This window comes from Ochotona princeps, chromosome 16 (assembly GCF_030435755.1).
Source record: "Ochotona princeps isolate mOchPri1 chromosome 16, mOchPri1.hap1, whole genome shotgun sequence".
Lineage (NCBI taxonomy): Eukaryota > Metazoa > Chordata > Mammalia > Lagomorpha > Ochotonidae > Ochotona > Ochotona princeps.
In genome coordinates this window covers 29,437,447-29,508,769 of record NC_080847.1, presented here as the reverse complement: position 1 = coordinate 29,508,769, position 71,323 = coordinate 29,437,447, and the positions used below count along the sequence as shown (strand labels likewise).

The window sequence follows — 71,323 nt, the reverse complement described above, 5'->3', positions numbered from 1 at the left end:
TTGAGCCCCTTCTTGCTCTGGGGAAGACAGAAGCAGTGGCCAGCGTTTGCCTCCACAGGGCTATTAGGCCGACAAAAACGTGACCTAACCTGGCCCCACTTGGATGATCAGGCACAGAGGCTAAGGTGCCACTTTTGACATCTGTGGAGTGCCTGGGCAAGTCCCAGCTTTGCTTCTGGTTACAGCTTCCTGCCGACATGCACCCTGGAAGCAGCAGGGGAGCCTCGAGTACTTGGGTCTCTGCCACTGGACTGAATTCCAGTTTTCTGGTGAAATTCCTGGTTCCTGATTTAGGTCTGGCACAGTCCTGGCTGTTGCAAGCATTTGAGGACTGAAGCATCAGATGGAAGACCACTGAGAGCCTATCAGTCTCAAATAAGTAGATAAATACAATTTTAAGAAACTTTGACTCAGCCTTCCTGCCAGCCCCAGTGACCATGAAGTTGCACCATGACCCCCAACCCCAGCACCGTTGTGAACGTGGCACTGCGAGCGGTGCAGAGCATGCGGGCCATGGCCTGGACACTTGCCGTGCCCTGTCTGCATCTGCCCTGGTGGTTGCAGGCAGGCACTTTTCGAATGTTGTGCACAGCACCTGCTTTGCTCTTGGTGCATAAATTCACAGAGAAACGTGAATGGATCAGGACAGAAAATGCTATCAGAACAGTGGGAATCAGCAATTCTGCCCAGGAAGCTTTGGGAGATTTTGTTCATTGTAGCCTGCCTGAAGCTGTGAAAAAAAATTTGAGGAAGACAAGGTGAGTTTAGTGCTTTGGAAAGTGGGAAGGCTGCTGGTGAACCCCACACTCCTCTGTCAGGAGAAGTGATGGAAATCAATGAAGCTGTTGCAGAAACCCCAGGAGTCGTCAACAGATCTTGTTGGGAAGATGGTTGGCTGATCAAGATGACACTGAGTAACCCTTCAGAGCTGGATGAACTTAAGAAGCCCATGTGTTAATCCAACACTGTTACTTTAAATTAGTGGTGGGTAGAGGACTTCTAGTAGTAACTTTCAGCAGTAGTGATGAAAAGAGATACGTCTTTCCATTCTGCTCCTGGAAGAAATGTCCCCTAACTTTGTAACGATCACAGGTGAACACAATATGCACCATTTTCACAGCACCATGTGATTGGTGCACTAGGCTCCAGATACCAGTATTTAGAATGCATGAAATTGTCTATAGTAAAAACTAGTTTTACAAATAATATAATTCAAGGATGGCATTGTTATCTTAAGCCTTATGTGATATTAGAACTTGCTTATACACAACTGTAGATTGGGGCTCAAAATATAATGATCTTTTCATTGGAATTAATTGGGAATAGAGAGCAGGTTTTGTAAGTTGTATAGTGCTGCATAAAGAAAAAGATATCACTGGTGCTATTTTTTTTTTAAGTTTTACTTATTTTTTATTGGGAAAGCAGATTAGATTTATGAAGAAAAAGTGAGACCGAGAGGAATATCTCCATCTGTTGGTTCACTCCCAAATGGCTGCAACGGCTGGAATTCTGGAGTTGATTCAAAGCCAGGAGACAGGAGTCTCTTCTGGGTTTCCCATGTGGATACAAGATCCAAGACTTTGGACCATCCTCTACTGCTTTCCTAGAGCAATAAGCAGGAAGCTGGACAAGAAGTAGAGCAGCTGGCACATGAACTGATGCCCATATGGGATATCAGCACCTGCAAGGTGAGGATTTAGCCATTGAGCCATCGAGCTCGACCCATGGAAAGTGATGTTGTAAAATAACTTTGTTATGGTTTAAGCCATAACAATGAAAGGTTACAAGACCAAACATGGTTCTCCCACACAGAGTGACCTGTAACCTAGTTTGATGAGTAAGCAAGCAACTGAGTCTCAGCCAATCATGGCAGGGGAACTTCGAGCCAATCAGAGGCTGAAAGCCACCAGAGCATGGCCACATAAGGTCAATGCCAGCGGCAGTCAATCAGGTTGTTTGTGTAGGTCAGGTCCTTTTCTCTGGCTCCAAATGTAACTGGCTCAGGAGTATGGAAGGGGCTTTGGGAATCCTCTTTGGTTTGAGGAGCTGCCTGGTTCTGGAATCTTTTTCTTGCCCAAGCCAACGTTGGGAAACGGAACTCAGGTTTTCTTTCCCCAGGCCCTGTATTTTAGTGAGGAGGAGGCGCAGGCAGATGATTGTGATTCTATGAAGGAAATAAAACATGAGCTCCCTGGCTCTTGGTCAGCCCTTTCTCCCAACCAGCTTTGTCCATTCTCTGCACTCATTCAGGGTCTGTAGTACGGGCTGATGCAGGAGCCCGTGCAGGAATGTCCAAGCCTGAGGTTGTAGGAGACGCATCTCTTCCTGGTCTTCCATAGTGGTTGTAGCAATTTACACTGCAGCCATCTGTGGACCATCCAGGCCCAGCTGCTCCACATTGTCTCCAACACTTGAATCTTTCTGTTGCTTTCACCATCGCCATTCTATTGGACACAGCCGAGGTTTCAGACAACATGCTGTTCCCTGGCCATCATAGAAGAAACCTCCCCTACGCTGTTGCCAATGTTGCTTCAAGTCAAAAGGCACTTGCTGTGGCCCTCATGGACCCAGCCCCTCCTTGTTTCACTCCATGCTGCCCCAGCTCTGCTCACAGCCGCACTGGCTTCCCCTTGTCCCAGTGGGGATTTCTTCCTCTGCTCTTCCCAATGAATTCTCTCACCCTTCAGACTCCAGGCGAAAGTGGTTTCCACAAGGAAACTGACATGCCCCTGACAAGGTCAAATCCCTGCATTGTCTGTCCTTTCCAATTCATCGCCCTCCCCACGAAAGACTGTGACTTGTCTCCACTAGATTGCTACCATCGTCATTTCACAGATGGGTACAGCAAGGCGCAGAGTGAATAAAACCACCTGTCAAAGGCAGTGAACGGACACCTGGGGCCAGCACACCCGCATCTCTGGGGCAGATCAGCCATTGGATTCCCAGTGCCTGCTGGGACACTGCCTTCCCAAACTGACCTTCACTTTCCCATTCGTACTAAGCCTGGTAGTCCCTTTAGCTCTAGCATCTGGGTTCCCATGCAAACATGAGGTTCTATGGCTTCAAAGAGACATCCCCCTTTGAGTTCCCACCTGAGGCTGCATACAGTGCATGATCTATGGGAGAGGACCTGACCTCCATTCCTCCCACTGACAGCTCTGACTGCTCCCCCGGGTGGGGGTGGGGGAAACAGGCCTTCTTGACATCAGCCGGTCCTACTGGCACCTGCATGCTTCCTGCCCTTTGGGGCCCCACCAGCCTAGGTTTGCTGTATTTCACTGACGGGGATCCGGACCTCCTGAAAGGCTGGGCGGGAGCACTGGTGGTTGGGGCAGGTGGGGCTGCCTGGCTGTGATGAATCAGGAGCGCTGGGAATGCTGGCTGTTTTCTGGGTGTTGGGTCCTGGAAAGCTCTCCTTGAACCCTGGGCCTGCCTGCTGCCTCCCAACCTGTCTGCCATATTGGTGAGGCAGAAACAGAGACAGAGGGAACTCCCATTACTGGCACGTTTTTCAGTTACCCTTAGGGGGTGTGAGTCAGAGCTGAAGCCAGGAACCAGAACTCAATCCAGGTCTCCAATGTGGGTGTCAAGAAACCAAGTACCAGAGCCGTCACCACCTGCTGCCTCTCTGGGTCTCATTGGCAGGAAACTAGAGTCAGGAGCAGAGCAGGGGATGAAACCCAGGCACTGTGATGTGGCAGGATATGGGTCACTTAAGGAACAAGCTAAATGTCCATGCCTACGTGCCCTTGTCCGTTGATCAGCAGCAAGTCCCTGGCTCCACTCACACTTAAAAAGTGGGGGTCCCACAGATACATAGGCCCTGCAGGGGCAAAGGCTGTGACAACACAGAGACATTTTTCTATTCAAGACCTTCTTTTCTCGCCACTGAATTTAGAGTTGTGTGTAAAACCAATGTCCCATATTTGCCAGTGTGTATTCCTGAACACTCCTTTCTGTTCCATAACTCCACGTCCATGCTCTGTCGATGACACAGTGTCGGGATGACCACAGTATTATACAGCGCTAAGACTGGAGGCCAGGTAGTGTGTGTCCTCCAGCCTGCGGGTTCTCTTTGAGGGTTGCTTTGGGCCATTCTTGATCCGTTTTAAAAAGCTTGGAAGATTTTTACCGAAAATGTGTAGGTTTTACTTTGAATCAACACAAATGCATCAATGTTTAAAAGATGACTTACGTTTATGTTTTGATTGATGCTAAACTTCTGGGTGTCCTTTGGAAAAAAAGGGGGGGGGCCTGCAACCTTCAGAGCCACAACCAACCCCTGAGGTGACCCATGTGCTCCGTGCACCTGTGTCCCCCTCCCCCATGCCCCTCCAGGGAGTGGCATCCCCGCACGCAGCCCTCACACCTTGGCTCTCCTCTGTGTCCAGGCCTTGGGCTCCCAAGTCAGGTTCTCACTGTGCTGACTGCTGGGCAGGATGCTCTTACTTCCACTCCTAACTTGGTTGCCACCTTCTCCTCCTTGTTTGGGGTCTCCTGGTGGTTAAGGCACTTACGTCTCTCCTTAGAGTGCCTGGGTTTGATCTGTGACTCCAGGTTCCAGCTAAGGCAAACCTTGGAGACAGCAGTGATGGTGCCAATAGTTGTCCTCCTTTCACCTACATGTGAGACCTAGACTGAGTCCGTTTCTTCCAGCCCTAGCCCAGCCCCACCTGTTGAGGACATCTGAGGAGTGAACTTGCAGATCCCTCCCTCTCTCTGCCTCTCAAAAAACAAACAAAACAACCCCCAAAAAGAGAACTTTATTAAATAATGAGCATTAGCAATTAGCAAACTTAAAAAGAAGTTTTGAATATTTCCATCACCTCTCCCTTTCCCTCTCTGATCGCTCATTCCATGGAGCAGCTTTGCATGTTCCAGAATCATCTCTAAGTACACAAGTTTACTTCACATCTGGCTTTTTTTTTTAAGATGTATTTATTTGAAAGGTGCAGTTACAGAGGGAGACGGAACAACAGTCATAAACTGACAACGGCAGGTGGGGAAACCATGGCTTGGGCAGTTAATGGATGGCCTTGGGCAGAGGCTCTGCTCTGAGTCCTGGTTAGGAAGTCGGCCTTTGCAAGAAGATGCTGGACTTTCTACCATGGTCTATACCTACAATGTCGTGATACACTTAAACAGAACAACCTGCTGCGGAAGGACTATATTATGGCTATAATACGGGGGAAGCAGGGGGCAGGGCAGAGATTGCACAGGGACGGTGGAAAGGGGAAAGCCCTGAGCGTGAGGAACTGTATCATGAAAAATAAAAAGTTAAAAAACATACTTGCATTTAATTTCCTTTGACCTAAGAATAAGAGCAGCCTATTGTGGCAGGTTTGAGTTCTGAAGGTAGAAATTAAATAAAAGTATAATCATTCAGTTGAAATCAAAGCAGATTTCTTGAAAATCATGCTTTCAAAAAACAATCATGCTTAGGAAAATAAGCCTGTCCCAAGGAGATAAATGTTTTCTCTGATCTGTGGTAACTAATGCACAGGATACAAAAAATGTAATCTACGTGAGTGAAATTGGTATTTAGATTTGATTGTTGTTAATAGCCTTTGTCTATACTCGAGGAATGGTGATTTTTTTTTTTCTGTTTGCTATTTGTTGAAAATTTTTTTTATCTAAGGGAATGCTAAGCCTGTGGTTATAAAGTGAACTGAAATTATGCCATTGTAAAAATTAAAAAAGAAAAAGGGAAGAAGGGGTAGGTTGGTAAGTACCACCACGTTCCCAGATCTGTACTGTGAAATAAGTTTACCTTATGTAAGTAAACTACTTAAAAGTAAAAAACAAGGAGTTACTCTTTGCCGCTTAAAAAAGCACCAACTTGGGCTGTCGCTGTGGAGTAGTGGGTAAAGCTGCTACCTGTGGCGGCCAGCATTCTGGGGCTGGTTTGAGTGCTGGCTGCAGCAGATGGCTACAGCGAAAGATGGGCCCCTGCCACTACATGGGAGATTCGACTGAAGTCTGGCCACCGCTGGTCACTGTGGTCATCTGGGAAAGAACTCATCTGGGCAGATAAGATTTAGCTCTCTCCGTAATCCTTTCAAAAAACAAATTTTAACAAAAAAATCAAAACAAAAAAGGGCCTCACCTTTTGTCTGAAGAGGTACATTTTCCTGCTCTTCGGGACAGGGAGTGAGAGGTGGACACACGTGCCCTGTCCATGGGAAGCACATTGGCCTGAACTTCAAGCCCCTTGGCCATACTTCCAAGCCGGATCCGGCGACTCTCTCCCTGAGTGAGTCATGGTTCTCGGAGCCCCCAGGAGAGGGACCCAGAGACCCAGGCCCCAGTTTCGCCTCCGCTGCTCATGGAATGACTCAGATTCCTCACCTGTGGAAACTGGGCAGATGGCAGGCAGCTGTGGCTGGGCCTGGGGGTCCCCTCAGGGGACACGTAGAGCAGATGGGTGATACCTACAACTTCCCTGGCCTGGCCCTCGGGCTGGGCTTGTAAATCCTCACAAGCAAGTAGAGGCAGTCCTGGGCTGGGATGTCTGGAACGACCCTGCACGCAGAGGCTGTTTCTGTGATGCCTCCTCCACGCGGTGCCCCAGGGCCCTCTGTGAGCTAGGGTCCTGGCAGAGAGGGACCAGGGCACTGCAGCAGGCACCTACCTTTGGTGGCCTGCAAGTGTTGGGGGGGGGTCTCTGGCAGGACTCCAGTGCCAGCGTTCCTGGGCTGGAGGATAAGGGGACATACTGCAAGGGAAAAGATGCCAAGAGTGGGAACAAGATTTGAATCTAGCCTTTTCTGCCGGCCGTGGGAAGACTGAGCGGGCATGTGTGGTGTGCACTCAGGAAGGAATTCTCCATTTGGTGGCCTCCTCTTGCCCTTCTCCTTGGCGTCCTCACACTATTGGGCTCCCAGACTCATTAGTGGTTTGGTGAAAAGAGGTGTGCATATGCTATGGGTGCCGACTGCTTCCCTTCTTCTCCTTTCAGGAATTCTCTCCAGGTGGAATTTGAGGCAGCTGTTACCAGGCAGTGAGGGTGCACAGCTGGCCCAAGTCCAGCTAAGGCTGGCACCAAATGCTCCCTGCCCTGTATTTGCTTCGGCAGGAACTAGATCTTAAAACCACAAAAGGACACCTAGGTCTTGGTGGGACCCTTGCTGAGGATCACAGATGCTCTAAGAGGAACCGTGGGGCCTTTCACACTCACAGGGCTTCCTCACAGCGGGATGTCAAGTCAAGCGATGTTCCGGGGGACAGGCTGTTTCCCAGGGTTCAGTAGCAGCTGTAATGCCAGCTGAATTCGGATGTGCAGCTGGGACTGGAAGTCACGGCTCTACAGGCAGTATGGCCACTCCCATGGACAGATGAGGACACTGGGGCCACCCGGCTGCAGGCGGTGGAGCAGGGCTCAGGCTCTCCTCCCAGCCCCTGTCCATTCAGAAGATGAGCGGCTTCCTCTCTCAGGGGCCGGCACTGTCCCCTGCATACGGCTGTGACTCAAGCATGGCTGTTGAAGATAATGCATCCAGAGCATGTGGGCCTTTAGGGCTCAGTCCCACCCCACCCCCATGGCTTGCCAGCCACGCAGCAGCAGCTGAGTATGGGTGCCCAGTGCTTCTCAGCAGGGTGGATGCTCTCTGGCTGGGGAGGGCAAAGCAGCAGAGTCTGCCCACAGCTCCTTCCTGCTGCCTTTTTTGGAGGCTGAAATCTTAGACTGATCCAGGAGCCAGACAGGCGGGCAGACAGGCACATTCTTCTCAGGGTAAGCTGCCTCCTCCTGCCGCAGCCCAGGCCTGACCCCGACTGGGTTTCAGGCTGTGGGACTAGGCAGGGCTCCCCGGAGTGGGGGTTGGGGGTGGTAAGGAAAGCCCCCAAGCTAAAGGCTGTGGTTTGGAGTCCTGTGACCCTTGAAGCTAAAGTCAGGAAGGGGGAGGTGGCGGAAGCCTTGTTCAGAAAGCCCCAGGCCCCTGGGCTGGTAGCTGCAGCACTTGCTGTGGGGACTTCTGCCCTGCTCCTGGGCAAACCCCTGCCTGCCCAGCGCATTTCCCCGGCGAATGCCCCCAACCTTGGCACCTGAGCTGGGGGAAAGGCTGCTTTCAACTTTCACAAATCACTAAGGGCTGCTCCATTGACCTGTGTCCCGAGTGAGACCCACGCAATGGCTTCCGGCTGGCACACAGAGCTGTTGCCCTGCAGCTTCTGTAGAAATCGCCCTTGGCATCTTCTCAGGGGAGAACGGCTGGGCACAGCTGTGGGCAGGAAGGTGGGTGTAGTTTCCTACCAGCCTTGACCTAGCTCCCTCCCCACCCCTGGAGGCGCCTTCCTGGCTGCTGTGGGAAAGTGGAAGGGGTAGCCCACTCGAGTCCAGATCCTGAACCTTGGATGTGTCAGCCATGAGAACTGCACACACCCAGCTTCTCTGCCAAGGGGAGAAAGCATCAACCCCACCTGGCACAATGTGCCAAGGGCTCAGCGTCAGCCAGGGGATCGGCTCCCACACAGCCCTGGGCAGGCAGTGGCTCTGCCCAGTGCCCCCCTGGACCTTTGTGGCACCACCACCTGAGGGCACTATTAGGCAGCAGGCTTGTTAAATGAACCACGCCTTAGTCACAGCTGGCCTTTGCACAGCTGTCTTGCCTGCTTTCTCTTAGGTCTCACCTAAGGGCTTTTGTCCCTACTCTCTGGTGACTGCACCAGACGATGCTCTTAAACCCTACGGGATGGGAAGTCCTTGTTTGGGTTGGTGGACACGTGGTACAATCTGTCAGGATTGTGGCAGGTGCTCAGAAATGTCCACAGGGTTGCTGGGCAGCGCCACACCAGCACTCACCCAGCAGGGTCGGTGTGGGGCACTGTGGGCAGCGTGTCACAGTTACGGATACGTTTACTTCTTGTGTCATTCAGGGAGCAGAAAGTACTATTCTATCATGTCTGTTCTGCGGAAGGAAAAATCAGAATGTGAGGACAGGTCCAACTCCAAGTGCACAAGGCTGCAGGGCTGTTCTTTGTCCAACCAGAGTTAGAACCTACCTGGAGAGGAAGTGGATGCTGGGGGCGGGGGGGAAGCAACAGCAGGAGACAGCCTGTTGCTGGTGGGATTCTCAGTCTGGAATACTGCCACCTTTCCTGCCTGCCGGAGTTCTGGCTGCATGGAAATTTGTACATGTAGGAGAAACCTTCCCCCATTCAATCTGCAAGTCCTATAAAGTCCTTAGCAAAGACTACAAGTTCTACCTAAGACTGGATTCCAGGGGTCCATACTATGGCACCGAGGGTTACGCTCAGGACACCAGCGTATCAGTGCACTGGGTCAAGTCCTGGCTGTACCACTTCTGATCTAACTTCCTGGTGATGCACCTGGGAACGCAGCAGAGGACAGTCCATGTGCTCGGGGTCCTGCCACCCACATGGGAGACCTGGATGCAGTTTGAGCCTTTTGGTCTGTCTGACGCAGCCCCAGCACAGCAGCCATTTGTGAAGTAAACAGGCAGGTGTGGATCTGTCACTGTGTTTAAGAAGACTAGATTTCAAGGGATTGAAAATCCAACTCAAACTAGCTTAAGCAAAACGGGAAGGCTGGACCACAGTGTGTGTCCTCAGAGGAAGGAAAGGCTTTCCTCACGCCTGGAACCAAGAACACAACCTCTCAGGGAACTGTAGTTGTGCTTCCTGCTCCTGCAGACTGGCTGCAGAAAAATGGCCCGGCACGCATCTGGCAGCGTCACCCCAGGTTCCCTCACCAGAGGTAAGGGTCTTTAGGTATGACTCTCATGGTGAAGGCAGAGGAGCTGACAGCCTGTGTCCAGCACCAGGATAATTTACACTGGCTCTTGCAGAGGTTGGGGTGACCCAGGCAGACCCTTGATGCCAACCCCTGCAGATGCAATTCTGAAGTCCTCGGCAGGTCTGGCTGCCGTGTGCCGCGGTCAAGAAGGCAGTGTCTCCAGGTCACTTGAGCAGACATTTATTGAGCACCTATCAAGTGCAAGGCACTGTGCTAGGCGCCACGGCAAACACAGAGTGAGCACAGAGGTCCCTGCCCGCGAGGAGCTCACAGTCTGAAGTAAGACACAGTACACAATCGGCTGCAGCAACAGCAGCCTGAGTGGCAAGGGCCACAGGCAAGACACAAAGTGCTGTAGGGAAACAGAACAGGATGGGGCTGCTTCTGGTCGGAGAGCTGGGCAAGGGTGCAGAGCAGGCTGGGTGCTGGGCCTCTGAAAGGGAAGAGCCATCTGAGAAAAGGGGCACACACAGAGGCAGGGAGTGGGAACAAGGTGTGGCTGTGGCAAGGGCTGTTCAAGTGGGCAGTCAGGGGTGGCTGGGAGGTGGGCTGCTCTGCACACTGGGCCCCAAGGGTTTGATGCCACTGAAGGTCATCACACATGTGCTTTACTGGGAGATAAACCTGGAATGGAGAAGGGTGAGGGGAGAGGGGGCCGGGTTGGTCAGGATGCTAGATGAAGACTGGTGGGCAGAAGACAGCAGATGCAGGGGTCACAGGGAGGAGGAGGGGGCAACAGAGACCACGGTGCTTCGGGGGAAGAGTGGGGCTGGGGGGGGGGGCGGTGAGGCTGACGGGAGTGTGGTGACCTCTAAGGGTAAGTGCAGGACCCTCACCATGTGACATGCGACCCTCCCCGCCCTGTCCCCTCCACCAGTCGCTGAAGCCTGGCAAGCAGCAGCTCGTGACAGATCCCCAGGCCTTACTCCAGAGCCTCTCAGCCCAAGTCCCTGGGGGCAGAGCCCAGGAACCTGCATTTTCTGTGACACGCTGCCTTGTCTGCCTGCAGACTCATAGGTGGCCTGGAGTCTGAAAACGACCTGGTTGAGGGAAGATGGTTATTAAGGACTTGCTTTCAGGTAAGAGAAGAGAGAGAACGAAGTGTGTGTCCTTCTGGAAGTGGGAACAGGAAGGCTGTGGCACCACATGCCCGGCTTGCTGAGTGCGCACAGAAAAGGACTCTGGAGTCCTGGTCGATGTTTCCTAGACCACTTCCACGTGGTGGAGGGACCCCCATGGGAAGGGAATGGTGAGGAGCTGGAGGAAAACATAAGCAACAATCGAAAACTTGTGAATGAATGATGTCAGAGGACATGGGGTGACTTGATTGCAATGGAGCTCCATGTGGACAAATCGGGAAGTGAGCCAGAGTTAGGAGATGAGAGCGGAGGGCTCAGGGTCGCTGGTGGGAAGGTCACATGGGGACAAGGAAGTACTGGTGGAGCACAGCTGGGAAGACTCCCAAAGGCTGGTGGCACCTGGGGACGGAAGGCGAGGATGCTTCGAGGTCTGTTCCTGGTGGCCCCAGGCCCAGGGTGGGGAGCAGAGGTGGAGAGTGGGGGCTTCTGTGGGAGGCAATGGGGCCTCTCGTGCACTCCACACCGGCAGCCCACGGGAGCCTGCTCTTCCTGGGCCTGTGTCCTGGTGACATGGCTGTCCCGCAGGACAGCTGAGAAGACTGTAACGTGGTCCTCCAGGTGGGCACCCTCAGGAGGGCAGGCACGTCTTTCTGCTCCCAGAAGAGGTAGCTCGGGGCCCGGGGACTTTTCAGCGCCACCAGGACCTCCAGGCGCAGCAGCCGCTTCCTCTGCCTGCTATAATGCTTCCAGCCTTGGAGGTTGTGCCAACATGACCGGGTGGCAGCTGAGATGTCTCAGTGAGAGGTAGACCACCTACAAAAACATCTACTGAGCGGCACAGAGCCAAGCATTACTAGGAGGCTGAGAAGACTGAATTAAATTTCTGTAATGGTTTCAGAATTGGGTTTTTAAATACAAAATCTAAAATGCCAGATTTCAGAATTATCAATTATCTTTCATGTCACAAATTATAAGCGTAAGGGATTGTCTACTTTCTTCCTTTCCATAACTCAGAAAGGTTATGGGCAACTAGATTTCTCAGAAGCAACCTTAAAAAATACTCAGTGTTGAAGGTCAAGTTGCTTCTAAAGCCTAGGAATCTTATGCCCCGCAACCTCCACCCAGCATTTGAGGCAGCTCGGCCATGGCTATCAGAGTTTCCTGGCTCTTCTTTTCTCAGAAGGAGGGGAACAGTGGACTGGCAGAGGCTGCAGGACCGAACCCTGAGCCAGAAAGGGTCACCTGCGAGCCCTCCCCATCACCTCTGTTGTGATGTCAAAGTTGAGGCCCAGGGTCCGGAGCTGAAGCCGCTTTCTTGGTCTACCTCAAGTCTTCTGCCTCTGCTTCCACAGCTGCTGACAACCAATCTGGGCATCCAAGACAAACTATGACTCAAGTCCAAGTCCGGCCCCTGGACAGCTCTGGAATGACCTCAGAGGATGCAGGGACCAGATGAAAGTCAGGGGGCAACACACTGATGGGAGCCCTGACCGCCAAGAACAAACCAGCCACTCCTGACAGGGTCAGAAGAAAGACAGGAGCCACAGCACAGCCATGAAAACGACCGTGAGCAGCCCAGGCAGCAGGGGTGTAAAACGCTAAGCCCTTTGAAAGTCCAGAGAAGAGTAAAGGTGTTAAGAGTCACCCGGAAAAAGAACTTCACTGACACAGAGTTTAGAAACACTGAAAAAAAGGTTATACTGAGATACCAATTCTGAGCCTCACAGGAACAGCTGTTTAGGAAACACCGAAGAGACAAAACACAGCAAAAATAAAAAGAGGGGCCCAGGACCCCTAGAAGCTACTAATGCTATGTACTGGCTTGGGTCACTCTCAAGAGTAGGAAATTGGTTTTTGGCAAAGCTGTACAAACTCCATGTTGAGGTGCTGCCCGTGGCTGTGGGCATGAGACGTCCATTGAGTGTGGGGCTCTTGCCTAAGCATCCTCACGCCCTGCCATGGTCTCCATAGGCTGGGATGGGACGTCTGAATTCCCGTCAGGTGTACAGAGTCCCCACCTGGCCTCTCTATGGCTGGGGATGCGGGCCCTCTGCGCCACGCTTCCCTCTTCCATATGGAGGAAGGAAAGGAGGGTTGGGGCGAAAAGAGCTTGAAGACTTCTCCCAGCCCTGACAGTCTGTGAGTCTCACTTCGCTCTGGTCAGGAACTAGGCTAGGCACAAAGTGCCATCTAGTGGCACCACCTGTCCACTCTCACAGTTGGCTCCAACCAAAGCCCCCACAGGAGCAAACAACTCCAGTGGGGGGGGCGGCAGAGGACGAGCACACGTTGTTAGTGGACGTGACATATTCATCTCAAGAAAATAGACTTTAAGAGTCTTGCTTTCCTGGGGAAAGCAGCTCTCTTTTTATTAGAAAGACTAACCATATCCATTTGTCAATATTTTCTGCTTTAAGGAAAATAGTTTAAAAAACATAAAAATGTAAATACACTCAGGAATAACGGCTATCAAACAGTTATGAACAGGCAGAAAATGTAGACTTTCCTTTCACAGAAAATGTTAACTCTGTAATAATAGCAGCATAATTTATATATAGAAAAAAGCTGGTTTTGAAAATTCATTTTTTTTATAGACAAAAAGTCATCTATCCCTTGTGCAATACAAGAACGCTTGCACTGGGAAATTGGGTTCTTCACATTACAGTACTTCCGGCCAGGTCAGACATGGGCCCTGGGTTCTGCTCTCTACGCCGTCCTCAGTCCAACACCATGGCAGACAGGGCATTGAGATCTTTCATATACGGATGGGCCACCAAGATCTGGTCGATTTTCAGTCTTTGCTCAGAGTCGGGGAAGATCTTGAGAAGGGCTTCCCTCAGCTCGCTGGTTTCTGCTGAAGACCTCTGTGCTGGTAAGGGCAGGCTCTGTGCGATGCTGGGAAGGTTCGGCATGAGCGGGAAGCCAGGCTGCTGTGGAAGCCAGTGGCTGGGAGGGGTGCCCGGACTCCGGGCTGGAGGCTGGTGGCTGGAGCTGGTGGCCTGTGTGCCAGGGCCTCTGAAGCTGGGGTCGAACATGCCCACCGGCGGCAGGGCATTGAGGGGCTGCACGTCTCTGGGGGTGCAAGAGAGCCTGGTGAGCTGGGTGAGCAGACAGCAGCGAGCTCCTCTCCAGCGTCTGCTGCTGACCGGGGCACCTAGTGTGCTGACTGCTGCAGGCGGTGACGCAGGCGCCTGCGGGACCTCCTGGGACACCTCCTCTAGAGCCCCAGAACGGGCCAAGAGCTGTCACTGACCCCAGGGCAACAGGGGAGCGCCACAGAGATGCTGCACTGGTTCTTACTGACGGGCATTAACCATGACCCGCCTGGGCCCTGAGTCAGTCTCCACCAACCAGGGCCTACTGCCTGCCTAAATCTCAGCCAGGAGTTGAGCCCTCAGGCCGTACATTCTAGAGCGTGTGCACAGGGAGGTCATGGGAACCTTTCCACAGCCTCCCTCCCACTGATGCTGGCTAAACAGCTTCCCAACTTCACTGCTGGGGCCTCTGTGAGGGAAGTGGTTACTAATGTCTTAACCGATTAATTCACACCTGTGTCAAGCACCAGTAAGGGGGAAGAGAAATGACAGGCAGCCTAGCGCTGGCTGCTAGTCTGCGCAAGGGGTGGGAGGAGACAGACAACACTCTTCTCCTCAGCTTGACCACAGGCCTCAGGCGCTAATGCCCATCGGGGACCAGAAGAAAACAATGATGAGCAACAGGCTGAACCATGCTGATTCCTGTGGAAGGTGGTGTGTGTGTGCACGCGTGCACACAGGGCAGGGGGTGGGTGTGGGAAAGGATACCAAACCAAACCAAGGGCCCCAGCAGGTTCCTGGTACAATCAAAGCCCCACGTCCCTGAAGAGCTGGGCCTTTCTCTCCAGAGACCCCAGCACTCTGCATGCAAGGGTCTGCTGGGAAGCACACAGGAGCGCAGGTGACTCAGTTGTGAAAAACAAAGGACTGTCACTGGCAAGCATGTAGGCAACTAACTGCACTGTGCTCTCAAAACCAACCAAACCAAAGGACAACACAAAAATTTACCCCTGTTCAGTTGATAATCAGTTGATAATACTGGCTGTCCGTTTCTCCAACTCGGTGAGTCCTGAATACAAGTCTAACACACCTAAAGCAAATAGCTTTGAAAAAGGCATGGCAATATACATTATATACTAAGTGACATTTGCCAGTGACCACCAGCTTGGTAAATCTGCTTTAGATGCTTTGGGGCCCTGCCACCCATATGGGAACCCTGGATGGAGTTTCAGGTTCTGGCTTCGGCATGGTCCAGTCCTAATGTTTCTTGCAGGCATTTGGGAGAACGAACCAGGGGATGGAAGCTACATCTCTATCTCCATTGTTCTTTGTAACTCTGTCTTCCAAGCAGATGAAAAGAAATATAAAAACAAAACCCATCAAATGAAAGAATCACAACTGACATTTTGGTCTTTGGGGGGTAGTTTCTTGATTTGCTGCTGCATACATGGCACCAACACTACATCTAAAACTTCAAAAATAAATACCTAAACTGTCACTGCACTTGTACTGAGGCACAACTAACTGCAACGTAAGACTATCTGAAAGAGGAAATACCTAGGAAAGACTTCCTTCTGAAGAAACTCTTCTAAGCGAGGTCCACTTCTTCCCAGAGGATCATCAGGAACCATAAATATGTCCCCCACGAACGTATACTGCAGCAGCCTGCAACACACACAAGGGTTACAACATGCAGGAAGCGAGAAGTGCCTCGCAGACCACAGACAGCTTACAGACTTAGGCTGCTTCATTGCCTAAAAGAGGGGGAAAAAAAAAAAACCACACACAGCTTAAACCATGTAATTTCTATTACACACACACACACACACACACACACACACACACACACAGTAGGAGCTGGCCCTCACATTCCTGTCAACAGTTTTCCATTTTTCTCTGGGCTTGACAGACAGCTTATTCTCCAAACAGAACTTCCAATGCAACCTTAAGAGGTGAGATGAGAAGACTTTGTAATCCATGCGTTCGTGGCAAACTTAGTGAAAATGTTTTTAAAGAAAGGAAAACAATATTATGTTGAAGAAAGAAAATCCAAGATCAATAAAAAATTATGATTAAGCTGGAGGAAATGGGGAAACAAAACAGTTGACGTGTCCGTGATGGCTCTGCAGCTCTTAAGAGGCAACGGTCTGAAGCGCCTTCAGAGCCTCCGAACTCAGAGACGAATGTCTGATAAGTAGTGCTGATGAGCCGGGGAGAGATCCAACAGGGATAGAGGAGGAATTAATGCCTCATCCCGTGTGCTCTCAAGATCAAAGACCAGCTCTCAGTTGAGCTATTCAACAGTGCTGGGGTCAAAATGCACAGAGCAATTGACTCTCACCTGGGCATTTACAACCGAGAACCTGCTACTAAAGTCCTCTAACAATTCAGTAAACATTTCAGACAAGGGGCAACCATGACAACCCAGAGAGAAACAGACAGCTCTGCTAGTCATACACCACTCTAGCTAGACCTGGCTTGAGAAACAGTCGTTTCATGTGCTAGGACCTGCAGCGTGTAGGATTTATCTCTGGCACTATTTCGGATCTTGCTTCTTTTGTAAGCAAGTGGTCAGGGGAAGCATCCCAGCACAGGTCCTGGAGCCTGGGTTTGCTCAACTCAAGGTGGTTTTTAGCAGTTGGACATAGTCACAGTGTTGTCACACACAAGCAACTAATAGCAGTGAATGTTTTATTCTTCACTCTAATTCTAGATGACATGTAAACACCTATTGAATATGGACGAGGAAAAAGCTCAAGAAGAACATCAGATGCTTAAAAGCAGAAACACACTCTGCAAGCTCGGAGTCATGACAACTCTGAGCACACTGCTGCTGGTCCTGCCTCCCTGCTCAAGCTGATGCAGTTTAGCACTGGAATCATCAGCTCTCTCTCAGCCCAACCAGGCCAGAGGGCCAGTGGCTTGAGTGCAGAGCCAGGCTAGGAGGCCGCTTATGCTCTCTTACAGTGAGCTGTGCAGTGACCTCAACACACAGCAGCCTCAGCCAGCTCACATCCAGGTTTTTGCTGTCTGGGCTGGGTCCTCCTTGCACCTTGCGGGACAAGCTACCCTGTGCACCAGGACAGGAATTCAGCTTAGTCTGACCACACTCTGCTCCTTTATACTGCTTCTGCATTTAAGGCCCATGGCATACAAAATTAAACAGTAACAAAATTTCCATCCCAAGACAAAAAGAGCAAATATTACCTTTTTGTAATAATCTCTCGCCAAGAGACTGACTCAGTCACAAATTCTCTAAAGTTATCATTTGTTACAATTATGCCACCAGTTTTATCTGCTAAGTGTAGTAGAAACCTATGGGAATATAAGAGAGTTTTAAATGAGCAAACAGGCATCCCTGGATTAGAGAAACCACATTCTCAACAACAGGATTTCATCTTCTAGGCTGAAGAACAATGTAAAATGGTGAGCACTTCTGAAATTATTAGTCACCACAAAAACTTTTTTTTCATCCAATTATAAAAAGGTATAACTAGAGTTTATACATTTTTCTAGGTAATCTATAGTGACAATACATAGTGGTAGTAATAGCTCATGATGAGAAGAACAGAGATTCAATCAGAGTTAACAAAGCTGTGAAATCACAATTCAGTCTGTTGTTGCTAAGCGATAGTATTTTGGTTCTAACATTAGTTACTTGGTGTAGTCAGTCTTGTAAGTCTATTTTTTTAATTCACAGGCTCACATTTTCTGCTCTAAGAGATGTCTAGAACTGTTCTGTTTTGCTGAGGTAGCAGATCCACTCAAATGAAAGTTATCAAAGAATACACGTTGAAGAAAAATGCTAAGAACGAAACTGTAAAGGATTGTATTTTACTGTTGCAACTTGTTCTTCCTGTTCAAATCCTTTTAGTAACACTGAGGATTGTGTGAATTCCATTGCCCAGGTCCTCAGGATAACCCTATTTGTCTTGGGTAATGTAGACAAGGATGATGAAACAACCCATCCTGAGACAGGGGATTAGCAAGATCAAACCTCATTAATTTCAGGGATGTTAGGATTGGGAAGGAAAACACACTTGGTTCTTTTGGGTTAAAAAGGAGCATTCTACAAACCACTTCTAATTGGTACAAGTTTTAAGGGGTAACATCTGCCTGGAGTATTCCTAAAAAGGCTTTGAGTTTAAGCGTAGGAATTAGGGCACACATTCTTGTCCTCTAAGTGCCACATGAACACTTAGTCTGTGTGCCTGTACTTGCAGCCCAGTTCAGCAGGGGTGAGGGCCACAGGCAGTGTCAGGTCCCTGAAGGTCTTCCCCAGATCCAGCAGTCCGTCCGACTTTTGAGCTGAACACTCTCGCGTCCCAAGTGCCAGGTCACGAGCCTCCCAGGACTTCTCACTGAGTCCCCGCCCTAGGTACTGTGTTCTTCAGCTCTTCCTACACTATGCGATTCTTCTCTCCACCCAATCAGGTCTCCCACTTCAGCCAGGCGCAGGTCAAGGGCTATCAGGAAGGCACCTGGTAAATGAATGTCCACTGCCAGGGTTCTCTTTTTAGCTCTCACTCATGGAACCCACTGATTAGTCTGTCCACAAGTTGCACACTGTCTTCAATGGGAGAACAACAGGGAAAACTCCCAGGGGTGGAGCTGTTGGCTCCTGTAAGCCGGAGATCAACAGGCTAAGTGCAGGACAGCAACAAGCAGCTATCACTTGGGTTTCACACACCGAAAGACTGGCTCCTGCTAGCACTACACAGGAGAGACCGTGAGAACTGGTGCCGTCATCACTGGGTAAGTTTGGAATCTTCTGTCACCTACAGCAAACTCCCCTTTATTACTTATTTGTGACTCTTCCTCCAGATCACAGGCTCCTGAGGGCTGGATTGTGCCTGCTTCATATACCCTGGGAACCAAGCTCTGCACAGAGGACTGGTGGGTGCTCAGTCAAGTTTCTAGAAAAAAACTCAAAAGGTGTCTCAGATGAACTGCACCTGCTTTCTGAATGACTCCTAGCCTAAGCAAGCGCTTATTCCCATCACACTGCATTCACCCATGGGGAAGAAACTGCAGGCCCAGGTGTTGGTCCATACAGACCAGGAGCAGACAGGCAGTAGCGGCAGACCACTGTCCAGGTCACCACACCCAGACACAACAAACGCTGCTTTTTTTTGAGCCTGCAGTGAAAAAGACCACTGCTGAGTGCCTGCTTTTACTTAGATTCTCAGTCATGTTTTATTAAAAACAAAACAAAACAAAACAAAAACTCCAACAGCTTTTTTTGTCAAGGTCCTAAGCCCACACAGCAAAGACTTGAGTATTTAAACCAAAGATCATAAACATAAAAGCCCTCAGACCGCCGAGTCAGTAAGACCTTCAATAGCGTGGACCTGTCCAGTGGAGCAGGTGGCTGGTGCACCACCCCATCCCACCTTAGAAGGAAAAGTGGCCTTTCATACCTGTCATCATGAGAAGCAATTCTCTCTCCAAAGACCATCCGAGCAGGAGTTAGAGATAATATTCCAAGCTCCTGGAGCTGGGTTAAGAAGTGCTGTTCTGTTCATGGAATAAGTTGAATATACATTCAGAAAAGGACTGTCTTCCAAGAGGTATAAAAACAAATCAAAACCACTTGTGAAAACGTGTTGAAAATCTTTATTTTCTATTAACTCAATTCTGCTAACTCATTAAGAAGAAAAACACCCCTTTAAGGTAATACAAGGTAGGAACTGGCTTCAGCTACTCTTTGACTATAAAAGAGGGCTCAACTCATTTGCTTTTTAAATTGCAAAGAGTAAACCATAAATCCCCATTTAATGAGTTCTGACAGAACTTTTACAGAGGACAAGAGTGAGCACAGCAGAAGCCGTGCGAGAACAGTGCTGCCCCATCCTGAGACCTGCTTCAGCCTGGGTCAGAAACTGTCAAAACCTCCCTCTAGTGGCCTCCTAGCCAGTTTCCTAGTTGTCAGGGCAAATAGTCATGGGCCTTCACGGTAGTAAGGTGGTAGTAGAAAGCAAAAGGGTTCTCCAAACCGCAGTCAGTAATGAGCAAAAGGCTGAAAGCCCTAAGGCTGAGACTCCCTAATTCACATTCCTTACAGCGGCACTCCCTGCTGACTTAGGCAGAAATGCCCACCACCCAACATGTTTTATTGTCCTAGAAGGGCACAGCATTAAGCCACTCTAAGACTCTCATAGGGAATCCAATGGTAAAACTTGCTACAAAATGAGTGGAGCTACCCTACTTTAATGTACCTTCTGTTAGGTCAAACAGGCTCTTCAAAGTAAGGGAAGTTGGGAATACTTGGGAAATATGTGGTTTTACCATTTCCACTTTACTAGTGCCAGAGCATCACTTCCTCTTTCACACGTTGGGCAAGCTCTTCTGCACACGCCCCCTTGCTCCCACTCTACTTTTTACTTCTAGGGACTGGGCCACTTGGTCCCATGTCCTTTCCTGACCTGGGTTGGAGACTGCCCTCAGTGTCTGTGGAGCACTTCTGGGCTCCCAGGGAGCCTGAGCCTCCTGCTGCGGCTGGCAGGTTGGCCATGCAGTACCACACGGTGAACAGAAATGATTTGTAAGAAGCTGCTCACAACACTGTTAAAAAAAGACATATCTGAAAACACCAAATTTATCAAGTGTCCATTTTCAAGCCGCTATCTCCACAGGCCAGAAACAAACCCAGCCTAACAGAAGACACGTTTTACTTCTTAGAAAGTCAGGGGAAAATTTGTGTGATGCATAATAAACTCTAACATAACTTTCCCTATAAAGAACTAGGCTAATTTTCCACCCTTCACACAGGTATTTCCTCTACCTAACACTCTTCATTTGATGTTTTACCAGGTTCAGCAGATTTATGATTTGGTTTTCACGTTGCTGCCTTTGGTATGCAGCTCTGCTCCGGTCAGTATGTTACGACTGTAGCCAATTCATTGAAAAAACATCCAAAAGGTAAAGAAATCAGTTTACCTCACCTGTGACATTGGGATCACGTCTTGTTCTCCACTGAGGGACAAACACAGTGATGTTTCTGTTGCCAAGCTTCCAAAAATATTCAACTGCAATTGCAATCCCACGACAAGAAAAAAACTTTTTCAAACCATGGCTGTAAGAAAATATGTGACATTTTACCTTAAAGCAAAGTTTCAACATGGAAAGGTAGAAGGCACAGAGAGAGCAGTCAGAGCTTTCCCTGTCAGGCCCCCGCTTTAGTACAGCCTGCCACTGAGCTATAGTTTGCTGTTTTGCAAATCCCAGATGGGCTCCACTGCAGGAGACAGAACTGTATCATGATTTTTCTCACACTGCTTAGGTGATTTAATTGTCCATTGTGGTAGAGGGCAGTGAGCCTCATGGTACTACTTGCTTATTGAATTTTTTTTTTTAAAGCTCTTATGTATATATATTTTAACATCTTACAGGTGCAAGCTGAGGCCAAAACACCAATAAAGCTACTTAGGGGGATTGGGAGGTGTTTTTGCTGAAGTAGAAAGCAGGGGAAAAACAAGATAAACAGAGAGAACAGAACCCACAGTGGCACACTTTTCTGACATAGGAGGTGCAGTCGCTGTCCCAACACTCAATGACCCGACTAGTGTGGGCAGTGGACGACGACCGAGAGCGAGTGTGGCCACACCCAGAACGCCCACAGAAAGTCACCAGAACACAAAGGCCCAATGCTCCCCATGCTCCCAGTCTGTAAACACATTTCAAACAACGAAAAACACGTCAATTTCATTTTCCATTTAGTAACTTAAAAAAAAAGAATATATTTTTTTAAAGTTTTAAATTATGCAGGTAGTAAACCATTTGTCCACCCGTGGGTACTAGGAAAAAAGGAGGAGGCGGGGAGGGACCAAAATTTGAAACTGTAAAATTGCAATTTATGAAGCTGGCATTAATTTTTTTTAAGATTTATTCTTTTTTTATTACAAAGTCAGATATACAGAGAGGAGAGACAGAGAGGAAGATCTTCCGTCCGATGATTCACTCCCCAAGTGACTGCAATGGTGCTATGCCGATCCGAAGCCGGGAACCTGGAACCTCTTCCGGATCTCCCATGTGGGTGCAGGGTCCCAAAGCTTTGGGCCGTCCTCGACTGCTTTCCCAGGTCACAAGCAGGGAGCTGGATGGGAAGTGGAGCTGCCGGGATTAGAACTGGCGCCCATATGGGATCCCGGGGCGTTCAAGGCGAGGACTTTAGCCGCTAGGCCACGCCGCCAGGTCCGCTGGCATTAATTTTATTGTCACTGATTCATTGGTCACCTCTGTTCCAGTGACAGTATATTCTGAAGCTTCACCTATGTCTCCTTCGGGGCTACTCCACTCATGCCAATTGCCTCACCTGTGTCAAAGTCCTGCCAAGCTAAACTTAGGCTTTCTTAATTACACATGCACCCCCAGCCCTACCCTGTGACTGCATTTAGACTGAACTTGCACGCAGCTACTGAGCAGAAGCTCAGCCTCTCACAGTACTCTCGTTCTACGCACAGCCTCTGGCTGCACGCTGCTCCTCACCTGATGAATCAAAGGGGACCTGGCCAAAAGGAACCACCCTCCACACGCCATTGGCTTAGCCACTGGTGGTACTCTTGCCATCCTCCTCCTCTTCCTGGGCTCAGTGCTTTTCCTTTTGTTGCACTGTATGCGGTATTTTTGTCCCTTTCTTGTGCTTCTTCTTTTCAAGATTTATTTCAAAGGTAGAGCTATATACAGATGAGGGAGAGACAGAAAGGTCTTCCAGCTGTTGGTTTACTCCCCAAAAGGACGCAATAGCTAAAGATGAGTCAGAACTCTGGGTCTCCCACAGGGGTGGCAGAAGCCCAAGTAACTCCACTGCTTTCCCAGTCACATTAGCAGGCTGGGCTGGAGATGCAACAGCTGGAACTTGGACCTGTGTTCCTTTGGCACTGCAGTTGTTGTACCACAACATGGCCCCAACCCTACGCTCCTTTAAATAGGCTCCGCACTCAATTCCCATCCTTCTATGAGGATGCCTCTAGACACAGGCCTTCCAGAAACTTCCTTCCTTTCATCTTACTTCCTATCCCACAGTGTGCATCTGAATCCCAGAAATAGAATTCAGGGGAACTGATAGTTGATCACCTGCCAGGACTGCACAGCCAGAGTGAGGGTGCCCTGTGTCACACTGAGGTCTTCTCACTCACAGCCGTGTCCACCTCTATTGCTTTCAGTGGTATATCACCCCAGTCACATAAACATTCTTCGAAAGCAGTGGTGGTCTGCACTCATAACAAATACCCCAGACAAAAGCAACACTCACAAACTCATCTTTTCAGAAGATGAAGAACACTCCCTTTCAGGGAGCCATGAACAGAAGCTTGGAGAGGCTCTGTCCCAGGATACATATACAAATGAACTTAGTGTTGATGAACTAATTCAGTTAAGTTTATGTATCCAAAAGCATTTGGAGATAGCAAGAACGTGGCCTATGTGACAAAACTGGACATGGTTTGTTTCATTTTGTAAATCTATTTGAAAGGCCAACAGGAAGAGAGGACTTCTATTGGTGGTTCACTCCCCAGAAGCCCGCCACCCCTGGGGCCGTGCCAGGCTGAAGTTAGAAATTCATTCTGGGTCTCTCACGTGGGTCGCAGGCATCCAGGCACTTGAGCCATCACCTGCTGCTTCCCAGCCAGCTGGAATGGGAGGCAGAGCAAGGACTCAAACTCAGATACAACGATGCAGGCACTACGGAACAAATGCTGCCCAGAGGTACTGTAGATACTTTTTTTTTGTAATAAAGCTGGACTTTTTCAGTGTAAAACAACCTTGAATCATCCACTGCTCTAACTGCTTAACAGCAAGGACAGACTTAGAGTTAATGTCATCATAGACCCAATTTGAAAATCCAAAACACATCTGGTTCTTGTTGCGCGCGTGCGCGCGCACACACACACACACACACACACACACACACACACACACTTTCAGACCTCAAAAGGACAGCTGCAGGGTCAGATATTGTGGCAGTTTTAAGGACTGCTTGGGATGTACATATTCGGTCTTGAAATGAATGGTTCAAGCCCTGGCTGCTTTGCTTTCGATCTAGCTTCCTGCTAATATACACTCTGGAGGCAGGTGATGGTTCAAGCACTTGAGTCCCTGCTGCCCTTATTGAAAACCTGAACTGAGTTCTAGGTTCCTGACTTCAGCCTAACTCACCCCTCGTGGTTGTGGGCACCTGGGGAGCACTCGGTAGTTGGGTGGAAGATCTCACCCTCCCTTTCAAATAAAATGGGGTGGGAAAAGGGGGAGGACTAAGAAAGCTTCTAAGTGCCTCTTGATCTTTCAAAGATAATGTGGACCACCCTTCCGTCTTTTCTGTAAATGCCTCTAGCTGGCCACAGCAGAAACTAGAAGGGATGAAGAACCCTCTTTCATTTCCTTAGGTCACTGCAGAATAAAGAAGGAAAATGAAGTCACGTCAGGGAGTCTTCAAATGCTAAGACACCAAATCATTTCTTTGTTCTAGATTTATATATCTGAAAAGGTTAGGAAGGAAAATAGATCCTTCTGCTGGTTCACTGCCCAGTGGCCAGAACCACCAGGACTTGAGCCAGGTGGAGGCCAGCACTCCATCCCGGTCACTCATGTGGCTGGTGGAGACCAACGCCTTCTGCCTTTCCAGGTTACACCAGCAGCAAGCAGGACTGGAAGTGGAGCAGCCAGGACTCACACCAGCACTCAAATGTGGCATGCTGGCATTGCAGGGGGCACCTTAATCCTCTGCACCGCAACAGCGATCCCAAGAAAAATGAACATTTCTACAAATGTCAACTAATTTCCCAAGTAGTGTTCTCAGTGATAAATGCCGCTTTTGATACTTTAAAAAATCTCTAGAATTGAAGAGCAATGATTCAAAATCCTCGCAAATATATTTATCCAGAAAATAACTACAGGAAAAAAAAAAGAGGGGGGGAACCAAACTGCTGATTTGAAAATGTTGACAGATGGACTACCAGAACTGTATTCACCCACAGCGTGTGGACCCCTGGCTCCAAATGCAGAATGAACAGCAGCCACTGGGCCTGGGAGATCAGGTGAGCAGGCTCTTAGGAGCAAGCAAAAGTCCTGTTCCTTAGAACTGGTAACAAGTGGGTCTGGCGTGACAGCTAAGTGGCTAAATCCTCACCTTGTATGAAGACCAGGATCCTATATGGGTGCCAGAGTGTGAACTGGCTACCCAACTTCCCATCCAGCTCCCTGCTTGTGACCTGAGAAAGCCGTTAAGGACAGTCCTAAGCCTTGGGATTCTCTAGCCAAGTGGGAGGCTCAGAGGAAGCTCCTGGTTTCAGATTGGCTTCGTTCTGGCCGTTGTGGCCATCTGGCTAGTGATCCACCAGCAGACTGGAAGATCTTTCTGTATTTCCTTCTCTCTTAAATCTGCTTTTTCAGTTAAAAAAAAATTTTAAAAACTGGTAATAAGTTATATCATCTGGTTTGTCTTCTACATCATAGGAAATAGTCAATTAAAGAGTGTTCAAAGCAGAGAAGAGCCAGGTGATAGGCAACTGATTTAAAACAAACAAACAAACAAAAAAACGGACGGCAGTGTCAAAGGAGCCTCGGTTGGCCTTGGATAGCCGGTCCTCTGCAGCCCGAGCCGACGGTCAAGCCACGTGTCCGGCTCAGCAGCATGCCTGCAACGCACCCCCATCACGCAAAGGGACCAGGGTCTGGTGCGGAGAGCCCTTCGTCCTGGGAAACGGGGACTGGCTGGAGAGGGAGCCGCCCTCTCACCCGTCAGCAACGCCATGTTCGTGGGAAACCTGGCGCTAAATCATTCCTAGACCATGTGCCTCTTGGTCGGGGTTTCCTATGGAGCACAGCAGCTCCCTCGCTGCGATCTATTGAAAGTCAGCCCTCAACACAAGCATTTGTAAATAAATTTAAATGAAGAAAAAAAAGAAGCAAGAGGAAAGAAGAGGGGAAAAAAAGTAAAAAGAGAAAAAAAAACAACAACAAAAAACGGCATCACAAAGGTGTTGTGGCACAGCGGGTCAAGTCACCCTTTGGGACATTAGCATCCAGTATTGCTGTTGCTGGGACAGAATGCCATCTCTGCATCTAGGAACTTCCTGCTAACGTGCCTAAATACCTGGACTCCTGTTACCCATGTGGGAGACCTGAAGGGGGATCCCAGCTCCTGGCTTCGGCCTGGCCCAACCCGGGCTGTTGCGGCATTTGGGTTATGAACCACCAGATGGATCATCTTTCCCTGTCACTCTGGCCTTCAAAAAACAAAACTAAAACTGAAAAAAGAAAAAAAAGGCAGCACAGAGTCCTTTCTGAGCAATTTGGAAAAATGATCTCCTTTTAACAGCTTCCACTGAATAAACACAACCACTGAATCCTGCCACACAAGCACCAGCATGACAAAATGTTGAAAATGCACAAATCTGGCAAAGCAAAGGGGCAAATCTCACCGATATGGAAAATTACTACCCAGATAAGTCAGGTGCTCTTGCGCTGAAGTTTCGGGCTGACAGAGCCCTGATGTTATTTGGTCCCCATTGAGGTGTCTAGCCATTTACCACAATTTCCACTTACTCATTACTTAACTCATTCATCGCGACAGGGGAAAAACAGCGTAAAAATACGCACACTCAGCAGTGTGCAGTGGGGGGTATTCTGGAATTTCTCACGCGTGTGCAGAAGCTGCAGACATCACGCTGCACAGGCAGAGGCTGGGCCTGACACCCCCAGATCCTGTTGCTTAACAACTCAAACTTCTCCTGACTACTTCCCCAACTAGTGAGGTTTACTCTGGACCACATACAATCTATGACTTCAGTAAGAAATTCTCAAATGCTGTGAAAGGTGTTTCTGGAGACATAGTGGGCCCAAATCTCTTCTTTGTGCAACCTTGCACCGTTAAAGATACTTCATGCTATATAAATTTCAGATATTTGTTGCCTTACAAAACTGGTACTTTGTTTTTATTAAAAAAAAAAAAACACAAAACTTGCAGTATCACTGTGATGTAGCACATTAAGCCACCATCTGCAGTGCCAGCATCCCATACGGGCACAGGTTCAAGTCTTAGCTGCTGTACTTCCAATCCAGCTTCCCGCTGACGTGCCTGGGAAAGCAGTGGAAGATGGTCCCGTCTTGAATCCTTGCTACTGACAGGGGAGACCTGGATGAAGCTCTTGGTTTCAACCTGGGCTGGTCCTAGTTGTTTACGGACATTTAGGAGTGAACCAGCAATGGGTGATCTTTCTCTCTCTCTCTCTCTCCTCCTAATTCTGTTTTTCAAATATATAAATCTTAAAAAACATAAAAATGATAGTAGTCGGTTGTTGCAGCAGTTAAACTTCCCTCTTCGATTGCTCAAACCCCTACTGTGGTGTCAGATTTAATTCTCACCTCAGCTTCCAACCCCAGCTTCCTGCTAATACCTACCCTGGGATACAGTGGGGATGATTCAACGACTCCAAACTGAATTACCAACTCTACTTGGGCCTGGCCCGGTTGAGGCTGTTGTGATCCGGGCGAGGCAAGATCTCTCTGTGTCTATGTTTGTCTGTTTCTCTGCTTTCCAAACAAAAATTGACACACATTTTCTAAAAATAAAAATATGTAATATAAGGTACAGTGTCTAACATGCAAAATGTGTTACAGTCTTAAAATTCCAGATATTTCACAGCCTGGTGAACAACTAATCTGAACTGATAGTGGGCAATGGAAAGCCACTAAAGCTCTAAGGTTTAACTCTGTGATTCATTCTTTCATCACCAAGTATTTACTGTGTGCCAGACCATGGGCATTGGCAGTAATTCTGTGAATAGGAGACTGGTCCTTCAACACATTCTAGGAAAATGTCAAGCACTTAATATTGAAGCTACTGATTTAGAGTAAGGGCTGACCTTTTTATAGAACCTTTAAAGAAAGTTTATCTAGGTGGAATTCACATAATATAATCATTTAAAGAGACCAAATCAATGGACTTGACACCCTCACAATGCTGTACAGCCACAATTTACATTCAGCTCCACACAGTTCTACAGCATTTCAAAATTAAACCCCATTACCCATGAAGCAGATTTTCCCCCTAGAAAAAGGGTTAGTTTTAACTACTGGTATTTTCAAGTCAATCCATATCAAATTAAGGATAAGTCTGTCTTCTTAAGAGTAGCAGCACATCCCTTTGTAAGACTGTAGCATTTCAATTGAGACAGCTGGGAATCCAAAGAAAACTCCAATCCTCCCCAAGAAATGCACTTTCAGAGACGGCTTGCAGCTTCCTGCAGTGCCACAGCCAACAGTCTAAGGAAACAACGGGGGTCATTTTGAGGTGTCAAAATGAGCAGACGGGGCACTAGGAGCTGAGCGGGAAGGGCAGCATACCTAAAGCCTCCTGTTAGAAACACACAGCACCACTCCAAATACCAAGAGTGCCCTCTGAGAAACACTACGACTTCCCCAGGTGTGCTTACAAGTATCACTATCACTCACTGTTCATTTTACATGAATTTGCATTTCTTATTCAACACCAATTCGGGAAATCTTCCCACAGAGAAAAGTGAAAAATGATTAGTAATTACAATTATGATCTAAACATCATATCATCACATGGCTCAAGAAAACTGTTAACAGCACGGAACTGGGCTGGGCTGCTGCACTGTGGGAGACTGCAACGGTACCGCACATTTCCACTTAGATGATGCTATGTAGCGGGCGTCACTCACTGGGGTGTGCTCAGGAGATACTGCTAGACAAAATGAGATGACAGTAAACAGTGTCATTTGCAAATAAAGACAAACGAGACTAAACTACATATTTTCAAGTCCTGTCTTAAAAAACAGAGCCATTGGGGCCTGGCGCCTCTGCCTGAGATGCTGACATTGTACATGAGCATCAGTTTAACTCCTAGCTGTTCTACTTCTGATCCAGCTCCCTGCTTATGGTCTGGAAAAGCAGGGGAAACTGGCTCAGAGCCTTGGGACACTGCACCCACTAGGGACACCCAGAGGAAGCTCCTGGCTTCAGATTGGCCCAGCTCTGGACATTGCAACCATTCAGGGAACCAGAGGATGGCAGATCTCTCTATGACTCTGCCTTTCAAATAAAAATAAATCTTTAAAAGCAAAACAATAACAACAAAAAAGCGCACAGCATCAATAACTTATTCAAAAAATAAAATAGATACTTGTTATACATATTAATATGTTTGTAGATAAAATGAAATGCCTGAGATTTCCTTCGATAAAACTGGCATAAGGCAACAGGCGAACATCCGGAGGAAACACGACTACTCCGAAGTTGGTAACTGTTGAGGTTAAATAATTAGTTCAAGGGGATTTGTTTTATTTTCTTGCATTTTCATTTGAAAACCCTAACAAAACATTTAACAAAACAAGGCTACAAATCTGTAACAAGCATGTGTTTCACCAGAAAGACTTCATTGTTTAATCTCAACAGGTACTCCTAAACACTTAAGACATTGCTGAGCCACAGTTTCCACAATACAGGTTATACAACCATTGAGATAAGTATTTGTAAGATTTAAAATTTTTCCTTCACTCCACGTGCAGATACTTAACATGTTAAAAACCTTTAGATTTACAAATCCATGGTGTTAAGTTAAACTAGGCTTGAAGTTGCTGCTTGAAGTTGAGTTCATATAAGTCAACTGCGACCTAACTTTACAATGTATAAACAAACCTGACTTAAGTAAGTTCTTCTAACAGCTGAGTCTCAATCACATACTGCAAGACAAATGTCTCATCTCCTGCCCACCTCAAATAACGTCAACACCGCACGGTGACCAATCAAGGTGCTTCTGTGTGCCACTTCCCCTTCTTTCCTGCCATTAACTGTTCCTGCCCGCTCCACTCTCGGAACATCTGCTGGTTTTAGATGAATCATTCTTTGCTTAAACTGTCAACTTTAATTTCTCTGAAATTTTAAACAATAGTGCTAACCGCTTTTGAGAACTGGCAGGAGACGCCTAGCTGCTGCTGAAAAATCATGATAAACATATTAAAGACCTTTAGATCAAAAAGCAGCAAACTGAGCTGGGTGGAGTCTTACAGATTAATGCTATGCCTGCACTTTCAGCATCCCACATGAATGCTGGTTCTAGTACTGGTTGCTCCACTTAGGATCCAACTCCCTGTTAATGGCCTAGGAAAGCAGCAGAAGATGGCCAAGTACATGAGCTCCTGTATGTAAGTGGGAGACCTGGTGGAAGTTCCTGGCTTCAGATTGGCTTAGTCATCACAGCTACTTGGAGAGTGAACCAGAGGAGGGAATATCTCCCTCTCTAGGCAATTCTTTCAAGTAAAACAAGTAAATCTTAAAAAGACAGAAACAAACAAGCAAACAAACAAAAGCAACAAACCATGTAACAAACTCGGATGGGTCAAGTGATCTGTCCCACATCAAAAAGTAGGCAAGCTCAGCAGGCAGACCCTGCCACTTCTCCTAAACATAGTAGATTGCATCTCAGAGAAGAAAGGTAACTCCACAACACAGGTATAAGATCAAAATCCAGGAGCCAGCTCGGTGGCTCATCAGGCTAATCCTCCACTCTGTGACACTACCATCCCCTATGAGTGCTGGCTGGAGTCTCAGCTGCTCCATTCCTGATCCAGCTCCCTGATGATGACCTGGGAAAGCAGCAGTAGATGGCCCAAGTCCTAGGCACCTGCACCCATGTGGAAGACCTAGAAGAAGCTCCTGGCTTCAAATCAGCTCAACTCTGACCTTTGTGGCCATTTGGGCACTGAATCAGCAGATGGAAGACCTCTATCTATCCCTCCCTATAAAGTCTGCCTTTAAAATAAATATCAAAATCCTAAGAGGGTTCCAAGACAGGTTTCCAAAAAAAAAAAAAAAAAAAAAAAAACCGGGCATACCACTCTTCACTGAAGCAAGTATTACTAACTTTTAGTATGAGCTGAAGCCCACAAAAGAGCATAAACCGACTGATTTTCTTAGAAAGGAACTGCAGGACCTGCATCGTGCCATAGCAAGTAAAGACTGTGATGCCGGCATCCCACAGGGGTGCTTGAGCTCATGTTGTGGCTGCTGCGTTTACAATCCAGTTCCGTGATGAATGGCCCAGTGCTTGGGCCCTTTCCATCTGTGTAGGAAAACCGAAGAAGCCCTTGGTTCCAGCCTGGCTCAGCCCCGGCCATTTCAGCCACTCAGAGAGGGAAACCAGTAAGGACTCTCTCTCTCTGCCCCTCCTCCCCTCATCAACTCACACATTTCTCTTTCAAATAAATAAATCCCCACTTTTTTTTTTTAAGGGAACTGATATCACTTAATCAGAAACCTTTTCACTGTAATGAGTTTGATTCAGAGACCCTGAGTACATCCCTCTGTAAAACTACCAGAAAAATCTCCGGAGTGGACTCACGTAATCGCAACGTTGCTCCCATCTATAACAATGTGCTTCAGGTCTGTTCTCCCTGGTTCATTTTTTAACTCCAGCTTGTATGGTACTTTCAGATTGTCTCGAAACCTCTGAACCCCAGTAACCGAGCAGTCAATGTTATCAGAAGACCCCGCAAACATCACATCACGAGCTGGAGGTGACATGTGAGGTCGTGGCATAGGGGGAGAGAGGGGAGGAGGACAGTTGGGCTTGGACTGAGGAGAGCTACAACATCCCAGATGTTTTTCACAGGCAGCTTTCATGTTATTTGGAAGCAAGGATTCTGTTTGATGGTGCAAACCATTTTCAGGAAAAACTGAAATTCTGGGCTGGTGAGTTGATGTGCCCCTGGAAACAAAACTGACTTCTTTGGGGCTTGAAGGTGCAGCAGAAGGTGAGAGGCCATCAGTTTCGAGGTCTAAATGACAAGTGTAGTTTTGGTTTGAACCCCAGATTTCATGTTTCGGCTCGACTGGCACTGTTCCAAAAGCATTAATTCGGCAGTTTGAGGTACATGGCTTAGCTTCTGCTTTGAATGATAACTGAGAGAATTTCTCTGCCGTGTTTTGCTGTGGGTGACCCTGTACTTTCTTTGGAGTAGATTCTTCCATAAGTTCGTTTATGCTGCTATAAACACTTTTAGTTTTGGTTTTGCTGGTCTCTGGATGCACAGTGCCAGGTGAAAATTCTCTACCTTCTTGGGACCTTTTATTTTCCTTCTCAATTTTTTCTAAGAGCAATAATGGCTCAGTGGATGGCCCATATTCCTTAATGACCTTTTCAACAATTTCTTGGGAATAGCCCATGGTTTTAAAAAAGTTGACGAGGATGTTGTATTCCATCTCCTCAGTGGTGTCTTTTATATCTAGCACTTCAGAATCTGAGAGGTCAGCTGCGGCTGGACCATCATGTGCAACCTCCCCTGCTCGAACATTTTCCAAAGAGAACTGTTTCTTGGTGTGCCTTTCCTCGGAATCAGAAGACCTCCTTTTGTGACAAATTCTGTCTTTGGAAAGCGCCTCTTCACCTGGGCTCAGACCATTCACTGGGACAAAGAGCACATCTGGGGAACTAGACAACACTGTGTCCATTTGTTTTGTGAGTTCGGAAACAGGAGTGCCAGCTTTATTTCTTGCCTCTTCACGCAAAACCTCCTCCTCTCGGAAAATATTGAGCGCTGGGCTGGCATTTTGTGTAAACGGTGTATGTTGGGAATCTCGAACTTCAATAAAGTCATCGCCTCCTGTTTCAAACAGATTCTCCTCGCTTTGTGTGAGTGTCAAAAGTTCTTTTTTCAAAGAAGTGGGTAAAATCAACAAGTCCATTGTGTAACTGTCTGCACGAGCTTCAACAAATTGTTTGAATTCCCTTTTCACCTCTGATTCTTTCTGGATGTTGGGTATGTTCTCATTACTTTCAAAGAGCTTCACAAACTGCTGGATGTGACTCCTTGCCATGACCACGGCCTCAGCACTCCCTCTAATACCAAGAAGGCCAATATCCAGAATGCAGAGGTCAGCACACGTATCCTGAATCAAGCTCTTCAGAAACAGGCTCTGTGCTCCAACAAAAATGCAGTGCATGGCTTTGGGATAACATTCCCTTTCTTCTAATTCAGGTTCACAGATTCCTTTAATATATTCCTGTAAAAAAAAAAGGCCAAGAAATTATATCATGTTACAAAAGCTCCTTGTAGCACATATGTAATCACATAAGCAGAGAACAGGCACTGTGGTGCAGTGGGTTCAGACGCTGGGATGCCAGCTTTCAGTATCAGGGTGCCTGGGATCAGGTACCACCTGTTTACTCTCCAACTTCCTCCTAATGTGCCTGGGAAGGCAGCGGATGAATGCCCAAACACCTGGGTTCCTGGCTTGGGCCTGGCTCAGCTCTGCCTGCTGTAGGCATTCGGAGCGAATTCACAGATTTTTTCTATTCTTCTCTCTGTCGTTCCACCTTTCAAGTAAATAAATCTTTTTAAAAAAAAAAAAATTATATACAATTATAAATGTCAAGCCAGCTTTACAAAAATCGTAACTGCATTTTCAGAAAATATATTTTAATATTTGTAATAGCAAATATATGTGCTGCTTAACTGAGCTCATATCCTCATAACTTTGTGTTTCAAGAAATATCAGGCTGCTAAAGTGGAACATACATTTACGGATAAAGGGACCAGAGGATGTTGGACAGTACTACTGCTCTCCGTACTGGCACGGAAAGAGGCCTACATGAGGTTAGAAAGGGAAACGGATGAATGAAGCAAATAAAACACACACATTTTGTTGACACAGCAACTCCCGTTCTGGAGTTACTATGGCTGCTGTAATCTTGTTCAAGTTACCAAACCCCTTTACCCTCAGTTTCCTCAACCATGAGATAAGCATAGCATAATTAGGGTTTCAGGGTGCTTACTACATAACAATACTATTGCACTACCAGAGAAAACTTCCTGGACAGATATGTGTGAGAAATGAGCTTAGCAAATCCTGCTCTATAAATCAGAACGGCACTCCCAGAGTGATGCTGTGTCAGAGTTGACCTGTGCAGTACCAATCAAAACACTTGCACCTATTACACACTCGCAGCGTTGGCAGCTACATATCTCCAGTTAGACTGCATATTCAAATATGAACGCATCTGTTGTATGTCTGTAATTTCACCCCACCCTGATGTGATGGAAGAAAACCCCAGAGCAGCAGCCCCTGTGAGCCTTCTGAGGGTCAGTTACTTCTTTACTCCCACTGTGGCCCTAGTGCTGCTACAGAGCAGCCTTTTCAAAGGCCAGCTTGCTATTTTTATAACATAGTAACTAAGTTCAGCAAAGGATAGTAACTGGTCATTCCCCTTTCTGAAATGTAGAAGGGAAGTGCTCAATTCTGATGTTAGCTCCCATGAAGATCTCCAGGACATTTGGCCTCCATTTGCTTAAAGTTATGCTGTATTGGGTTGTGATTCTAGGTTTTTAAAAATTGTATTCTTAAAGATTTATTTATTTTTTATTTCAAAGGCAGACTTATAAGGTCTTTTTCTTGATTTCCCCCCCAAAAATGTTAGAACCATAAGAACTTACCAAGGTAATATAAAGACGCTGTGCATTCTTCACTCTGCTCCATCTAAGCATTACACCTTATGTAACCACAGTTAACCATGAAGGCCAGGCAGAGAGTGGCACAGGGTGTGTACAGCACTCTGGGTAACTTTGTGAACAGATGGCCATGCTTGTGAAAATTTAGAACTATTCTAATATCACAAGACTTCTTTCATGTTAACCCCACATAGTAATAGCTATCTACTTTCTACCATCTATCCCTATCCTCAGCCACTACTAATCTGTTTCCTTTCTCTAATTCTGTTATACCAAGAACGCGACACAAATGGAAGTAGAGAACTATGCTTCTGAGGTTGGCTTTTCTCACTCAGCACAATCTCACAATCCATGCACGTTGTTGCACATTTCGGCAGTGCATTCCATGTTATCACTCAGTAGTACTCCTAAGTATGGGAAAGCTATAGTTTCATTTTCCTTCTTTTTAAACGATTTTCCTACTGAGGGGCTCTTTGGTTGTTAGTTTGATGCTATCACAAATAATGTTGTTACAACCAGTGGGTAAATTATTTGGCCTCAAGTTTTCATTTTGAAATAATTAACATTAGGACTGCAACTGCTAAGTAATTTAATTATTTCATTTTTGAAAGAACTGCTTTTCTATTTTCCAGAATGGCTATCTCATTTTACTCCCTTCAAAATTGGATGAGAGAGGGATCCAGTTTTTCTACAACCTTGTCACCTTTTGATACAGCCACCATATTTGGTAACTGTGTGTCTTTTACGGTCTTAATTTACACTTCTTTCCCCAGTGGCTAGTGATGCTAACACCTTTCTGTGTACTGTTGACTATCTATTTATATATCCTCTTCAATGAAACATGTTTTGCTTCTGTCCACGTCCTAACTTCCTGACTGGATTGCTTTTTCCTGTTAAGTCTTTTTATATTCTAGATATGAGTCTTTTCGCAGATGTGTGGTTTGTAGACATTTTCGCTCTGTTGTCTCATCATCCTCTTAACAGGGTATTTCCTGACAGCAAGTGTTCACATTCAAGTGTCATTTTTCAACTGAGTTCAATTGCACTTTTTTTTTTTTTTAAAGTTTTGGTTTCATGTGTTTGTTGCTGGCATATGGAAATACAACTGAAGTCTATATGTTTGTCAGGTACCCGAGACCTTTATGAACTAAAATTGTTTCTAGTTCAAGGATTTTAATGTAGTTCCTGTGAAATTTCTATGTAGATATTATGTTCTCTGTAGCTGTCCTTCTTTGCTCATGCACAGGCCTTTTACTTTCACCTTCGATGCTCACTACAGTGGCCAGAAATTCCAGCACCATGCTGAAAAAGTGACAGCCGACATGCACGCCGTGTGAAGCACACAATCTCTCCTAATGGTCGAGCTAGAGAGAGACTGCAGATGCTGCTCCTCGTCTCCTGGGAGCATGCCCACCAGGTGCCAAGTGCTTCATTGCAGCAACTAATGCAATCGTGACATCTTCCCCGGTGTGCTAATTAGGTTGGTTACATACTGGTGAGTTGAGAATACTGAACCACTCTCGCTTCCCTGGAGTAAATGTCCCTTTTGGTCACAGGTATACTCCTTTTCCTATATGGTTGAATTTTACCTGCAAAGATTTTGTGAAGGATCTTTATGTCTTTGACACTGAAGGTCTATAGGGTGTGTGGGTGCGCATGTGTGCCTCCGTCCGGTGTTAGCATCAGGACAACACCTGCTACAAACATGTAAGGAAATGTTTCCTCATCTTGCGTTCCTAGAGGTGACTGTGTAGAACTGATACTCACTTTTCTTCAAAACCCTACAGTCAAAACAACCTGGGTCTAGACGTTTATTTCTATGGGAGTTTAACCTTGAGGAATTGGTCTATTTCACATAAGCAGCTAATATGATTGTTTGTAGTAGTTCCTTAACCTTTTCTTACCTTGAGACACCTGTTTCATTCCTGATATTAGTAACTACAGTCTTCCTGCTTATCTGTGTCAGCGCTGATAAGGGATTTGCTCATCTTATTGATCAAAGAATGAGCTCATGTATCACTGACCTATTATTTAATAATTAATTTCTATTATTTATTATTTTCCGGCTCCTGTTTGCTAAAGATTTATTTCCTTGTTTTCTTTTTTTTCCCTGAGCAGCTGCTTGCTCATGTTTCTTCTTTTATGTAAGTATCCAAATATTACAAGTTTCCTCTTCACCATTATTTTAGTAGTATCCTCAAACTTGCAAATGCTAAATTTCCATTTTGTTCAATGAATTAAAAAAATTTCCCATCACCTATGAATTATGTGTTTAGTTCCTGTTATTTGCTACTGATATGTCTCCTCTCAGATCATGACACTCTGGGATTTCTTCCAAATTTGTTAAGATTTGCTTTGTTGGGCCTGGAGTGGTAACATAGTGGCTGAATTCTCACTTTGCATGTGCCAGGATCCCATATGAGCACCGGTTCTAATCCTGGCAGCCCGGCTTCCCATCCATCTCCCTGCTTATGTCCTGGGAAAGCAACTGAGGGCAGCTCAAGACCTTGGGATCCTGCACCTGTGTGGGAGACCCAGCAGAAGCTCCAGGTTCTTGGCTTGCGATTGGCTCAGCTCCAGCTGCTGCGGCCACTTGGGGAACAAACCAGCAGATGGAAGATCTGTCTCTCCTCTATGTAAATGTGACATTGCAATAAAAACTTTTAAAAATAATAATAAAAATAAATTTGTACATAGAACATTAAAAAAAGATTTGCTTTGTGGCTGGAATAGGTCTATCTGGATAGTTCCGTGCGCTCAGAAAGAATGTGTATCCGGTGGTTGTTGAGCACATGTTCTACAAATGTCTATTGGAGTCTGCTTGGCTCAAGATGGTGGTGTTGAGTTCTATAGTTTCGCCACTCTTCCATTTAGTGATTCCAGAAAGTGTAAAGAAGGGTATTGAAATTTTCAGTTACGACTGGATTTGTCAATTTCTTCTCTCAGTTTTTACTTCAGGTATTTTGCAGCTTCAGTGTTAGAAACATACATTTCTTCCTGGTGAACTGTCTTATGATGTAATCTAGTCATTTTCTTTGCTCTGAAGGCTGCTCTGGTAATACTGCCACTTCAGTTTTGCTCTGATTAATGTTTGCATACCATATGCTCTTCCCCTTTGTACTATTTGACAACCAAACAGCCATAGATTTCTCATCCACTGGTTCCTTCCCCAAATGCCTATCAACGGCTGGGGCTGAGCTCAATGCCAAAAGCTGAGGTCACTAACCAGGCTTTCCACATAGATAGGAGGAATCCAATTACTGACCCATGCCTCTCAAGGTCTATACTATTAGGAAAACAGCCAGGAACTGGAGCACGGATACAAACGCAAGCAATTCCTGTATGTGACGCAGGTATCTCAACTGCTGGTCTGAACATTCCTCTTCTCCCTTCAATTCTAATGTCCCCACATTATTATAAATGCAACACTTCCTGCAGACATCACACAACATGTTACTGTATGTATAATCTAATCAGAAACCCTTCATTTGCTTCTGACATCACTACTGGCTAAGTCTGGACTTGACTCTACCACTCTATTTTGTTTTCAATGCTTTCTTTCTTTCTTTTTTTTTTTTTTTTTTGCTTCCTTTTCCATTGCAGTTTTTAATATCCCAATCTTTTCAAGGCATTTTTTTTGCTCTACTTCTGTCTTTTAAGTAGCCACTCTAGCAATTACAGCATATCTTTACAGCCCACTTAGCAGCAATCAAAATTATCTCAACAGCAATGCTTAAAACTTCACCAGCTGTACTAATCTTAACTTTTTGTATCTTCCAATGCTGCGACCTCTGTGGGAGGCCTCACGCCTGGAGCACGCCTTTCACACGCAGGCCCCGACCCAACCACAGACCCATCGGCAAAGTCATGGTTTTACCTGCCCTAAACCCACCCAAGGCTAGGTACCAGACAACTAGTTAAGAATTTCTGCAGTCTGCAAAAATTGCTCACACTAGCCAATCTCATACTGCTGACACTTCCCCACCTCCTGACCAAAACCCTGAAGCTTCGCTGTGGTTCCATGTAGTGTGTCTGTCTCCATTACTCCAGTGACTGGCCTTCATGTTATCACTCAGTCACATCTAAGAATCCCAATTTAAAACAAAGCATACATCATTTTGATACTTTAACTTTTTTAAAGATTGATTTTATTTTTATTGGGAAGTCAGATATACAGAGAGGAGGAGAGAGAGAGAGGAAGCTCTTCCATCCACCGATTCACTCCCCAAGTGTCTGCAACGGCCGGATCTGAGTCGATCCCCAGACAGGAGCCTCTTCTGGGTCTCTCACATGGGTGCAGGGTCCCAAGGCTGCACGCCCTCCACTGCTTTCCCAGGCCACAGCAGGGAGCTAGATGGGAAGCCGTTATATTATAGTTATAAGTTGCATATACATATGTTTTAGAAATATCCTCAATGTTATGTTTCTTTTCAATGACCAGACTCATTTTAAAAGCTTTCAGGAAGCAGCAGAAACAAATCCATAATATTTATCCAGACATTTACCATTTCTGTCTTTTAGCAATCCCTTAGCAGAACAAGTTGAAGGTAATGACTGCCTTTGTTTTTCTGCAACTGAAATTTCTTTACCTCACTTTCTTGAAGGATGATAATATAACCTTTCTGGTCAACAATTCTGCTCCTTCACCACTCACCACTTCCTCTGGGCTCCAGAGTTAGTGAAGAGAAATCTGCAGTCTTTAACTGTTCCTTCCCTTCCTCCCAGATGACATGTGAGCTCTGGGTGCTTTCATGATTTTCGTCTCTGGTTTTTAACAATGTGCTCATCATGTGTCTGGGTGCACAACTCGGGGTTTATTCTGTTGGTGTTCAATGAGCTTCTCAAAATACTATGCTTCCATTTTTGACCAAACTTGGGAAGCCTTCAGCAATTATTTCTCCCAATATTTTTTTCAGTACCCCATTCTCTCCTTCTCTTACCCCCACATAATAGACTGGGTAACTTTAAATCTTCAAGGTCACGGGCTCTTTCCTAATATCAGCATGTTAAAAATTGAGTCCAACTAGTGAGTTTTTATTTAATTATTGCATTTTCAGTGCTAACCTTGTTACATTGGATCTTCTTGTTTTCTGCTGAAGTTTGAACTTTTCCTATTGGTTTTAACAGTATTTAGGACTATCCACTGGGCTATTAGTCTGCCTTTATCCAGTAACTGCAACATGTGCACCTTCTCAGAACTGCCGCCCACCGTCTCTTGGCCTGCGGGCTGAGATTCCCCTGCTCACTTGCCGGCTTCCAGTCCTGGGCTGCTCCTGCTGAGCTGTCTTTCACAGCTTGCAGGCACCCGGCATTCTTCTTTCAGTTCTTCAGAAGCAAATGAGGTGAGGGCTTCATTACCTCACCCTATGTGTGTACCTTTTCTTTTTCTCTCTAAGATTTATTCATGTTTATTTGAAATGCAGATTTTTTGTTTTAGATTTATGTATTTCTATTGGAAAGTCAGATATACAGGGAGGAAGAGAGAGAGAGAGGAAGATCTTCCGTCAGATGGTTCACTCCCCAAGTGGCCACAATGGCTGGAGCTGCACCAATCTGAAGCCAGGAGCTAGGAGTTTTTCCTGGTCTCCCACGCAGGGGCAGGGTCCCAAGGCTTTAGGTCATTCTCAACTGCTTTCCCAGGCCACAAGCAGGGAGCTGGATGGGAAGCGGGGCCACCACGGTTAGAACTGGCACCCATATGGGATCTCGGCGCACTGAAGACGAGAATGTTAGCCAATAGGCTACCACGCTGAGGCACAAAAGGCAGATTTTACAAAGAGAGGAGACACACAGAGAGATATCTCCCACCTGCTGGTTTACTCCCCAAATGGCTGTAACAGCCTGAGCTGAGCAGATCTGAAGCGAGGAGCCAGGATCTTCTTCTGGGTCTCCCACGCAGGTTCAGTGGTGCAAAAGCTGTAGCTATCCTGCACTGCCTTCCCAGGCCATAAGCAGGAAGCAGGATCAAAATGGAGCAGCTGGGACTAGAACCAACACCCATATGAGATGTTGGCGCTTACTGGTGGAGATTTAGCCTGTGTGTACCATGCTGGCCCTTGTCTGTACTTCTGCATCTGTGCCTGGGTCCGGCAAGAATACAGACAGTGGCGGCTGTCCCATCAGCCTAGCTCCCATCACCACAGACTATCTGGGGTCAGGGGTATGTGTGAATGAAGGAAAGAAAACAGTCGCGTTTTTCTCACTTTGAGTGACAGGTGTTCCAATTTCTGCCTCTTGATCCAAAACCAGCAGGTTCCTCCCGGTGCTCTCTCCATGTCCTGGTGCCCATTTCCACTCTGAGGCTGAGCTGTACGTTGGATGGTACTTTGAAACCTGGTCTTCTTTCTCAGTCAGCTTGCTACTGTTCACTGATCCAATTTAACCTGCTACTGCTCACTGTTTCAAACAGCTGCTCCCCTAATTCTGCCTGGTTCTACACCTCAATTAGGTAGGACAGAGAGGATAGTTTGCACCGACCTTATCCCACCTAGAAATGTAACTTCCTAGCTGCCTGTTACCTTAGGTGTTGCTGCCTGTCTAAATCAAGCACACAACTGAATTCACGTAAGGTAAACGCTACTTAGAGCACTGTGGAGTCACTCTGACAAAGAAAAAGCATCCTACCTTGTCAGTGGGCCCAGTAAGAGTTAACCAACCAGATGTTCTCCAGATTAAAGGCCTGCAAAACTCTCAAAAACCCAGCGAATACCCTGACACACGGTCTAAGTCTACCTACCAACAGATTCTGTCCAGACTCCAAGCATCCAATTCACTTTTTAAGTTTTGTACGAAACACAAAACATGCTCCTGTTGGAAGACAAGCCCGAATATGAAAGGCAGAACACAAAGAAAACAACAAGAGCCTAGTAACGCAGAGTGCGGAAGAAAACCGCTGCGAAACACTACTGCTTTTAAACAGGTGTAAGATAGTCCTGAATTCCTAAGACTGGAAATAAGTGGAAAGCAAATTTCACCATGGATAAAAAGAAGAAAAAAATCCTAGGAAGAGGCAGGCACTGTGGTGCTGCAGATACCCAAACCCGACACTGGAGTGCAGCTCCGGTCCTGGCCGTCCTCCCCAGTCCGGCCTCCCTGCAACGCAAGTGAAAAGTGCCTGGTGACCAGGAGACACAAGTGGCAGCTCAAGGCCTCCTTCAGCCTCTGCTGCCCGTGTGGCTTCGGCCTTGGCCTGGCTCAAGCCTGGCTACTGTGGGTATCAGCGGCTGTCAAACAGCAGACAGAAAATTCTTCTGCCTCTTTATCTTTCTCTGTCTTAAAGTGACTAAACACTTCTTTAAGCTCCAGAAAAATTAAGTCATGCCACAGAGGAAAGAATGCAGCATAGGACTTGGCTGTCTAGTAACATTTAGGTGAGTCAGAATTAGGTAAACTGTACTCCTGAAAAGAAAATAAAAAAAAAAAAAGGAGGGGAGGGACACCAAGCATGACAGTCTAGTGGCTAAATCCTCATCTTGCATGCGCCAGGATCCCATGCGGGTGCCAGTTTGAGTCCCAGCTGCTCCATTTCCCATTCAGCTCCCTGCTTGTGGCCTGGGAAAGCAATAGAGGACAGCCCAAAGCCTTGGGACCCTGCACCCGCGTGGGAGACCAGGAAGAGGCTCCTGGCTTCGGATTGGCTCAGCTCCAGCCGCTGCAGTCACTTGGGGAGTGAATAAGTGGATGGAAGATCTTTCTGTCTCTTCAGATTGTTTTTATTGGAAAGGCAGATTCACAGAGACGGAGAGCTGGAGCCCAAGGAAGCTAGGAGTTCCCTCTGGGTCTCCCGTGCGTCAGTGATTTTCCAGGTCACAAGCAGCAAATGCCGCAGTCAGAACACCAGGTGGACAATAAGCTTAATACATCACTGTGTCAGCCCAGACTGTGCTTCAATCTCACACACACACACACACAATTACAGGAAAAAAGGAGTAGCTTTTGCCTTACTTCTTTTAAAGAGAAATGGATAATACTTCAAATCGCTAAGGAATAGCAATACACTCTTCATAACTAATGAAGTCATCATTAGAAACAACAGCTAAACACAGTAAGAAGCAGGGACCTCTAAAGGGGAGAGTTAAGAACAATGAAGTGCTGTTCTTAGCTAATCTTTCTAGTTGATTTTCTGTTTTAACCATGTGCATAGATTATTTTGGTACACTCCCCACCTTCTAATTTTAATTGAAAAAATTTTAAAGTGGGGGCCAATGTAACGGCAGAGTGCGTGAGCTCCCATCAGTGCTGGTTCATGCTCTAAATGCCCACAATGGTCAAACCAAGGAACAAGTACTTAATATAGGTCTTTCAAGATTCAAATTCTTGAGCCATCTCACCTGCTCAGGGTCTGCATTAGCAGCAAGCTAGAACCAGACTGCAGCTACACTTGCAACTAGAACTCTGATATGGGACTCAGGCATCCTAACCTGACATCCCAAACACCTACTTGCAACATTTGCTGTTTAAGTTCAAAACCAGGCTAACCTGCTATGCTGCTATTCTGTTTCACTTTCCTTTTTTTTTTTTTTTTAAACTGGAAACACCAGCACAATGGAGGTGGAGTGGGGACATATAAGGCAACTTCCCTTTCATAAGGTAAAAGGCATTTCTATTATTCCCCTCTACAAATTCAGTGCTTCTCAGCCGTATGTTTCCCCAGCCCAGAGGGAAACTCCTGGCAATTTCTGCTGCTCAGAACATGGAAAAACCCAGGCACAATCAAAGAGGCTAACCAAGAGCCTGCACATCTGACCTGGAGACAGGTTTCTCTGCACTACTGCTCACCATCAACCAGCTCTTACTGAAGGCGGCCGCTCTCCGGGTTGCATATCCCCAGCAGCACAGGGTGTTACCCACAAGGCTTAAGGAGCAAATGACTACTTGACAGCACAGACACAGGCCATGATCAAGGCAGACACATGGGCTGATACCACACCAACTCTCAGAGGTGGATCTGACATATTTTGCCAGCTGCAAGAGTATCATTGTGGCAGGACCACATATCATAAGAGAAGATACACACACTGACCGTGATCACTGAGGAAACAGAAGCTATGCACGCAGGGAAGAATAACTTTCAAATGGTCTAAATGGCCCAAACCACTCATTTTCAACTCTGGCCACACACTAGGATTTAAAAACTTTTGGGGGAAGGAGGAAGGGACACATGCATAAATTGTATTTTGTGTTCTAAGAGAAAAGAAATGAAAATTGCATTCAGCATTGCGGCACTGTGGGGAAAACTGCTACCTAGGATGCCAGCAGACCATGTGGGTGCTGGTTCATGTCCCGGCTGCTCCACTTCCGACCCAGCTCCCTGCTACTGGCCTGCGCAAAACAGGGAAGATGGCCCAAGGAGGACGAAGCTCCCGGCCCCTGACTTCAGCCTAGCCCCACGCTGGTCACTGCAGCCATCTGGGAATGAACCAGCAGATGGAACAGATCAGTCTCTCCCAATTCAGACATTCAAACAAAACAAAAATCACCAGTTCTATCAGCTTGCATATGATCAGGAAACAGCATCAAGGACGGCCTTCAATCATAACACAACACTCTTTGGCCCCCCCCAAATTACTTAACTCTCTAACATTTCTGTCTGACACTACTGATGAACATTCTGGACTGTGAAGACGCACATTAAAATGTCGACTTTAGTCTAGCAGAGACATCAGTCACCTAGGTTTGGCAGAAAACATAACAATAAAGGCTATGATTCCCACTGCTTTGTAAAAAAATCATAGATAGTTTGTATTTAACTGAGCAGTTTTATTCCAACATTCCTTTTTCATCGTTCACACAGTTTCTCAGGTCTCTCTGGACCACTTTCCCTTTCCGCTGGTTTCCTCAATTACGAGGCACCTGTCTAAAAGGCATGCGCATTTTATTTTTAAAACTTTGGCAGTTTTGTCTGACCCAAAGTGGACTAACCCGCTAGGTTTGTTAACCTGAGAGGCCCAAGGAGGAGCCCCTCATCAGCTGCTTACAATCAAGCACGCCTTGTCTTGGCTTCCCAAGTGAGTATCGGCCAACAAGAGCAGCTCAGTTGGGCAGCTCCCCATTCTTTTCTTCCCAGGCTGCATTCCTGTTTCAGAGTCCTCAGGCCCACGGACACAGGGATAGAGAGAGGCACAGCACTGGACCAACCCCACACATCCTCCAGAGCATGGGAATCTGGTCTGTACACGGCAGGGAACTCATCTCTACTTGCTACCTGCTTTTGCTGCCAACAACTCCTGGTTTCAGTCTTTTCTATTTATGTAAGAACAGGTCTCAGGACCACAGGAACAGGGCAGTTACATCTGTTAGAGTTTAAAATTGTGACCTGTGGCGAAGACTGTGGAACCAAAGCTGACTCCCTACATATTTCTGGCTACAAATGAGCAAACAGCTTTCTTTCTCATGATGTAAATGTAAAATACCTTCCTACCGTCAGGAGTATTAATGGATTAGAGTGTAAGGTTTATTGCTGAATCTGTTTTAACTGACAGACAATAAATACATAGGTCCATATTCCTAAATCTGGGGGAAAAAAAACAAAACTAAATATCTAATACGTTAAACAGGTAGCCTTGGTCAGGTGTTTGGGGCAGCCATTCTTTGCCACCGGAGACCTGCATCACACACTGGAGGGCCTGGTTTGGGTACTGCCTCCTTTGCTCCCAATCCAACTGCCTGCTAATGAATGCATGCACCCTGACAGGCAGCAGATGATTCAAGTACTCAGGTCCCGACACCTCTGTGAAAGGTCTGGATTGGCAGTTCTCTGCTGACGTACCCAGGAAAGGCAGTGGAAAACGGCCCAAGCCCCCAATCCCTTAGGGACACAGGAGACCCGAATGGAGCTCCTGCTTTGGCCTGGCCCACCTCCAGATACTGTGGGCATTTCAGAAGTGAGTCATCCAATGGAAGATCTTCTAACTTTCAAGTAAATTAAAAATAAAAGGGTGGACCCGGCACCATAGCATAGTGGTTAAGGTCCTCGCCTTGCACGTGCCGGGATCCCACATGGTTGCCGGTTCTAATCCCAGCTCCCTGCTTGTGGCCTCGAAATCAGTGGAGGATGGCCCAAAGCCTTGGGACCCTGTACCCACGTGGGAGACCGGGAAGAGCTCCTGGCTCCTGGCTTCAAATTGGCTCAGCTCTGGCCATTGTGGTCACTTGGATGGAAGATCTCCCTCTCTGTCTCTCCTCCTGTCTGTATTTTCTGCCTTTCCAATAAAAAATAAATAAATAAATCTTAAAAAATAAAAATAAAAAAATAAAGAGGGGGCAGGGATGTACAATAACTATGTAATGGAGACTATCATACCCAGTAGCATGTTATTTAACTTCATGTTGTAAATTTCTACTTTTCTTCCTGTTGTTGATTTTATTTTGTGGCTTTTCATTTAAGGGGAGGTGTAATGGAGACTATCATATCCACATGTTAGGATACAATACAGTAAGCATCTCTACTTCCAGATCAAAGATGGACTCCCAGTGAAACTGTATCTCTGCCATTGTCCATGCCCACAACGATGGACATATGACTGTTTATGAAGAACTATAGTAATCATATAGGGGCTTGGGGGGAGGGGAGGGGATTTAGGGAAAGGGTAGGGAAAACCCAGGGCCTATGGAACTGTATCATAAAATGATAATAAGAAAAGTAAAAATAAAAAGAGAGAGAGAGAAACAGAGACTCAGATAGGGTTCTCAGCTCCTCCCGGCTTAGGCCAGGGTCAGCCCTGGTTGCTGTGGACACAGGAAGGGTAAACCAGTAAGCCAGCTTACCTTTTCAAGGACAAAAACACAGAAACAAATACTACTTTAATTTTTACTTATGAATCCCAAATTCATGTAATAAGATGAACTTTTAGGCAAGTAAGTCTGATTGATCCCATTAATGTTAACCTAAACACTGAAATGTTGTTTCCCTGATCTAATCACTGCAGAATACAATGCACACTTTAAAAAAAGATTTTTCTTCCATGAAAAGATAACTTTCTCAGTTTAGTGGGCAGATAAGTTATTCATATATATATATATATATAATTATGTAATTATGAAAATACACCGTTACGTATTCAATTATAATGCTGACACTTTTTTCACAAAAGGAGATACAGAGACACAGAGGTCTTCCTTCCACTATCAAATGCCCTCAACAGCCAGGGCTGAGCTGAGCTGAGCCAATCCAAGAGCCCAGACCCACCCGAGCTCCCATGTGGGCCCAACATCCTGCTGCTTTCTCCTCCACCCTGGCCCCCAAGCAACCGGATGGGAAGTGGAGCTAGGACTAGAAATATCCACTCCAATTTCAGAATAGGCTGTCCTAGCAGAAACTTAACTGTGCACGAAACATCCACTCAAAATCGACACCTTACTTTCACATGTTTCTCTTTTTATCCTCTAACAAGAAGTATGTTAAAACAAATTAATTTCTTTGGATGTCTGGTATTTCTTAATGATAAGGCAACTCTGCCTTTGTCTATAAATAGGCAACCTCTGCTTTTTAAATAACAGAACCCAGATTTGTTTAAGGACACAAAAACGCAGTTTGAATTGAACACTGCTTAGCTCCCTTTGCGACTGTGAACATGTGGTAACAGCTGTGGCCAAAGAGGCGTCAGCTGAAGCCTGCTGAACTTTCTGGAAAGGTGTTATCTCCTCCTCCATCCCTTGCCGCCGCAGAGGCCTGGTGGCCAGAGCTGTAGCAGTTTGTGACTGTGAGGGGACAGAGTCCACCTACTGCCCAGCCTGTTGCTTTAGACTTAAGAAAGCAAGCTAAATTACTATTTTGCTTATCATTACTAAAAATATATTACCTGGCTTACGGATATTATCAGTTTACCTTAATCTACCTATAATATTAAAATAAACTTCCTTACCTTCCATTAATGTTAAAAATACCAGGGTCAACAATGAAACATATCTAAATGTATTGGTTCAAGAATGTGGATAAACTTGTGGTATTACAGGTGGTTTCTATCAAAAGCAGCCGGACTCTCACCATGGCGGTGAGACACGACTTGGGACATTTGCACCCAGTGTCAGAGGGCCTAACATCTGCACCCAGTACCAGAGGGCCCAACACCACTTCAGACTCCAGTTTCCTGCAAATGGGCGCTGCAGGAAGTAGCAGATGATGGCTCAAGTATTTGGGTCCCTGCCACCCAACTGGGAATCTGAACTGAGTTCCAGGTTCCTGTTGTAGGCCCGGCCTAGCCCCAGCATCTGGGGAAAGAATTATTAGATAAAAGATCTCTCACAAAAATTTTTAAGATGTGATAATAGTAACTTTCAGGCAGGAAATTCAGATGTAAATGTACTCACACAACGCTCACTCTTTAGCTACTGCACAAGACTAAGACTATCAACACCAGGACCAAACAAAACCACTAAAGAAACAACTTATTTTTTTTTTTTTGAGATTTGTTAATATATTTAAAAGGTAGAAAGGGAAAGAGAAATCTTATGCCCCCTAGTTCACTCTCCAAAAGGCCACAACAGCCAGCAGTGGGTCAGGCCCAAACCAGGAACTTTAAGAAACTCCTTCTGAGTCTCCCACACAGGCAGCTGGGGTCCAGCTGCCTTCCCAGGTGGCTTACCAGAAATCTAGACTGGAAGTAGAGTAGTTCGCTGTGCTGTAACACAGACACCCTAAAAAACTTAAAAAAAAAAAAAAAACAAAAAAAACAACAACTTCAGTTTTCTTTAAGCAAAAGCATTCTCCTTGTTTCCACATGAAATACTTGATTAAACAGTTATTTGGAGCTGGTGCTGTGCCACAGCAACCTAAGCCTCCGCCTGTGGTGCCAGCATCCCATATGGGTGCCAGTTCGAACTCCACTTCTGATCCAGCCCCCTGCTAATGACTGCCTCAAAGCTTGGGCCCCCACAGGCACAAGGGAGACGCAGAAGGAGCTCTTGGCCTCAAACTGGCCTAGCTCCTGGTGTGTCCATTTGGGGAGTGAACCAATGGATAAAGAACTCTCTCTGTTATAAGTCTGCTATTCAAATAAAAATAAATAAATCTTTTTTAAAACAAAGAGTTCTTTAATTATTGTGAGGGTTCTCCCCCTGCTAACCCTATAAAACCACATTAATTTGGGCCTGGCACGGAAGCCTAGTGGCTAAAGTCCTTGCCTGCCTTGTATGAGCCAGGATCCCATATGGGTACTTGTTTGTGTCCCGGCTGCTCCATTTCCCACCCAGCTCCCTGTTTGTGGCCTGGGAAAGCACTCTAGCATGGCCCAAAGCCTTGGGACCCTGCAGCCACGTGGGAGACCCAGAAGAAGCACTTGGCTCCTGGTTTCAGATCAACTCAGCTCTGGCTTTTGCAGCCACTTGGGAAATGAACCACCGGACAGAAGATCTTTCTCTGTCTCTCCTTCTCTCTGTAAATCTGACTTCCCAAGAAAAAAATGAATAAATATTAAAGAAAAAAAAGGCTGATTTAATAAGAAGCCAACAACAACAAAAAAAAAGATATGGCCCTTGATTTCATCAAAACCCCACAAAACTGGTAGCAAAACAGGGAAGCAGAAACTTGAGTCATGAGCAATCACTGATCTTGGTATCGGCAGTCTGAGCATCCTTCATTTCAACATTCTGGTATAACCCAGAATATTAAAGGGACTGAATCAATCACTGTTTCCTAAGAAGTGGAGTTTTACAACCGCACTGAGTAAAAAAAAAAAAAAAAAACACACACACACAAAAACCCACACCATTCTAGGAAGTGCAAAAGACCAGCACCCTCCCTTCTGGTAAAATGAAAACAGAAAGTCAATGTACTAGCCAGTGTTACCTCTACGAATATTTCCTCCATAAGCCTGTTTAAGTTCAAGAACTCATTTAGGAACCCAGGTACCAAAACTTATTGGCATAATTATAGCATCCATAATTTTGAAAAAAATATATATATCACTTAGAAAAAACACAAACAGCTTACACAAAGATACGTAGCCTCTGGGAGTCTCCTCCAAGCAAAAAAAAAAAAAAAAATGCAACAGCGCAGGGTGGGCCAGTGTTAACCCTCTGAAGCCAGGCAGTCATTCTCCCAAAACTGTTTCATTCTGCCCTGTTCCCTTCCTAACTCCACAAATACCAAGTAAAACAGTTGGAAAAAGGCCAACTAGCAGCTCCTCTTAACACTATCTCTCCAGTAAAGAATGGACTGGCTGTGAGGCTACCTTAGCAGTGCCTTGGGTATGTGTTAAGGCCAGCTCATCCTCCGGACCCCTCTCCCCAGGACCCTTTCGTCCAGGCTAGTGCTTTGCTGAGTCCCTTGGGGCTGTCGAATGCCAGGAGGCAAGCAGCTGTGAGCTACACAACGAGCAGCCCGCAGACTCAGGGGGCCCCAACCCAAGCAGCCACGCCACTGATTCCAAGTCCTGTCCATCTGCTAACCTCGGACAGGCTGCTGGTTCACTAACTTTAGCACTCCATTTTCTGCTAGGATTTCAGGACCTCAGCAGTGCCTCACCTTGCCCTTCACCCGCAGCCACTGAGGCACCTCTTGGTCCTCAATGTCCTCCTCACAATTCCTTCACACAGGCGCAAGTTTAGTCTAACAGTTATGTTGCCTGCATCTTACTGGGGTACTTGAGTTCAACCCCCAGCTCTCGCTCCCGACTCCAACTGGAGCAATGCACACTTTGGTAGCATTGATGATGATTTGAGAACTTGTATTACCCCCACATGGGAGACCTGGATTGAGCTCCTGGCCCTCAACTTCTGCCTTAGCCCAGCTCCACTGCTGCAAGCATTTGGGAAGTAAACCAGCAGATAAGGGAGTTCTCTTTCTCAAAATGTTGATCTCTGAAATTTTTGATGATAACTCTCCAATAATGACTAGAATCCTGCCCCAGTATGCATGTCTCACAACAGGGTCTCAGGCCTTGCCTGTTCTCACAGTTCACACTGCCTTTCCGCTCTCTTGAACAAGGTTGGCCATCACAATTCCTTGGCACTACTTTGCCTTGCTCAGTGGTTCTGCAGACCTGTTTAGCTCTAGTCCTGGTGTGCTGGCCTTGCCAACTCTCCGGATAGGGTAAGGTGTCGTCTACAAGAGAATGTCTGGGTCAAGAGACACTATACATTCAAGCTGTTTAGTTCTCCATGGCCCTTACTCCGGTCCCACAGGCCTTCACGCCTGCTCTTTTCCAGTGCACTCCCGGAAGCTCCGCTGAAGCTAACACACTGCACTGTTGCCAAGCTCTCACGGGCCCTGGGCTGAACCAGCATCCCACTTCACCACAGTAATTCTGAATGGAAATACAAATGCATATCTTACCGGCCCTGTTTCCTTCTATTTAAAGTAGAGGTCCTGAAAAGGCAGCCCAAAAGCTGAATCTGTCCCACCAACACGTTATTTCACATGTACAGTGGCTTCATGTTTTTTAGAGTATATACTTCAGGGGAGACATTTGGCAGAGTGGTTAAGGTCCCATTTGTGATGGCTGCACACCTCCCAAGTCTTAAATTCAGCTCCATTCCTAGTCTCAGCTTCCTGCAATTCAAACCCTGGGAGAAAGCAGACGATTGCATAGCTGGATCCCTAGCACTTCCACATGGGACTTTGGCCTTGCCCAGCTAGGCCCAGCCCGGCCCTTGTAGGTATCTGGAAAGTGAACCAGTAGGAGGGAGTATTCTCTGTTTTCCAAATAGTTCTTTAAAAAAAATTTAAAAATTCATGGGAAAAAAAATGGCATAATTTATAGAGTGCATAGCTTTTGAAAGCATTATCACCCAGAAAAACACAAACAAGTTGCTCCTAAAGATATACGGCCTCCAGGAGTCTCCTAGATGATTAACTCCTCTTGGACAGTCAGATATCACTGAGAATGCCCTGTAACTGGCTGACACTACACATGCAGATTTGCCTTCCACGGGCCACACAGGGTCTCAGCTTACTGTGGTCCCACTACCATGCAATCACCACCGCATACAGCTCAACTCACCTCACTCCCCAGGACTGACACAGCCTACACGGAGAATTTCCAGCCTTGCCTGGCAGGCATCATCAATCTCTCTTTCTCAAGGGCGTACCTCTGTTTCAGTCCTCAAACTCCTTGGCCTCCATGATGTTCTGCTCTAGACTGCAGCCCTTCTCTGGGCACCCTTTGCGCCGCAGCCACTTCACACACTGTCTTGCCACTACCAGTCATGTCAAAAGGCCATATGCTGTCAGACGCTTACTCTCACTTCCTACACTCACACAGCATGGCAAGCCTGCAAGCAGCCAAACTAGCAGCAGGAGCCCAGGGATGTGAACATTGAGGCAATTTCTGGAATGGTAAATCGGACTCTCTACAACTTGCCTGCAGAGCATCAACCATGCTCTCCTCCAGGAACCCAGTACTGTGTGACCTGGCCACTTGCTGCATGCAGTCTGTAACAAAATGGCATTCTTTCATATCCCTGTGATTTGCATATGCCTTAACCCCTGCTAGGGACTCCCTGCTCTCTGGAAAACACGCATTCACCCTCTATTCACCCTACCAGACACAAGGTTATCTCAACTTGGAACTAGAGTGTGCCGAGTTCCTTCTTCCTCTGGTCTGCTTCTCCTGCTATGACTGAACTTTCAACAGGATCTTCCGTCAAGACATTCTGAGCGGCCCCTCCCACAGGTAACCCGTTACTTCTTTCCTAGGCTCTCCTAGACAATCTTAGAGAAACACAAATTGATCCTTGGACTTACACACTGCTACCTTCTAGATCTCTGGGTCCTGGGTCTGCCTGGGGCTCCCCAAACTCAGCCTGCTGAAAACACTTAATCCGGGTGGGCAGAGGGCCCTTCCTTTCATGTGTCACTGTACACTCTGGATACACTCCGTGTGTCACACAGTGCTCCTTGAGGAGCACCAGTCCTGGCAAGTGAGACAATGCCCCACTTGGCTCTTCCAAGTAAACACTGTTCTCAGCCATCCTTCCTGCCACTGTCCCTTAAAACCTATTCCTACTTGTTGACACTCATGCCTCATGGGGTTGCTCAGTCCTTGTAAAAACCATGCAGTTTCAGTGGAACTCTAACTTGCAACAATTTTCTATTGGGTCTTCCAGTCCCCTAAGCACCCAGTGCAGAATCCTAGGAAGATTCTCGCCCCTCTGAAAATCCTCAGTTTCCCTAGTGGAGAAGACCCTGACATTTGGATTCCTGACTTCAAAACCCACAAGAGGCCTTGATGCTCCACCATGCCACTCTGTGTGATTTCTGGCTTCTGGACTTCTGCTCACAACCCCTGCTGGGTGGAATGCCAGGCACCTGGGGCTCTTCCTGGCTCAGCTAATGTGGGGTTTCCTCCAACAAATCCCCCTTTCACAAAGGGGCCATTCAGGTGCATTTCCTCAACTTCCCTGGATATCACCTCCTGCCCAGAGGTTTCCAGCTGACCCTCTCCAGTAAACCGAGGCTTGCTACACTTCCACATTCTCTTCTATCTAGGCCTTTGCAGAATTAACACTTTTAAAGAAAACAAATGAAGCCACTAGGTGGAACCCAGAACAGCTGAACTCAGCTTCTTTTGATCAGCTGTTATTCCAGTGGTTTCAAAATGCCTCTTCATTCCATTACCTTAATCATTTGTGCTGCCAGAGCGAGCATACTCTTCACTCTAAATTGTCCTTCTCCCAAATCTGCTTCCTTCCCACAGCTTAACTTCAAATGCTGCAGATGCAGGGGCTGGCACTGTGGCGCAGCAAGTACAATCTCCTACTTCATCCCAAATAAGGGCTACTTCGAGTCCAGGCTGCTCCACTTCTGATCCAGCTCCTTGCCAAGTGCCTGAGAAAGCATCTCTGGCCGCTGCACTTCACGAGAGAGTTCTAGGCTCCTGGTTTTGGCTTGACCCAGCCCTGGTCCTTAGGACCATTTGGGGAGTGTACAAGAGAACTGCAAACTAAAATACACACACAAAAGCCAAAAAACATGGATGTTGAACCAACTCAGCTCTACCACTTTTTTTTTTAAATTAAGTTATTGTTTTCTTGGCTTCCCAAATTAACAAAAAACTCCAAAATGAACCAACAGGACAAAAAGCAAAGGATTGTGGCATTCAACTCTTTCCCTCCAGGAAAGAAAAAGAATTTACAAGTGACAGGGCTGGGTCATGAGTAATACATGAGGCAAAGCTAACCAGACAGCTGACAAACCACCCAGATAAGGCAAGACACACCTTTTCCAATTAGATTAAGCCAAGTGCACACAGACACAGCAGGAGCAGATGGGGCTGCCTGGAAGCTTGGGAAGGGCCTTGCTGTGGAGCAGCGCCTACAGCAGATGCAAAGCACAGGGCCAAGGAGGTGGGACTGGATGACAGTTGAGGCTTGTGGTGTTAAACCAGAAAACCGGGCGTACACTCTCCAAGTGGGAGTGCACTAACTGCTGCTCTTCAAGGCAGGGGGCAAATGAGGGACCATATTCAGACACCCCGAAAAGGCCATGGCAAGGCAAGGCACAATGTGTAAGGGGCTCCAGAAGAAATAAGACAGAGTCATGCCAGAGCTTTCAGCCTTGGCGATCAGAAGCAACTGGGTAACGGGAAAAGGAAGGAGGGGGTAGAGGCAGAAATCCAAACTACTGCCCCAAAGCAGAGCGCGGGTTAAAGAGCAAGCACTACCTCCGTTCTGCACCTGCCATGTTTTCAGGCAAGCTGTGGAGAAGAACCACATCCCCAAGCATGTCAGCCTTCTTTAAACACATCCAAAGCAGGCCCTCCAGCCTTCCTGGCTGTTGAGAACCTCCAGAGCCACAATCAGGGAGTCTCCCAGGCTCTCAGGACCCGCTCGGGAGTCAGGCATCCAGGGCAAGGGCTCTGGAACCAGCGTCCTACATCTGAATCCTGCCGCCTCCCACATGGGATGGGAAAACCGGGAGGATCCTGGAGTTCAGGAAGCTCCATCCTCCAAGCCCAGGTCCGGCAGGCAGGCGACTGCACGCTGAATGGAAAGAGCTGCCTTCTCCTCAGCCCCCAATGTGACTGAGGGCAAACAAGCCTTCCAAATCCCAGAGGACAGAAAATCCACAGACAGCCCGGACTCCTCTTCCTGGCTGTAGGTAGCTCAGGAGCCCACCCTCTGTGGGACTCCCATGCAGATGCATGTAATGAAACTGCTGTTTCTCCGGTTCCTCTGGTTAGTGGATTACCGGACCATCAATGGGTAGACACTGTTTCTCTGCCCTACCAGGAACACAAGTGGTTGCTGTACCGGGCTTGAAGGGAGATCTCGGGTAGTTAACAGTCTGAAAGGTTTAGACACGTGAGTCACCATTTGGAGTTTCAGTTTCCACAGCTGTTAATGTAAAAAGAAAGGCGCTAGCTAAGAAAATCGATCTTAGTGTTATCTAAAAGACAGCATCATCCTTCTGTGGCTGATGCGCTACTCACGGTGTGTACATAACGGCACCCAGCAATCATGTTATGCTCTCCTCCCTGGGCTTTCTCATTTCATTACTATGAGGGTTATCCCCCCCTCCCCGGTTACCAGGCAGGACTGGGATCCCAAAAAGGTTCCCGTGCAGGAGTCCAGCGAGGAGGAGGAAGAAGGCTGCACCTCTGCACATGGAGATGCGGGCGCAGCCCCGCAGCCCCCGCGCACCATCCCTAGGGGCCGTGAGAGCCACAGGCGGACCAGCACGTCCATGCCGCGCCAGCCCATCAGCCCCGAGATGTGCTTTCGTCAGCAACCTCTCCCACTGAGCTTGCGGGAAGGGAACGGCGAGCCCCGAGCAGCAGCAGCAGCAGCAGCAGCAGGGCTAGCGGGGGCCAAGGACGCGATCCTCCCCCAAGACAGCGATCCTCCCCCAAGACAGCGCCGCGCGCCGGGGCCACGGGCCGACCAGGCTCGCGCGGCCGCGGACTCACCTTGGCGCTGTGCACCGCCTCCTGCGCGCCGCGGAGCTGCAGCCAGATGCGCGCGGGCAGCGGCTGCTCGGGCCCCAGCGCCCCCAGCACGGCCAGGCTCACGCCGAACAGGCCCTCGATGCGCAAGCGGCTCCGCTCCAGCAGCACCGCCTTCTCGGCAGGGGCCGTGAATTCGTCCAGCACCGCCCGGGACGCCATGGCGGGCGCGGCCTCCGGCGGTGGCGCCGGGGGCCGGAGGCGGCGACGCCCCCTCAGCGTGCTGCCTCAAGCACCCGAGTCCGTCAGGCGGTGTCGGCCGTCTCCGGCCGCCTCGCGCCCGCCCGCCCGCAGGCCAGGCTACACCATCCCGCCACGGACACCGCAGCTTGGCAACTGCGGGCAGCGAAGCCCTCCACCCCTTCGCCGCCGCCGCCGCCGCGGCCCGCCCTCAGACGTCATTGAGGCTCGCCGCCCCCTGGGGGAAGGGCGGTAGGATGCCGGCGACGGAGGCTGACGTCTTCTGCAGTCGCCATGGTAGTTGAGGGCGCAGGGAGAGCTGGGCAGGCCCGGGCGGCCTCCTCTGCTGGAGCCCCGGCGCTTTGGGGGGTCATTGATGAATGCAGGTTTGTGGTTTTACATTGTTAGTGGGCGAGACTTCTGTTTTTTTCTTACACTCCCTCTCCTTCCTCCTCTTGATGTCTTTCGGTAAACATGGTAACGGGAAGAGACAATGGTAATAGATATGGAAAACTGAAATGCAAAACATGATTAAGCAAATTCAAGAAATTGAGTTCTTCTGGTAGGGAGGGAGGGGGCTGTTATGGAGAGCACCTGAAGGGGGAGCGGGACTCGGGTTGTTCTAGTGGGACTGGGGCGACTGACCCCTTGCCCACCCCAGTTCCGTTTCCCACCTATGAAAGCGCTGGTCGCACCTGGTTACCTCTAGTGTGGCATTGAACCTGCCTTCTCCGAGTCCAGGAAAAACAGATTCGGGAAAATAAAGGATTAGTTTCCTGCCTCAGAGCTAAATGTTGTAGAGTGAAGGAGGTGGGAATTTTAACACCTGTGTCTTAATTCCTGACCTGTACAATGTAGGTGAGACCGTTACAGCACTTGCTACTGTGAAAATGAATATCGTACCGGAGGCAGTAAATGCTCACCAAATGTGTTAGGTGTAACGGGGAAACAAACAAAAAAATCCCTGACTTATAACCAGCTCCTCAAACCTTCACCAAGAAAGCAGCAGCAGGATCCGTGTGTGTGTGTGTTTTAACTTAATCCCATTGATTTTTTAAAAAATTGCTTCATTTTATGACACAGTTTCATAGACTCTGGGATTCTCCCAAGCCCTCCCCCCATATTGTTGCAGTAATACAGTTCATAACCAGTCCTGATTCCTTCATTGCGGGTATGGACCATGCAGAGTCCAACAACTTATTGTTCAGTTAAATTCAACACTTTCATTGGGAGACCATCCTTGATCTGAAAGTAGAGCTGGCAGGATATCATCCCCTCCAATGAAAAGCCACTACACAACTTCAACAACAGGAAGAAAAACGGAAATTTACAGCATCATCATGAAGTTAATTGACATGGTACTGAGTGACCAATATGTTAGAAATGCAAGTTCTTAACCACATCCTGTAACTGCTTCATAGACATCTCGATTTTAGCTTATATACAACCGGCTGCTATAAACCTTAAACTGGTTATAGGGTACTATCCAGCTGTCTCATGTCTATTTTCATTTTTATGTTCAGCAGTTTATAATATTCAAGCGTGATGTTTACTGACCTTCGTGAATTTTAGATCCTTTCACGTTTAAATACAGTTTATTTTTACACCACTGCTATTCTGAAACACAATGCCATCACTCTTCATCGTCGTGGTTCCAGAGAAGAGCTCAGGCACTCAGGTTCTGCTTGTTGTGATTCCAGATGTGGTGCCAGGCAGCAGCAGCTGGTCGGGCTGCCAAGGTATACAGTCCCCCCACCCTGTCATCAGCAAACTTGTTAGCATTTTTCCATGTTGGAAGCACCCTTAAAGGTAAGTGTAAGAGGGGTGTCGGCAGCGCAGGACCACCTGGCCGGGCAGCTGGGCTGTGCACTCAGGCTTCTGGTCAGCTGCTGGTGGGTTTTTTGAGTCAGCACAGCTTGAGGTGTGCTCCTCACCCTGTTTTCTGTACAGTTTTTCCAGTCTGGACTTCAGCGTGATGTGTTTGCAGGCCTCTCTTGGACGCTGGTTTCCTGGGAGAGGTGGTGCTTGATCCTGTCAACACCGGTGGTTTCTGTGCTGTGCCACCTTGGCCCTCAGGGTCTTTGCTGGAAGCATTTTCCCCATAAGTGATCCGCACAGTGTCCTAGGGATCATCTGCTCACCCACCTTTGGGCACAGCCTGGGAACCCTCTCCCAGATAATGCACATGTTGGAGAACAGAGCTGAGGAGGCCTGGAGGAATGTCTTGATGGTCACTGAAGGGAGAGGGAAGCAGTGCTGTAGTCTAGCAGGGCCCTGGAGCTTGGTGCCAGCACACTGCAGTCTGAGCAGTGCTGGGTGGAAAGGGGAGCAGGTGGAACAGTGGCAGCAGGAAGATTTTTGCTGATGGCCATGTGGCATCAAGGATCCAGGCCAGTTTTCCCAGCACACCCCCTCTGGGAGACTCTTGGTAGTTGGCTAAAAGTATGCTAGGTGCTCAGCAGCCAAGGGATTCCTCATCTGTGGATTCAAGCAAACCCCGGTCAAAAGAAAATTGGAAAAAGAAATTGCATCTGCACTGAATGTACACAGACTTTTTCTTGTTATTCCCTAAACCAGGGGTGGGGAACATCTGGTCCATGGGTTGTGCAAAGCTTGTGGAAGCACTTGGTCTGACCCCTCCAAAGTAACCACAGCAGGACTGAAAATTCACTTAATTTGCAGCAAGTTAATTTTTGATTTGATGATTTTGTATGGCCCATGAATGCTGTTTAGAAATATTCCAATGGCGCTTGGTGTAAAGAGAGTGCCCACCCTTGCTAAATAAGGCAGCATGACATGTCTTTATATACCATTTACATTGCATTAGGTACAACCAATAACCTAGGGATGGCTTAAAGTATACTAGAGGCCTTGCCTAAGTTATCTGCAAATGTAAGAACTGGTACATTCATCGACTGAGGTCCTGCAGACACTGTTAGCTACTGTTATTGCTAACTTATAAAGATACTTGAGGAAGACTTCCCATAGGTTGTAAAGTGGCTCCGGACTTGTGGGCCTGGGAACCTGGTCTGTGAGTGGAGATTCCCCCTCGAGGAGAAAGAGGGGGCTGTAAGGAAGCTGCAGTGGGAAAGGCCAAGGGGAATGAGTGGTCTTGGGAAGAGGGATTCCCCGAGGTGAAGTCTGTCGGGGCTCCTGCCTGCTGGGGTTTTCCATGTGTCTGTGGAACTCGGGCAGGTGTTCTCCTGGTGCCCCACTGAGGGATGACTCAGAACACGGAAGAGAACCGCTCAGCACAAACCAATAGCTTCCTGCTTCCCTGCCGGCTTTTCCCTGGGTGTCCACAGAGCCAGCAGCCCTGTTCCTGCAGGTAGGTGGCCTGCGATTGGCTGACGCAGGTCAGGTGCGCTGTGGTGAGCGGGGCCTGGCTGATCTGTCACTCCTGGACTTGCCATTGCAGTAGGGCCTGTTATCCAGGAGGCTTTGTGATTTCCCGTCTTTGCAGGCTGCTCAATGGAATTGCTTTTGTTTGGGAACTGGGTAGGGCTTTCCCCGGGCTGGTTCCTGTTTGCTGCTTCTGACTTCCCTGCCAGTGATTCTGAATTGCTTGATTGTTGGGTGGGGAGGGTAGCTGCCTGGAAAAGCACACAATAGGCCCTCTCCTCAACCCACCCCTAGCTCCCAGCACCTCACCCTGAAACAGCAGAAGCAACCTGTACAAACACCCCAAAAGCAGGCGAGGCCTTCACATGTTACTCCTGCCCCTGGGTCAGTGAACACTGAAATCACACAGCTTTGGATTTTTTTCCCCCATCTGTGAAAGTCTTGTCAGTTCATATCTGATCACCATTTCCCGTTAGGGAACTGCCAGGTTTTCTGTGCATGGGGAACAAGGAGAGAGAGAGAGGAAGAAATCCCCCTTCCAGAATTCCCTCTCCGTGCAGCTGCTGAGATGCGGCTTCCCCGCCCGGGTTCCCAGCCTTGCCTGTGTAACTGGCCTCACTTCCCAGGGGACTGATGCCACCCATGAACTTTCTCCAAGTCTGTTCTAGGTGCACTACCTACAGTTTTCTCTATGACCCCTGAAGCCCCTGTGAGATGGTGTTGAAGGAATTATTTGCTCTATTTCCAAGGTGGTCAGTGCCTTCCCAGTGCAGAGGCCAGCGTGGTCAGCCATTAAGAACCTGCCCAGCCTCACTGGTCTTCCTGTGAAGTGCTGTTCTGACCAGGCTTGGGACTGTCCTGGAGAGGGTGCCGTGTGCAGATGCCCACCATGTCAGGGACTGGCCCAGGTACTTACACCTCAGCCGCATCCTCTAGCTGGGTTTCTGTCTGCAGCGACGATGACATTGTGACCTCTTCCTGTCTGATGCCTGCTTTCATTTCTCAGTTCTGAACTCAGAAAGGGCAGAGAGAATATAAGGGCCCCTCAGAAAGTAAAGTGGAGGGAACTGGGATGTGGGGACAGTGGGTTAAAACACCAGCTGACATACCAGCATCCCCTCTCAGGGCACTAGTTGGAGTCCCAGCTGCTTCTCTTCCCATCCAGCTCTCTGCTAGTGCACATGGGAAAGCAGCAGAAAGTGACCCAATTGCTTGGACCCTTGCCACCCATGTGGGGGATCCAAATGGTCCAGGCCCTTGGGACTGTATGTGGCGTGAAGGAGCTAATGGAGTATCTCTTTTCTGTTGCTCTTTTGGGGTGGGGGTAAACTGAAAAAAAATAGAGTAAAAATAACATGTGATTTCTAGAAGATTTTTGCAGTATCCTCTTCTCTGTGAACATCCCAAAGCTCCAACAGTGGTTATTTTGAAGATAAAGACACATGGAGCAGGCACCATGGTGGAGCAGGTTAAGCTTCTTGCCTTGTGCCAGCATCCCATATGGGCACTGGTTCAAGTCCTGGCTGCTTCACTTCTGATCTAGCTTTCTGCTGAGGTGTCTGGGAAAGCAGCAGAGGATGATTTAAGAACTTGTATCCATGTACTCATGGGCGAGACCTGGATGCAGCTCTTGGCATCTGACTTCAGACTAAACCAACTCCGGCCATTGCAGCCATTTGGGGAGTGACCAGCTGATGGAAGATCTCTCTCTCTCAATCTCTCGCTTTCTCTCTCTGTAACTCTGTGTTTCAAAAAAAAAAAACTTTTTTCTTAAAAAAAAAGGACACACAAGCGCAGCAAGGTTCTGGAATTTTCCATAGGTAACTGGTAGGTATTTGGAATCTTGACAGTCTGACTCTTTGATGAATGCACACTTGTATGCTGTGTTGTAAAAAGAAAAGAAAAAAAAGGCCAGCCTTCCTACATAGCCTTCTTTCCTTTCTGCCGATGTGTGAGAGCAAGCAGAAGAAGAGAATGTGTTAGGACCAGTCCCTGAGGTTTGGCCCTTGCTTGCTTCAGGGTGTTGTCCTGAACAGAACGACTTGCACACAGAGTGTTGCCCGATTCACCCCTCCAGTCCGAGACGCAGAACCCAGGCGCTCTGGCTGGCAGTGTCCAGGCCAGTGTGCCTTCCAGGGGTCGTCACAGATAGAGTTTGACAGGAAGAGACAGGACTGCAGTCATGGCTCCACCGCACACGGGGTGGAACAGACTTGTGCTAGGGCTTGGGAAATGCTACCCCAAAGCATGGCTGTGTGCACTGAGCGCTGCTGAAGCTGGAAGAGAACCAGGGCCTCCCTAGCTGCTTCGGCCTCCCTTTCTCTCCACTTTCCCCTAAAGGAGGACTGGGAGGGACTTTCTCTGAAGTTCCCTTGACTTGAAGTGAGATGGCTCGAAGAGGAACTCAGTTGTCCTGCCACCCCCTCCCATCCCCCACCCAATTCCCTGGGAACCTCATGGGGCAGAAGATAAATTCCCGGGAGAGAAGATATCCACCCAGGTCGAGGAACGCCTGTTCCTCTGCTGGGCTGCTCTCAGGCTTTGTTACTTGAGGGACTTCATTTTTTTTTTAATTTATTTGAAAGTCAAAGTTACAAAGGTAGAGGGAGAAGGTATCTTTAGTCTCTTGGTTCATTCCCCTAATAACCACAGTGGCTGGGACTAGGCCAGGCTGAAGCTGGGAGTGTCATCCAGGTCTCCCAAGTGGGTGGCAGGGACTCCCAACACTTTAGGCCATCTGGCTGCTTTCTTCGGCTAATTAGCAGGGAGCTGGATCCGATGGATCCGAGGTGGAGCCCGTATGTGAGGCTGACACCACAGCTGTTTACCCACTAAGATACAGTGCCGGCCACGGAGGCTTCGGTTGCACAGCAGAACAGCCTTTCTGTACCACACTTTTTCCTTTTACACTCACCCATGGATTGCTGCCAGCAGAAGCTTCAAGCCCCTGCTCCTCTCTGTAGCTTAGGATTCTGTACAATGTCTACCATCTGCCCTACTTCAAAACTACCATATTCTGACTCTGGTGGGTGTGTCTGCAGTTAGATGTGTTGCCCTGTGAGTTTGCCTACTCTTTCTCCAAGAGACTCAGCTGTGGGGACCTCAGACACTGCTAAGGTCTTTGCTTTCCCCAACACTTGTAGGTTGTCCAATTTCCCTAGTCCCCTATCACCAATGCAAACCACCATCATTTTCTTTTTTGATACAACACCTCTGTGTGTTATTCAAGGACAACTAGCAGGTTGGAAGAAGTTTTGTTTGTTTGTACAAATGTTGCTGCAGCCCAAGCCATTTTCTCAAAGTGCAGGTTCTCATCAGCTCATAGTTTGCTCCAGATCCTGCAGTACCTTCTGCCTGAGCTCTGAGTATAATGCAGGCTCCCCAGCTGGGGCTGCAGCCCCTTCAGCTTCTGCCCTCTGCCTCGTCTCCCTGTCGCCCTGTCTCCATCTGGCCCAGCTCATGTTACTAGGGTTTCTGTGCCTTCTGCTCCTTCCTCACAACTTCATTAAGTTAACATTTCATCATCTTTCCAAGCTCAGTTCACAAATGACTGTTCCAGCTGGTACAACATGGAGAGGAGCCATCTGTAGAACTCAGTCACCTTAGCTGGGAACCCAGTGTCTGGGCCAAGCATCACTACACACTACACTTCCACATCGTAGTGTATTCCCAGCAGCCCCTGCCGAAGGTTTCTCCACAGTGACACAGCTGACATTTGAGGGCAGGATGATCTGTATTTTTAAAAAAGATTTATTTTTATCGGAAAGGCAGATTTACAGAGACACAGAAAGATCGCCTGTCTGCTGATTTACTCCCCAAATGGCTGCAGTAGTTGGAGCTGAGCCAATCCGAAGCCAGGAGCCAGGAGCTTCTTCCAGGTCTCCCATATGGGTGCAGGGTTCAAAGGCTTTGGGCTGCTGTCTAATGCTTTCACAAGCCACAAGCAGGGAACTGGATGGGAAGCGGAGGAGCTAAAGCATGAACCGGTGCCCGTATGGGATCCAAGCACATGCAAGGAGAGGACTTTAGCCATTAGGCTACTGTGCCAGCCCCAGGATGCTCTCTTGTTGTGGGGTCTGTGCTGGGAACTGTAGCATGCTTAGCAGCATCTTTTCCCGTTACTAGTAAACAACAGTAACCCCCTCACCCCAGCCTGGCCAACAACAAAGATTTCTCCAGCAGGCACCTAGCGTCAAAATTTCCCCCAGCTGAGACTTGGTGGTCTACAGAGCCAACTCAGGGAAAGTCCTGTTTCTGGAGCTGAGATAGCGGGAAGTTAGTTATGTTCTTTCTTTCTGTGTGGTCCCTGTGGGATTCTCGCTGATTCACAGGCTCCCTGTGTCTACCCCTCCCTGCTGGCCCCCCCTGTACCAAGTGTAGAACAACCACACATCAACAGGTTGCTGGGTGATCGGTGCACTCAGCACTGCTCCTCCTTGACCCTGTGATGTGGCACATTCCTGCCAGGCCTACCTGTGTGTGCAGTCCAGGGAGGCTTTACAGCTCCGCCTACTCAACTTCATGGGACTGGTTAGGACAACTCATGATGATGGCTAGTCACTTTATTCCATAAATATTCACTGGGCCTCTATTTTGAAAAGGCCTAAAGATGGAGAAGACTCAGAAACAGAAGAAGGAAGTGGACAGATCCAGGTTTCCTCACGTGGTCTTCCCACAGCCGTGATATAGTGGATCTATGGGCTCTGAGACATTAGGACAAGGTAAATAGGCTAACCTGAAGCTGCCCTGTTTATCAGGGAATATTAAGGCTCATGTGAGCCATTCCAGGCATGAGATAAGAGCAGCAGGTTTCCTTAATGACTTAGCCCCTTCGCAGGTCAAGGTCACTTCATGGGCAAGACTGGCTACATCCCACATATCTGAATCACATCAGGCTGTTCCTCACTCCTCACTATGTGCCAAGGAGTGACTGAAGCACACTGTGGGCTCTCAGGAGTGTGCATGCTTGAAGGGAAGATGGAGAATAAATGGTACAGTGTCAGCAAGTGACAGTGCCTGTGTTAGGTAGTCTCGACATGGCCCTAAACACATGCCTCCTTTCCGGTGTGTGCAGTCTGCTCTCTGCCTGTGACTGCACCAAATTGCAGAATTCCAGGCAAGTGAGCTGCTAGGTCTTCCCAGATAGATTCTTAGACCTTTAGCCTCCCTCCTTCCTTCCCTCCCTCACTCCTTCCCTCCCTCACTCCTTCCCTCCCTCACTCCTTCCCTTCTTTCCTTCCTTGTTTCCTTCCTTCCTTCCTTCCTTTTCCTTTTTAGTTGTAAGCACCACTGCACTCGGACCAGCCGTTCCTTTTCCTTTTTAAAAAAGATTTATTTATTTTTATTGGAAAGAATTACGGAGAGGAGAGACAAAGAAAGATGTTCCATTTATTGGCTCACTCCCCAAATGGCTGTAACAGCCAAAGCTGAGCTATCCAGAGCCAGGAGCCTCCTCTAGGTTTCCCATGTGCATGCAGGGTCCTAAGGACTTGGGCCATCCTCTGCTGCCCTTCTAGGCTATAAGCAGGGTGCTTGATAGGAAGTGGAGCAGCTGGGACATGAACCAGAACCCATATGGGATCTTGGCACTTGCAAGGAGGGGGATTAGTCAATTGAGCCATTGCACTGAGCCCAGCCTATTTTTCTTTTTAAAGGTTCACTTATTTGCCTATTGAAAAAATAGAGTGGTACATACACACATATGAGAAAGAGAAAAAGAGAATGACATAGAAAGATTTTCCATCTGCTGGTTCATTCCCGAAATGACTACAATAGAGCTGAGCCGGGACTAAGCCAGGAGCCAGGAATTCTATCTGGGTTTCTCATGAGGGTGGTAGGGGCCCAAACCTTGGGCCATCTTCCACAACTTTCTCAGGCGCATTGAAAAGGATCTGGATTGGAAGTAGAGCAGCTGGAACTCAGATATGATTAACTCAGTGTGCTGTGATGCTGGCCTCCAAACGTTAGTTTCTGATTCATTCCTCTTGTCACTTGTGAAACAATTCTACCTGAAGTCAGGCTGCCATGCCAAGAGGATATCCAAGCAGTCACACGAAGGAAGACTAAGAGACTTCAACTCCCCCAGCCCATGGCCCCAGCTTAGCTACTGCCAGCTATTGCCTGTGGCCAGCATGTGAATGAGGCCATGCTGGACTTCTAGTTGAACTAGACACAGCAGCCTAATGTGAACCAAAGGAACTGTCAGACAAACTCACAGACTCGGAGCAGTGTGTTTGAGTGGTGTCTCTTTAAAATTTTTTTATTATATTTTTGACAATCTTTACATAGTTAATTAGGGAAAAAAAGGTTCAAGGGCTATAGGGAAGGGGTAAGACTATTATTTCCATATTGTTTCCTTCATGTATCTGAGGTAAAGGGGGATATTGAAGGAGAAGCCCCACCCAGTTTCCCACCTACCCCAAGTCCTGGATGTGGGGCATCCTCTGAGATACTTGCTCAAATGGTTTTGATAGTTCACCAGTTATGAATCGCTGCCAATCTCGCCTGAGTGGTGTCTTTTTAAAAAATTTTTATTTTAAATTTTATCATACAATTCTATATAGTCTGGGGTTCCCCTCCCCCCAATTCACACCCTCTGACTGATTGTCACAGCAGTAAATTCCTTCAGAAGGAGTTACAGTTCCCATCAGTCTGCTGCGTAAGTGTGTCCTGACATTGCTGGTACAGACAATGTCAGACAGTCCATCATCCCATTGACTAGATATGCCCAGCACTTTCACTGGGAGTCCATCTTTTGCTTGGAAGTAGGAATGCATGTTGTATTGTGTCTTCCCATCTGAATATGGTAGTCTTTGTCATTCCATCACTATACATTCTAACTTGCATGATGGTTTCCTTATATTAGAGAAAACATGATTGTATTGGAGTCGATTTCTCCCTTTAAATCCATTCATGTTTGTTTCACATAGCTAGATGCCTTAACATTTGGTGCATATTCATTTATTATGATGATCTCTTCTTGCTGAATGGATCCTTTGATCATTATATGGTGTCCTTCTTCATCTCTTTTAATGTTTTTCGCATCAAAGTCTATATCACCTGATAAAGGAATGGCTCCCCTCGCATGTTTTTCCTGATCATTTGCTTGGAATATCTTTTTCCATCCTTTCACTTGAAGTTTCCTCTGATCTTTGTTGGTGAGATGTGTCTCCTGTAAGCAGCAGATGGGTTTTGTTTTTTGATCCAGTCCTCTAATCTATGTCATTTGATTGATTAGTTTAATTCATTTACATTCAAAATTATTATGGCTAGGTGGCAGTTTGGTTTTGTCATCTTAGTAATGGGTTATTCTTTGATTGAGTCTTCTGTTAGCCTTTCAGTGGGATGTTCTCCACATTTGCCTTTGGCTTTGGTAGCTGCTATTCCTTTTCTCTTTTCCAAGAACATCTTTGAGTATTAGCTGTAGGGCAGGTTTGGAGGACACAAATTCTTGGAGTTTTTCTTTATTGTGAAAGAATTTTATTTAATTTTCAAAGACAAAGGAGAGCTTTGCAGGTTGTGTTATTCTGGGCTGAAAATTTTTCCCTTTCAGAGTCTGGAATATGTCACTCCATTCTCTCCTGGCCTGTAGTGTTTCTTCTAAGAGGTCAGCTGTGAGTTTGGTCGGGGTTCCTCTGTAGGTCACTTGATTTTTTTCATGCGCACATTTAAGGATTTTTTCCTTATGTTCAATTGAAGAGAGCTTGATTATGTGTCGTGGTGAGGTTCACTTTTAATGAATTCTGTTGGGAGTTCTGTGACCCTCCTATATATTGTTTTCCAATTCATTCTCCAGATTAGGAAAGTTTTTGTTTATTATTTCATTGAATAAACCTTTAGTCCCAACTTCTCTTTCTGCACCTTCTGGAACTCTCTTATGTAGGACCTTTTAATTGTATCTTTTAATTCTTGGATACTTTTTTTTTTAGCTTGGCATAGCTCTGCTTTCAGCTTTTTGTTTGTTTCCCCCTCATGACAGGAAATATCTTCCAATTCTGATAGTCTTTATTCTGCTTCATTCATTCTATTTTGGAGACACTCCACTGTACTTTTAATTTGCTCCACTGTATTCTTAACTTCTGAAATGTCATATTTCATTTAATGCATTTCCTGTATGATAAACTCCTGAAATTTTTTGAACTCCTGTATTACGTGCTTCTCATTTTTGGTCAGAAGCTTTATAAAGAGTTTCAGAGTTCTGTGTCCCACACTTTCTCAGTGTCTTCCTCAGTTAACTCTGAGGGTGGTAGAGGTTTTTGTTCCTTTACTGGGGAGTCTTCAGTACCATTCTTGCTTCTGTCTCTTAACTTTTGACATTGCAATCCTGTTTGGTGTATTTTTCTTCTTAGTGCAGGTTTTTAAGATGTGTTACCTACAGGTCTACAAGTCAATTTTTTTGTTCAATCACTATCCTGGATTAGGAAGACTCCAACTGTCCCAGATAACTGGTTTATCAGCAATCCTGTTCTTGTCTAAACACATAAGATGGCTCCTGGTGAGGCACTGCTGGAGAGCCGGGGCTGTTGGCCTTTGGATCTGGGACTGCACAGATCCTGCAGGACGCGAAGCTGGTGCTGTCCTCCCCGTGGGATCAGCCTGGCGTGACTAGCTGGAAACGTGTCCACTCCGGCGTGTGATCCCTGTGCTGTGAGCTCTGACCCACCACCAGTCTGCCCCGGGGAGTCTGCCATTCCCTTTCCATTCATTGCTGGGCCCAGTCATTCGGCAGGATTGGCCAGTCTCAGACTGCCTTCTCCTCCCGAACTCTCCGTGCAAACCTGAGCTCCCACCTGCCTGGCACAAGAGCTGTTCTGTAGCTGCCACTGGATCCCTGGTTGTTGCTGGAGTCCAGATCACTGCTCACTAATGGCTGGTGGGTTTTTGTTCCCTGTAACACCGCTTCACTGTTGTTACTTTTTCCCTGTGTCCAGGGGGTCTCCAGGTACCCCCCTGTTGACTGACCCTTATCTTTTTCTGTAACCTGCTTTCTGTGCTTTACCCTATCTAATGATTCTCCGTCATCCCAAGCATGTCTGCACGCTATGCCACCATCTTGATTCCTGAGTGGTGTCTTAGGCAGCAGTGGATTAAGAAAATACATGCGGGCCCAGCATGATAGCGTAATGGTTAAGGTCTTCGCCTTGAACGTGCTGGGATTATTATATGGGCACGGTTCTAATCCCGGCAGCCCCACTTCCCATGCAGCTCCCTGCTTGTGGCCTGGGAAAGCAGTCGAGGATGGCCCAAAGCTTTGGGACCCTGCACCCGTGTGAGAGACCCGGAAGGAAGTTCCTGGCTCCTAGCTTCGGATTGGCGCGCACCTGCCGTTGCGGCCACTTGGGGAGTGAATCATCGGACAGAAGATCTTCCTCTTCTCTGTACATCTGCGTTTCCAATAAAATAAATCTTTTACAAAAGAAAATATATGCAAAATGTTTAATGAATTAAGGAAATCACATAGGAACCAGTTACAGCAAGCTAATAACTGACAGGGTGTGGTGTGGTGCAGGCAGGTGATGGCACCCGATGGCAGTGAGTAAATGGGCTCCATTTGGGTTCCTTGACTAGGTTTTGAGTGTGGCTAACTACAGCTGTGGTGTGTGTATGTGTGTGTGTGTGTGTGTGTGTGTAGTCACGAAGTTTGTTGAAAATCTGACAGTGGAAGATTCACCCAGCTCCCTGGGGTGTTTTGAAGTTCACCCCGATGGTGGGCTGTCACCTGTAGGTTGGACAGGCTGCCAAAGTCCAGAAGTTTCAGCATCTCCTTGGTGTCAGGGTCTACTTCGGTGATCTCGTGATCCAGGGCTGAGAGCTCTGAGACATAGCTGTCTCTCCATTCCCTGTCCTCCCCCTGCAGCCTGATGGAGCTGTCTCTCACAGGGCCTCGCTGGTGTACTTCATCAGGTGCATGACAGCCTGTGGATCTTGTTGCCTTGGAGCTTCTTGCTAAGGATGATGGCGCTTGTTGGTGTGGAAATCATTGCCCAGCCGGGTGTAGTACTTCTCAGTGATGGCCTGAGCCGCCTGCACGTTTTGGTACGAATGAGGCCCATGTTGGCGGATCATGAGTGAAAGAGCTGCTTTCTTTTTAAAAGATTTACTGGAAAGGCAGATATACAGAGAAGAGGAGAGGGAGATAGTTAGATCTTCCATCTGCTGATTCACTCCCTGAATGTCTGCAACGGTCAGAGCTGAGCCAAGGGACTGGCTTTTTCTGGGTGTCCCACACAGGTACAGGGTCCCAAGGCTTTGGGCTCTCCTTGACTGCTTTCCCAGGCCACAAGTAGGGAGCTGGAAGGGCAGCAAGGCTGCCAGGATTAGAACCAGCACCCATATGGGATCCAGGCACGTGTAAGGCAAGGACTTTAACCACTAGGCTACAGGGCCAGCCCCAGCTATCTGCTCTTGTAAACATGCTTGCTAGCTGATTGGCCTAAGGTGTAAGTTGATTGGATTGTCCTCCTCTTAAGTTGATTGAATGATTTGTGATGGGTACCACCTGAGTTGATCAGAAAATCCCTGGCTGCTGGGCACCAGTGGGAGTTAAAAACCTGTGACTATGCAGCACAGTGGTTCCTGGACTGAACTGGGAGCTGCTGTCACCAAGCTTGGCTAATGAAGACTCCTTACATCCTGTACTTGTGTCTGATGTGATCTCTTTTGCTGTTCATAACAAGGGGATTGTGGCCATCTGGTGTTTGTGAGTCAGAGACAAATGTCCCAGGCCTTTTCTTTGCCGCCCTCCAGGAGAGTTGGGTAAACCCCTCGGTGTGAAGCAGAGAGCAGCTGGGAACAAGCCCTGCAGACAGAATGGATTCCCAACGAGGGGACAGAGTTGAGCATTCTCGGTGATTTCTCCCAGACTTGGATTCGATACATCTGTGTCCCCACAGAGAGGAGGAAGTGAGGGACAGAGAGAGACAGCAAGTGAGTGAGGGTCTGGCTTGTCTACTTCTGAGTGGAGAGATGGGCACAGAGAGAAGCCTGCCCCCACCAGTGATGGAGTGTTTGTGACCTCCGGAGAAGAGTTTCTGGGGGAGTAGTAGTTAGGGATAAGGCCTGAGTGTAGCAGGAGCCCCCAAGGAGGCCGTGGTGCCTGGAGGTGGGACGGGGAAAAGGAAGGAACGGAGCTCGAGGGCCTTGTTCACTAGGTCCTCCAAGTCGTAGAGCTGCCGAGTACCGCGTGGGGGAGTCAGAGCGCAAGCGCAGCGTTTCATTGAAAAACCTTCCTTCCTTTTCACTCTGGAATCAGACTACACTTTGTTCTGTGCCATAGATTAAGCATGTCCCAGTGGGCTGAGCCCAGGAAGTTGGCATTCCGGAGAAAACCACAGAAGGAAGAAACAGAAGAACGGAAGTCAGATGGGTCATTTCCTTGCCGGGACAGGGAGGCAAGGCAATAGGAACATTCCCGTTACTTTTCTTTTTCTTTTTTCAAGTTTTAAGGCAGAGGGAAGTTCATTTCATTACCATGCCCGTTGAAACTGGTCTGTTGTGAAAAACTTGGTCTCTCATCCTCAGGTGGTCAGATCAACAACTTAATTTCAGCTTGGGGAAGTGGAACTTTTGTGTGAGTGACTCCATTTTGGGTTTAGCCTGGTCTGTTGGGGCCGGTACAGGCACTGATCTAAAACAATGACCCCCGTGCTTTTACTTAGCAGGGGGCCCACCTCTTAGACTGAGCCAGAGGAGCCATAGTAGGTGAAGCCATCCCTTGGCTAGGGAACTCCATGTCCTGGGCAACAACATGCTGTGATTCCGCCACACACCCACCCACTCATAGAGGCTTCCATGGCTGGAAGATCAAACACAGGGTGTCTGGTTGGGGGGACTTTGGCCTAAGCCACGAGGGTCAGTGGAACTCAAACTTCAGCTGAGTTCCTATGCTGTGCAGCCCTTTCTAAACACACTGGCAGGGTTTGGGGAGGGAAGAGCTACCTTGGCTCAGCTTCTCTTCCTGGAGGAGGGTGAGAAGGACAGCAATTGGTAACTGGTCTTTGCTGAGCTAAAGGTCTCTAGGCCACAGGGATCAGCAACCATTCCACATCCTGCATCGCAGAAGGGACAGGAAGTGGGGCATATCCTACCTGACCATCTCTTGGTTCCCTCCTGCACCTCCTGACTGTGTGGGGACTGGCGTGGTAGTTTATCAGGCTGAGGCTCTGGCTGTGTTACCAGCATCCCATATAGATGCAAGTTTGAGTCCTGGCTGTTCCACTCTGGATTCAGCTCCCTGCTAACGTACTGGGAAGGCGGACAAAAATGGCCTGTTTTGGTCCCTGTTCCCATGTAGGAGATCTGGATAAAGTTCCTGGCTCCTGGCTCAGCCTTGGTCCCTGTGACCAACTGGAGAAGGATCTAGCAGGCTGTTCAGTAACTCTAAGAACATGCCTGTGTAGGCACCTGGGGCAGCAGCTAATTCACAGCTTAGAACACCCAGTATCCCTTGTTGGGGCACATGGATTTGAGTTCCCACTGTGCTCCTCAGTCCACTTTCCTGCCAATGGGCACCCTGGGAAGTAGCAGGTGATGGCTGCACTAGTGGGGTTCCTGCCTCCTGTGTGAGACCTGGGCTGAGTTCTGG

The 71,323-nt window shown here is 47.6% G+C and overlaps 1 protein-coding gene and 1 pseudogene across 1 annotated transcript; both read right to left on the bottom strand.

Moving 5' to 3' along the window:
* Positions 1 to 13,157: 13,157 nt before the first annotated feature.
* N4BP1 (NEDD4 binding protein 1) lies at positions 13,158 to 55,594 on the bottom strand. The gene is made up of 7 exons (XM_004583830.4): positions 55,183 to 55,594; positions 31,231 to 32,891; positions 20,813 to 20,943; positions 19,289 to 19,385; positions 17,076 to 17,183; positions 15,426 to 15,533; positions 13,158 to 13,905 (listed from the first exon to the last, which is right to left on the bottom strand). Exons 1-7 carry the CDS (start codon positions 55,378 to 55,380, stop codon positions 13,551 to 13,553), a joined length of 2,658 nt encoding a protein of 885 aa, XP_004583887.2. The 5' UTR covers positions 55,381 to 55,594; the 3' UTR covers positions 13,158 to 13,550.
* A 12,812-nt stretch (positions 55,595 to 68,406) lies between these two features.
* On the bottom strand, positions 68,407 to 68,792 carry LOC131482249 (small ribosomal subunit protein eS17-like; annotated as a pseudogene).
* Positions 68,793 to 71,323: the final 2,531 nt, after the last annotated feature.

Bases quoted from the DNA above. Each gene is read 5' to 3' on its own strand.
- N4BP1 (XM_004583830.4), bottom strand. From the start codon at position 55,380: ATGGCGTCCCGGGCGGTGCTGGACGAATTCACGGCCCCTGCCGAGAAG. The intron at 15,534-17,075 runs GTAATATTTGCT...TGTGTGTTGCAG, and splicing joins CGAGAGATTATTACAAAAAG to GCTGCTGCAGTATACGTTCG. The intron at 13,906-15,425 runs GTATTTCCTCTT...TTGCACCCCCAG, and splicing joins CAGAAGGAAGTCTTTCCTAG to AGACGTGCAGCCCCTCAATG.